The sequence below is a fragment of the Gorilla gorilla genome, chromosome 16 (genome assembly GCF_029281585.2).
Source record: "Gorilla gorilla gorilla isolate KB3781 chromosome 16, NHGRI_mGorGor1-v2.1_pri, whole genome shotgun sequence".
NCBI classification, from domain to species: Eukaryota; Metazoa; Chordata; class Mammalia; order Primates; family Hominidae; genus Gorilla; species Gorilla gorilla.
This window is the reverse complement of record NC_073240.2, coordinates 85,809,110-85,881,198: the sequence shown is the minus strand read 5'-3', so window position 1 is coordinate 85,881,198 and position 72,089 is coordinate 85,809,110. Positions and strand designations below refer to the sequence as shown.

At 40.2% G+C, this 72,089-nt stretch overlaps 1 pseudogene across 1 annotated transcript; it reads left to right on the top strand.

Annotated features, from left to right (window-relative positions):
- Positions 1-12,596: 12,596 nt before the first annotated feature.
- On the top strand, positions 12,597-67,171 carry UBE2Q2P16 (Putative ubiquitin-conjugating enzyme E2Q2-like protein; annotated as a pseudogene). Its single transcript, XR_010131065.1, has 13 exons — positions 12,597-14,333; positions 29,081-29,185; positions 37,868-37,924; positions 41,856-41,995; positions 51,802-51,886; positions 58,124-58,327; positions 59,060-62,334; positions 62,750-62,798; positions 62,919-63,016; positions 63,515-63,610; positions 64,069-64,121; positions 64,626-64,772; positions 67,048-67,171. The product of XR_010131065.1 is annotated as a Putative ubiquitin-conjugating enzyme E2Q2-like protein (transcript).
- Positions 67,172-72,089: the final 4,918 nt, after the last annotated feature.

Sequence of the window (72,089 nt, the reverse complement as noted above, 5' to 3'; positions counted from 1 at the left end):
GTGTCATGCTGAGTCTTGGCTCTTTATATATGACCTCTTTTCTCTCTATAAGATTTTAGGATTTTCTCTCTATCCTTGGTTTTCTGGAATTTCCCATTGATGTGCCTTGTTGTAGGTCTTTCTTCATTCACTATGCTAGTCACTCGGTAGACTCTTTGAACTGGAAAATTATATCCTTCTATTGTGGGAAGCCACCAGCAGGTTCATGTGAGCTGGGTAATCTCATTCTTTTCTTCCAAGGACAGAGGTATCAAGGCCCTGGGAACCTTATAAGTGGATGGGGAAAGGGGGCCTGAGGTGAATCCAACAAAGCTGCAGCACCCACTGAGCTCATGTCCCAGGGCTAGGCTCTGCCTGAGGACAGGAGACATGGGTGAGACCCACTTCCTGCCCAGTCCCATGGTGGGGCTCAGGACACACATGGTCCAGGAGGCCCCCAGTTCCGGGCTGCATTTACATGCACCTACCTGCATGCAGCATTCAGTGAGCCACAGGACAGCTTAGGGGAAGGGGCAGCTCCAGAGAGCAGGACAGGAGAGAGGTAAATAATCATGGGGTGGGGAGTGGCCTTGTGGGGAAGGGGCAAAGGCAGGGGTGTGTGTGTGTGTGTGTTGTGTATTGGGGGAAATGGGGAGACCATCTGTAGTTTTGTCTCCCCTTTTCTGGCTACTGCACCCGTTTTTTCATGAATAGTTTTTCTTTCCATCATGGACTGAATGTCTCTGTCTCTTCCAAATCCAGCCCTAACCCTCTCTGTGGCTGCATTTGGAGATGAGGCATCTCAGGAAGTCATTAAGGTTAAATGAGGTCCTAAGGGTGGGGCCCTGATTCAGTAGGATTAGTGTCCTTATAAGATGAGACACCAGAGAGTTCACTCACTCTCTCTCTCCTCACAAATACAAAGAAGAGGTCATGTGAGCATGCAATATGGCAGCCACCTACAGGTCAAGAGGAGAGGCCACAGAATGAAACCTACCTTGCTGGCACTTTGGTCTTGGATTTCCCAGCCTCTAGAACTGTGAGAAATAAATGTTTGTGGCTTAAGCCACCCAGTCTGTGGTATTTTGGCATGGCACCCTGAACTGACTAATACATCTCCCCGCCCTACTTCAACCACATGACACTAGAGGGCTTGGCAGTTCTAGTGTCCCAGCTACCCAGCCAATCCAGACCAGACCAAGCAGAAACTTTCTTCTGGAATTTTCTGAATAGGAACTAATGGAGAGGAGCCCCATCCTTTCTTGGGGGCAAAGCCAGGAAGATGGAAGCCTCATGCTGCCAACAGCCTGATTCCAACCTTGTGAAGAAAGTTGCTCTGAGAGCACAAAACTGATCTGCGGACTGAGGTGGAGACAGAGACAAGGGAAGGAGCCTGCAAATCTTGACAGTGCTGGTGACTCTAAGTCCAGGTATTCCTGAGGCCCAGCTGTTCCCTGCCCTGCCCGTGGCTAACTTACTGAGCAATGAACTTCCCTTCTTGCCTAAGCCAACTCAAGTGAATTTTCTGTCACTCACACCCAAAGAGCCCTGACTGCAACGGCAGGGCATGGCAGGGCTGGGCTGGCCAGGGCAGAGGACAGTGTGGGTGGAATCAGCTGTAACAGGCACACAGGAAGTGCAGTTATCACATAAACTCCATGAGGTCTTCCTCCAGCCCTGACTGTGAGCAGGGCTGGGTTCATATGCTCAGTAGGTCAGAGTGAGGGATTTGGTCAGAGGTACCATGCTCAAGGCCATCTTTCTATGGGCCAGACTCTTCAGCATCAAAGGCTTTGCCATCAGAGACAGTTTTAGTCATATCTTGGGTTCACTTGATCAATTGCTGTTCTCCTACTTTCAGGATCTTTACACTAGGCTGCCCCACATGGGTGTTAGGAAGCCATAGACATCCTGACCAGAAGCCCAGACCACAAAAAGCGTTCCTGCCCGCCTGCCCGGGGTTCCAGAGGGCAGGACCGATGGGTGGTGGGAGGAGCCCAGCCTGGGCAGTTGTGACATGTACACCACTCTTGATCTGTCTCCTGGAACTTTTCACCCCTCAAGTTTGGGCCCCAATGGGGCACACATGGGAAAGACAATGAATGCCCATGTCTCCAACTAGTTTCCCCATCAGAAGTGGTTATTGCACCAAGCTCCCCACTCTATTACAATTGGACAGACCAAGGGCCACTTTCCTTATGGATGGGTCTTCTTGGTCCATCTCTTGCTCCCAACAGAGCTCCCTCCCTGGGATGGGAATGTGCCATTCCAGGAGAGGCCTTTTGACCCAGTCTCCAGCCAAAGCCAGTCTCCTTGCCATGCAGGCCCTAGAGTTACACTGGAGGGTGACAGGCCTCACCTGGAAATTTCTTGCTGAAAATTGTCAGTTTCCCACACAAGTACAGCCTGGCAGTTTAATTCAAATTAAATCCAGAAGGAGACTGCTGCTTCAATCTCAACTGCTTGAAAATTAGGCCATATAGAGTTTTTGTTTGCTTGAAACTGTGGAGTCAGACATTGTGCAGATTGACCCAGTAGCTATAGCAAGTACACACATAGGGCGTCAACCAATGACAAGTGTGCACACACACACATGCACACAGCAGGAAATCGAGAAATAAACTATTTTAATGTCAGGTGTCATGGAAGTTTTGTGTCATTTCCCCAAAAACACACATTTTATTTTATGATTTAGTTTTGTTTTTATTTAGAATTACTTAAGGAAAAGGAGAGCTGAGTGCAGTGGCTCATACCTGTAATCCCAGCACTTTGGGAGGCTGAGGCAGGAGGATCACTTGAGCCCGGGAGTTTGAGACCAGCCTGGGCAACATGGTGAAACCCCATCTCTATAAAAAATACAAAAATTAGCCGGATGTTGTAGTGTGTGCCTGTGGTCCCAGCTACCCCGGAGACTGAGGTGGCAGGATTGCCTGAGCCCAGGAGGCACAGATTGCAGTGAACTGAGATCACGTCACTGCACTCCAGCCTGGGCGACAGAATGAGATCCCATCTCAAAAAGAAAGAAAGAGAGAAAGGAAGAGAGAAAAAGAAAAAGAGAAAAGAAAATAAAGGGGAGGGGAAGGGAAGGGAGGGGAAGTGAGGGGAGGGGAGGAGACGAGAGGAATAGGATCCTGATAGCTGGTATGGGGAAACTTAAGTGGATACATCTGAGAACTTTGAGCCTCCAGTTTCCACGGAATGCTCTGGGCTAAAAGAAGTAGTCCTCTTTCCTTGCTAAGAGAAGGGCAGCTGCCCCTTGCCTGGAGACTAGGCAAAGAGCCTCCAACAAGGCCTTACAGCAGGATGAGGTGTGTCATTATTGCTGCTCCACATTGACACCAGACTATGGCCTCATCATGGCCCAAAGTCACAAGCACAATCTGCTATGGGAGAATGATTTTTTTTGCCAAAAATGTTGCAGGGGCTGCCTGGTGATAAAAAAAAAAAATCAATACTTAAAAGCAACACACCAATAGAGGCAAGCAAAACATGTTTTGCACAAAACAACTATCAATGGTGATGGCACGTGGATCTCCCCTTTCAGAACCCTGAGATTCTCAGTGCCGTTACCCTAATGGCTTTCTGCAGAGGAGGTAACTATCAGAATCACATGGAGAAGATCAGAGCCTGGAAGGAAACTTGAGATTTTTTTTATTTCAACCTTCTTCATTTACACAGAGACAAAACTGAAATTCAGAGAGTTCTGGTTTCTCAAGGCACACCACTAGTCAATAAACACAGAGAGCCAGAAGCTAGATCTAGCTCAGCGTTCTTTTAAAGCTTTAAAATTTCCTCTCTGCTAGTAAAGCTTACAGCCTGGCAAGAATATAATATATACACACAAATACAGTTATAATGGTGAAAACTTGGAAACAACTTAAATGTCCAATAATACAGGCATTAATTCTCTATAAAGTGAATATCAAATAGCCATAGAAAAGACATTAAAGACCCAGAAGTGTTGCTAATTGAGCAAAAATACACCATTTCCGGTCAGATGCAGTGGCTCACACCTGTAATCCCAGCACTTGGAGGCTGAAGCGGGCAGATCACTTGAGTTCAGGAGTTTGAGACCAGCCTGGCCAACATACAAAACCACATAGTAAGGTACATAGATGTGCTTTGGTCAAGGAATAGGCCGAGGTGGATATCCAGGCCCGCGTGACTCACGAGTTTGGCGTGCAAGCACACAGCTCCACTTGCAATATAACCTGTTTGTGTAAGTTCATTCCTGGCTTTATGCCACTATTGTCTGTAAAAGGTATAACTGCCCTGTTGATGCTGTGCATAAGAGACATGGCTCTTCGGGGCTTGGCTCAGTTTGGCTTAACACGGCTTGACATGACGAGCACACTGGCACCCAGAGAAAGAGAGAGCCAAAGCTGTCCATCTTGCAGGCAGATGGGAGGGAGCCAGGACACAGCTGGGCTTGCTCATGCCCAGAGAGAGAAGGAGTTAAGCTGCTGACCCTGAAGGCAAGAGAGAGCTGGCTGCGCAGCTATGTGTAGGGGCAGCTGGCTCAAGCTGCTGAGACAGGCGAACAGTGGAAGAGTAAGCTGCTAATAAGAGAGCTAGTGTAAGAAAGCTGTTAATGAGAGCTGCCGCTGAATGAAACTATCTTTCACCTGCCTATGGCCCCCCAAGTGTTCTTTCTGCTCACCCACCCACTCCCCTCAGACTTCACCATGGGCTGGACCTGGACCCTGGGATCTGACACACATCTCTGCTAAAAATACAAAAATTAGCCAGTGTGGTGGCCCATGTAATTCCAACTACTAGGGTGGCTGAGGCACGATGATCACTTGAACCCAGGAGGCACAGTTGCAGTGAGCCAGGATCATACCACTGCACTCCAGCCTGTGCAACAGAGCCTGACCCTGTCTCTAAATAAATAAATAAATAAATAAAGTGAAAGACCATTTGTCCAGTATAAACTCTTTCAAAATATATACTCAAGCACAGGAAAGTCTAGAAATGTCATCAATGGTAATTTCAGGAAAGAATTCTAAGGTGACTTTTTTTTGGTTATCTGCATTTTTTGTTTTGTTTTGTTTTTTTGAGATAGGGTCTTACTCTGTCACCCAGGCTGGAATATAGTGATGTGATCAGGGCTCACTGCAACCTTGACCTCCCAGGCTTAAGCAATTCTCCCACCTCTGTCTCCTGAGTAGCTGGGACTACAGGAACATGCCACCACACCTGGCTAATTTTTGTATTCTTGTATTTTTTGCAAAGATGGGGTTTTGCTGCATTGCCCAAGCTGGTCTCAAGCGATCTACCCATCTCGGCCTCCCAGAGTGCTGGGATTACAAGTGTGAGCCAAGTGTGCCAGGCCTACATTTCCTTTTCTATAATGACCATGACCATGGGTTTCATGTACCAACTTTTTTTTTTTTAACAATAAGAGATACAAAGCATATTATGAAAAATGTTCAGGGAAAAAGAAGAATACAAAATTGTAAAAATCATATATAACTAGTTTTTTTTTTAAGGCAAGAAAGAAACAAAATAGATTGTCCAGGAAGATGGTTACTTCCACTTTGTATTTCTCTAGTGAACTCATTAGGAACTCTAAAAAGTTCCAGGAGTAGAATCACGGGGTCAAAGTACCCTGGCTATAACTTCCGATTCAGAGAATCCTAACAACTTACATTGTCACCAGCAAGGTCTTTGACTACATGAGCAACTCTCACCTTAAAGCATTTCTCATCTGACATTAGCTGCTTGGCTTTCTGTGGATACATTGACTCCAGGAGGCTTCTTGAGTTCTGTGTGTTCGGCTGGCCTCCGGTGGCCCCATTATTATTTTCTGCCAGGTAAAGGTCAGTCACCTGTACACAGATCTCATCACTCATGATATGCTGCAGCTGGAATCAAACAACGGCAAGCTGTCAGTGAACACAGAAAACATTTCTCCATTACACAGTCAATGTTCCTTTGACTGATCCAGTCACTCAACTCAAAAGAGGTTTTGGTTTTATTTGGCTGGCAATTTTAGAAAATTCACCAGACAAACCACTGTATCATTTTCTCGGAGAATAATCAAGCTAAGATTTTCAACCATATCAGTGGTTCATTGTAAAACTTTCATATCTATTTAAAATAAAAACCATAGAGAACTCAGGTTAATGTACTCTTTATTTAAAATTCTAAGGATCTTTAAATAATTTTCCATAGGTCATATTTTATTGCATTTTAAAATCATTTAGAATTTGCTTTCATACATATTCTCTCTCATTTGATCCTCACAACTTCCCTGGGAAGCAGGTTGGAGAGAGAGTTGGGACCTGTTAGGAGACAAATTTACACAATGCATAAGAAAGCTCACTGTGAGCTGGGGTGAGGAGGGGAGCCTTGGAGAATCATGAAAGCAGTATCTATGTCTTTATTCCCAGCCCAACTACAAAGCCTGAAACTCATTAGGTATTTAAGAAACAGCTGCTGAATTATTGCCTAGGGGTGCTGAGCTGAAGAAGGAGGGTTGGGACTAACAGTCAAGCTTCCTGACTCCTAGCCCAATACTTTTCCAAATACACCACCTATTTTTCTATATCTGATAGAAAGTACAGTGCTTGAGTTGTACATGATGTTATCTCACTTTTAATACAGGCCAATCATGATTGACTATATGTGGCTTTCATGACAATCTTAGGAAACTAATGACTAGAAAGTTGAACCTTTCAGAGTTCCCATTCTCATGTTATATGTTATTTCTATTTTGAAATAAAAATCCTTCCAAATGAAACTTTATCCATCAAAATGTCAGAGAAGTGAAAAATAGATGCAAGAAGAAAGCAAAACGTTAATTTCAATATCAGCCGGGTGTGGTAGCTCATGCCTGTAATCCCAGCACTTCGGGAGGCTGAGGTGGGCAGATCACAAGGTCAGGAGATCAAGACCACCTTGGCTAACACGGTGAAACCCCGACTCTACTAAAAATACAAAAAATTAGCTGGGCGTGGTGGCAGGCACCTGTAGTCCCAGCTACTCAGAAGGCTGAGGCAAAAGAATGGCATGAACCTGGAAGGCGGAGCTTGCAGTGAGCCGAGATCCCACCACTGCATTCCAGCCTGGGCAACAGAGTGAGACTCCATCTCAAAAAAAAAAAAAACTGGGGGCCTGGTAGTTAAAAATCAATCCCTGACCTAACTGCTTGTGTTATCTATAGATTCCAGACATTGTATGGAAAAGCATTGTGAAAATCCCTGTCCTGTTCTGTTCCATTCCAATTACTGGTGCATGCAGCCCCCAGTCACATACCCCCTGCTTCCTCAATTGATCACGACCCTCTCACACAGACCCCCTTAGAGTTGTAAGCCCTTAAAAGGGACAGTCATTGCTTACTTGGGGAGCCTGGCTTTTGAGATGCAAGTCTGCAGAAGCTCCCAGCTGAATAAAGCTCCTTCCTTTTTTAACCTGGTGTCTGAGGAGTTTTGTCTGCAGCTCATCCTGCTACAATATGTCATGGACCAACCTCAAAAACATTAGCTAAGTAAAAAAGCCAGACACGAGACCACATATTGTATAATTCCATTGATTTGAAATGTCCAAAAAAGGCAAATTTATAGAGAAAGAAATGGGCTGATTTATCTCAAGAGGCAGGGATTCAAGCTTTCTAGACTATATGTGATACATAGATGAGAAAAAATAAGGAAAAGAAAATAAATTTAAATAGAAATAAATGAAAATAATACTTCTCCCTGATTATAAAGAAAATCATATTCTTTTTCTAATAATTTGGAAGACAAAATATGAAGAAAAGTCTTTAATTTTGCCACTCAAAACATTCTGCCTTGTTGCTTTTTATACTTTTTTTATGCATATACACATTTTAAAAAGTAGAATCATTATATAGTCTTTTGTCACTATGTTTTAGGCATATTTCTATGGCAGTAAATCTATCCTTGGCATCATCATTTTTAATAGCTCGATGTATATTAACTTAATCATTGCCACCCCAGAAGTAAATTTTCTTATATATATATTTTTAGTGGATTAGAGCAAGCATTTTTGGATTGAATTCATAGAGGTAGAATTTCTGGAGGAAAATAACATACAACAGTTTTAGGGTTTTTAATATAAATTTTCAAATTATCCTGCAGAAAAATTGGTTCAGTTTATACTCCCACCAACAGGGGCAGAGCTCCAGTTTCCCCCTCCCATTTGTCCTCTTCGCTGGTCTTTAAGCAGAAAATCTGATTGTTTTCATTACATTTATTTGGTTTCTAATGCTTTTGAATCTTTTTTTTTTTTTTTTTTTTGAGACGGAGTCTTGCTCTGTCATCCAGGCTGGAGTGCAGTGGTGCAGTCTCAGCTCACTGCAATGTCTGCCTCTTGGGTTCAAGCTATTCTCTTGCCTCAGCCTCCCGAGTAGCTGGGATTACAGGTATCCACCACCACACCTGGCTAATGTTTGTATTTTTAGTAAAGACAGGGTTTCACCACGTTGGCCTGGCTGGTCTCACATTCCTGATCTTAGGTGATCCTCCTGCCTTGGCCTCCCTGAGTTTTGGGATTATAGGCATGAGCCACTGCACCCAGCCACCACAGCTAACTTTTTTTTTTTTTTTTTGAGATGGAGTCTCACTGTGTTGCCCAGGCTGGAGTGCAGTGGCCCGATCTTGGCTCATTGCAAGCTCTGCCTCCCGGGTTCACGCCATTCTCCTGCCTCAGCCTCCCAAGTAGCTGGGACTACAGGCGCTGCCACCATGCCCGGCTAATTTTTTTTTGTATTTTCAGTAGAGACGGGGTTTCACTGTGTTAGCCAGGATGGTCTCGATCTCCTGACCTCATGATCCGCCCGCCTCAGCCTTCCAAAGTGCTGGGATTACAGGTGTGAGCCACTGCGCCTGGCCACAGCTAACTTCTAATGAGGCCACCTTAGACAAGTTACTTACTGTCTCTGAGTGCAGTGGTGCAGTCATGGCTCACTGTAACCTTGATCACCTAGACTCAAGAGATCCTTCCACCTCAGCCTCATGAGTAGCTGGGACTACATGCCTGCACCACCACACCCAGTTAATTTTTCTAGTTTTCGTAGAGACAGAGTTTTGCTATGTTGCCTAGGCTGGTCTTGAATTCCTGGCCTAAAGCAATCCTCCTGCCTTGGCCTCCCAAAGTGCTGGGATTACAGGCATGAGCCACCATGCCCACATTTTCTTTTCCAAGCTATATAGAGGATGCTGTATGCATCCTTCTGGAACTTGTTTTTTTTCACTTAATATTATATTGCTAAGATTCATCCTTATTGTTGTTTATAGCTGGCATTCATTCTTTTTGTATGTTGTGACATCACCAGAAGATAGAGATCCTGAGATCTCTTAAGAACTGCTGCTGGGAGTATACACTGGTATAACCACTTTGGAAAACAGTTTGGCTCCATCTCATAAGGCTGAATATTCATACTCCTCCCAGCTCAGCAATTCTACTCTACATCCAAGAGAAATTCTTGCCTATATAAAACAATATAAAACAGGGGATGTGGACAAGGAATGTTCCTAACAGCTCTGTTCAAAATAGCAAAAACCTATTTCCCATCAACTGGAGAGTGAGCGACTAAATTGTGCTTTTTATTCCCTTTGATTTCCAGTAGTCTTAGGATGCAAGTGGCTTTCCCATGGCTAGCTTGGGGAGGGGGATACTCTTGGCAATGGAGTCTGGGGTGGCAGTCCTGATTAGCCCTAGGGCAATCAGTGCTGCCCAAAACAAGAGAAAGTAGAACAAGGTGCCCCACTGAGCCAATGCCCTGGGTCCCTGGAGGTACAGGTTTGTACCTGGAGGAAATAGCCATCATACAAATCAGTCTTTTCAAATGCTTCTGTCACTGGGCTGAGTCCAAAGGACACCCTTTCCCAAAACATTACAAAGCTTATTGGGGCTACCATTTATTGAGCATTTATCATGTGCCTGATCATGTACTAGTGTAGTAATTGTGTGCATTATTTCATTTATTTATTTATTTACTTACTTATTCATTGATTTGAGATAGGGTCTCTCTCTGTTGCCTGGGCTGGAGTGCAGTGGCGCGATCATGGCTCACTGCAGCCTCAAACTCCTGGGCTCAAATGATCTCACCTCAGCCTCCCGAGTAGCTGGGAATACAGGCATAAACCATCAAGTCCAGCTAATTTTTTAAAAAACATTTTCGGGCCGGGCAGGTGGCTCATGCCTGTAATCCCAGCACTTTGGGAGGCCGAGGCAGGTGGATCACAAGGTGAGGATATCGAGACCATCCTGGCTAACATGGTGAAACCCCGTTTCTACTAAAAATGCAAAAAATTAGCTGGGTGTGGTGGCGGGCACCTGTAGTCCCAGCTACTCCAGAGGCTGACGCAGGAGAATGGCATGAACCCAGGAGGCAGAGCTTGCAGTGAGCTGAGATCATGCCACTGCACTCCAGCCTGGGCAACAGAGCGAGACTCCATCTCAAAAAGCAAAACAAAAGAAAACAAAAAACATTTTCATAGAAATGAGGTCTGGCTTTGTTGCCCAGGCTAGTCTCAAACTCCTGGCTTCAAGTGATCCTCCCCCTTCAGCCATATTATTTCATTTAATCTTCACCATCATCCTATAAGAGTGCTTGGGGGTAGGTGCTCCACACAGTAGCAATGTAGCAACCTCCACTCATAGTGACAACGAGACTCAGTGTAGTCAAGCAACTTCTCAAAGGTCACACAGCTGGAGGGTGGCTGAGCCAGGATGAAGACCTAGGACTCTAAAGCTGGTGTGCCAGTAAATGAGAAAAGTCTCTAAGCGTTCAGGATAGCTTCCTCCCAAGAAATCTTTCTCCAAAAGTTCTAAAAACAATGACAGATCCATCTTTTATAAAGCAGACAAAACTAGCAGTCCGTTCCTTTTAGAGTTGGGTGTAAAGGTTAGCTAAGCTCCAGGGCATCCCATTTTAATCCTACATATTTATAAGGCAACTGCCAGCAGAGCACCCCAAACCTAAAGAACCCTGCACAGCTGTCTCTGTGGGGCATGGCGTGTCCATGGATGTAAAGATTTTCCAATGTGTGCTTAAGGGCCTGTGGCATCACCCTCAGTCACTGTCAAAGCGTAGCTAGGCCCTGCCTGCTAGGCACCATCCTGAGAATCTGCTGAGCTTTCTAACTAGTTTATCTGTTGTTTGCAGTGAAAGATGCCCTGAAAAGAAGGGGTGTGGGTGGGAAGAGTTCTGATTTGAGGTCCCCTGATCCAGGCATGCTCTTCTTCCCCAGTTGCAGGAATCAGGGGACTCTATCTGTAAATGCGGGCTCAAGCCATGCCCCCCAGCTCCCTCTTTCAACCAGGTGCCACCCTCTGCTTCTCTTCCATAGACAGCCTAGAGCTGCCAGCAGTCCCTCAGGATCTGTGGCCTCAGGCCTGGCTTAATTTTTTCCTCTCCAAAGAGCCATCTGTAGGGCCAGAGGCCGTCAAAGCCTGACTCATTACTGGATGTCAGTTCCTTTGCCTGGCCTTCAGTGATTCCTACCTTACCCTGCGGTTTTATGTTTCTTGTCTCAACACTATTATTTCTTATTTCTCCACAAGTTGAATTGCTCACTCCAGCCCCTCGAAGCATGCTCTTTTTGACACAGTTAGCTTTAGGCACATGGTTGGTGCTAAAAAAAAAAAAAAAAAGAGCATTCTGTCATTTTCATTGATTAACAAACGTGATGGCTTCACTGCAAAGTAAAGTTGATCCTCCTGGGCCCCTGAGTTCAAGAGTCTTTTAGACAAATGGCTCTGAGCTAAAACATGAGCATGCACGCATATGCATCTGTCTCGGTCTGAGGAGATAATTTGGATACTTGGTTGTTATCCTTGAGCATTTTCCTGCCTCATTAATGCATGTGTAGCCAGCACAATAATAATCATAGCTAATAATGGCTAAAGCTGAGGGCTTTCCTGAGCCAGGCAGTGGCTTTAAAACTTTAAAGTGGCTTTTAAAACTTTAACAGCTAAAGCTGAGGACTTTCCTGAGCCAGAAAGTGGCTTTAAAACTTTAAAGTTTTCACATGGACTCTCATTGAATAATTTCTGTTTTTCAGATCAAGAAACTGAGACTTACTATCACATTTGGGATTAAGTTAAAAAAAAAAAAGAAACTGAGGCTAAAAGCTGTCAAGCATTTCACAGCCAGCAAGCGGCTAAATCGGAACTTGAACCCAGGCAGTCTAGCCCTGGGATCCTGTGCCCTTCCTTACCCATTATCCAGTGTTGGCTACACAAAACTAATGAGTACATATTTTCAACTATAGTTTAAGTGGGTGACATATTTTTCACTATATTTTATGTAGGTGACTTTCAGTTTGGGGGTATTCTACTTACACAATCTATTGAGCTGGATGTTACTGAGAACAAAAAGAAACTAATGAACTCTGAAAAACATAAAACATGAGCAACATGACATCACTGCAAAAGACAAAACAGCACATAGCCTTCTTGTGACTGTATTTTGCTGACAGTCCATGAGCTGATAGCCTGAACTCAGCAGTGCTGTTCCCTTGGGAGACACACACACACACACACACACACACACACACACACACACACACGCACACACGCACACACACACACACACGCACACACACGCGCGCGCGCACACACGAGTTGGTGGTTTTGTACCTTCCCCCGCCCCTAAATACACACACACCAGTTGGTGGTTGTGCAGCCTGGAGCCTCCAGTCCGCGAGTGTGAGGAACGGACTAGATGGGTCCAGCAGTGCTGGGTCAAGGCCAGGAGGGGGCAGCCGGAAGCGCGCACATGCTCTGGACTCGTGCACCCGCCGAAGCGGGTGAGCACAGGGCGCGCGGGGGTGAGAGGTGAGGGGTGAGGGGTGAGGGGCGAGAGGGACGGGAGCGGGGTAGGGGCAGCCCTTTCCCAGGCGGTAGCGGGGGCTGTGGTGCTGTTGCCCTTTTAAGCTGCGGCTTGACAGGAGCAGCACCTCCTGTCGGTGGAGTCTGTTACAAGGGGAGCAGCCGCCCAGGCCGCCACACAGCTCCCCGCAGAGGCCTCGGTGCCCCTTGCCATTTTCCAGCCCTACTCCGACTAGAGTCCAGGCAGCGGGGAGAGGCGGAGCCGCGAGAGCGCCGCCGAGAGGTCCGGCGGGTGGTTGCGGCCGTGACAGCGGCTCCCGACCGGCTCACCTTCCGCGCCCCTCCCGCCAGAGGTGAGAGTAAAATGTCCGTGTCAGGGTTCAAGGCCAAGCTGAAGTTGTTGGCCTCTATTTTCCACAAGAACCAGGAGCCGCCGCGGCAGCTCAGGCTCCACTGCAACATCACGGTGAGGCGCCCAGCGGCGGCTTCACATGGCAGGGCGAGGGCGGAGAGGAAGAGCCCGGAGTCCCGGGACAAAGGGGAACCTGCCCAGGAGAGGCTCCCCGGGCCGGGTGAGCGCGCCCCTTTCTCCCGCGACTGGCCTGGCCCCGATCGCCGGGACTGCGGGAGGCTTGCGTGGGAGGAGGGGGAGGGCGCGTCTCTCTGGCTCCTTGCTGCGGGGCTGGCTTGGGGGCTGCCGGCACCTCTCGCCCCAGTCACCGCGCCCCGAGGTGGGAGCCCGCGTCGCCCACAGCCCTTTCGGGGCCCATGGTCGCCCTCAGTCAGCCAGCCTGCTCCCCGGGACCGCGACGGGGCGTGGCAGGGCGGCTCCGGCTGTTGTTTGAGCCCGGGCGGGGAAGGGGAAAGGCCTTCAAGATTTTCGGGTTTTTGGCCGGGCGCAGTGCTCGTTCCTGTAATCCCAGTACTTTGGGAGGCTGAGGCAGCTGGATCGCCTGAGGTCAGGAGTTCTAGACTAGCCCGGCCAACGTGGTAAAACCCTGTCTCTACTAAAAATACAAAAATTAGCCGGGCATGGTGGCAGGCACTTGTTGAGATGGAGTCTCACTCTGTCGCCCAGGCTGGAGTGCAGTGGGGTGATCTCGGCTTTCTGCAGCCTCCGTCTCTTGACAGTCCATGGGTTCAAGCGATTCTCCTGCCTCAGCCTCCCGAGTAGCTGGGATTACAGGCTCCAGACACCACGCCTGGCTAACTTTTGTGTTGTTTAGTAGAGACAGGGTTTCACCATGTTGGCCAGGCTGGTCTCGAACTCCTGACCTCAAATGACCCATCTCTGCCTCCCAGAGTTTTGGGATTACAGGCCTGAGCCACCGCGCCCGGATCCAAGGCTTTAAGCTTAAATGCCTCGTTCTTCAGTCAGGTTTTCCTTGTTCCCGCATGTTCAGCCAATCGTGTTTAAGGAGAAACTAACAATGAAAACGGACTCGTTGATGGAGGAAAAGTTGGAATGCAGCCTCTGGTGCTGTTTGAGCGATCTCTCTATCCCGGGTCGCTGCTGTGTTCTGGAAAGGCGCATTGTACCCTGGATGCAGCAGGTAAGAGTCCTGTCCAGGTGCTCTGCCCGCTTTTCCTTTCAGGCTTCTGTATCATCTATTTTTCCCCTGTAGAATGTGCCCCTGACAGCCACCCCCTAACCCTACCCAATTTGTCTTTACGTGTCTGACCATCAAGGCTCTTCTGGGTCATATTCAGTTCATGCTGATATTTCCCCTTCCTCCCCTCTTTAGTCCTCACTATTTTTGCTTTGGTCATGTTATGCTGTATTCTGTAAGGTTTTTTAATTTTTTTTTTTATGATGGCAGGGGAGAATATTTTATAATTATGCTTTGTGCTTTTTATCTTCTACTCAATAAATGCTTGGTAAATATTTGTTTTATTGAATGTATTACCCTATTCTAGCTATATTGTGCTTGAACAAAAATCTTAACTGCCTTGTAAGTTAACTGCTAAGAATTTGTCAAAAGTGCAGACATAACATCAAGAACTTGTCATGGATAGTACAAAAAGGTCTCTAAGGGCTTGATGGAAGTCTGTAAATTGACTTCCTATGAAAGAGAGTGTAAGAAGTGAAAATGTAAAGCATGACTGGAGAGCCACAGTGATGAAGCCAGGGTCCCTTTCTCCAGATCCTTTGTAACAGTGTTATGTGATCTCTTCTAGAAGATCGTTCTGAAGGATAATGCCAACTCGGAACCTAGGAAACCATCCAGTGGGTTTCTGCAGCTTAGGTGGTTCAAATCCTCATCAGTACCTTTGTTTTCTCTGCCTCAGTTTGCTAACAATGATGTTCTCAGTAGCTGTAATTGCTGTCTTTGAATACTTAAGCATTTTTTTAGATGACAGGGATATATGTGCATTTTTATTTTACCAAGTGTTAGAATTTTTACTCTGCTTTTGTGGGCTCTGAGTTAGCTACTTGGTTGTTTAGATGTAAAATGATTAGCAGGGAAAACTCTGTGTGTGTGTGTGTGTGTGTGTGTGTGTGTGTGTGTGTTATAAGTTTCTTTTGTTGTCAGAGGACTTAGAATTTTATTTTATATGGTAATTCTGTCAATTTACTTTATTCTCCGCCCCACATTTATTGAACAGCAAAGTATGAAAGTAACGTGTCCCATAACCAGCCTTCAGAAAAATTACAACTGCTGTATATCTGAAATTCTTTTTTTCTTTTTTTAATTTTGAGAAGGAGTCTCACTCTATCACCCAGCCTGGAGTGCAGTGGCACAGTCTCGGCTTACTGGAAACTCTGCCGCCCAGGTTCAATCGATTCTCCTGCCTCAGCCTCCTGAGTAGCTGGGATTACAGGCATCTGCCACTGCACCTGTCTAATTTTTGTAATTTTAGTAGAGTCGGGTTTCACCATGTTGGCCAGGTTGGTCTTGAACTCCTGACCTCATAATCTGCCTGCCTTGGCCTCCCAAAGTGCTGGGATTACAGGCATGAGCTACCGTGCCTGGCTGAACTTGCAAGAAAAATATGTGCATCAGTTTTCAAAAAATTATATCAAAAGATAGCTGTGCCCTACATTTGGAAAGATACAAAAACTGAACATACCGGCAGGCAGTTTTGCTTGCTGGTGCTTGAGATAGAGCCACACATTGGTCTCAGTGGATTTATGGAGAAAAATAGATACAGAATATTGTTTCTAATTAAGACCAAAAAATCCTTTTCTTAAGCAGTGACAGGTAAAGAGGTTGTCTTGGCTAACCTTGAATTGTGTTGCCCTTGATTGAGACAGTTTTATGGTGGGGATGGTAGTGGTGATAAACTTGTTTGAAATTTGTCTGCTTATAGTAAGCTTTGTGGTAGCTGTCACAGACAACTTCATCCTCACAGGCCCTAAAATTACTATAAAACTAATAGAATGGAGGAGAAACAAAGGACCTGAATAATTAGATGCTTAGATAATTGTTCTGTGTTTTCATAACCGGTGAAAAAGAGCAGTGTTAGAAGTACTTAAACATTCCATGTAAGGAACACTGCCTGAATTTATATTGTGATTTGAGAGCATCATTCACTGTTTAAAAACAGGCATATTGTAGGTAATATTTTAAAGACAGATAGAAAACTTATCTTTTCAAGATGGATCTAAAGCTTAACCTTATCAAAATTACAAAATGTGAAGGATACGATTGAAAAATATTAATGCATAGGTTTAAATATTGGTCATCATTTTAGATGTCTTTCAAAGTAGGTTGTCTCTTAAATATTAAACTGAACAAACATTGAACTTGTTGTAGAGTTTGTGCTCAAGGTTAAGTTTCCTGGGGTGATGGATATTTTATAATACGGATAACAAAAAGTTCTTATTTTAAGAAATTTAGAAAATTTTTAGGCAAAACTAGAAAGTAATACCGATAATTCTACCACTCAGAATGTACCACTATCAGAATTTTGTATCTTTCAGTCATCTGCTCATCTCTTTTCTCCTTTGCTTGTATGTGTTCCCTCTCCCTTAAAAAATCAGATTTTTTTTGTAATCTGCATGTTCACTCAACAATATTGTAGATTTGTGTCATAAGTTACTCCTCTACAGTGCCTTCAGTTATTGTGTGCTTTGTGTTGGATGACTGTACCATCTAGTCTTTCATGTTTCCTGGTACTGACTACATAGGGGTGAGAGAGAGAGAGAGAGAGAGAGAGAGAGAGAGAGAGAGTGTGTGTGTGTGTATTTTTTTTCTACCTTAACTAATGCTTTGGACATCAACAGGTAGAGCTAAATCCTTGAAACCTTCCAAGTCGTGGCTTTCAGTTATTGCTGCATTGGTTTCTAGAGATGGAACAAATTATATTGTATGGAAACTTTTTTTTTTTGAGACAAAGTCTCACCTTGTCACCCAGGCTGGAGGGCAATGGCATGATCTTGGCTCACTAAAACCTCCACCTCCCAGGTTCAAGTGATTCTCTTGCCTCAGCCTTCTGAGTAGTTGGGATTACAGGTGCCTGCCACCATGCCTGGCTAATTTTTGTGTTTTTACTAGAGATGGGGTTTCATTATGTTGGCCAGGCTTGTCTCGAACTCCTGACCTCAGGTGATCCACTCACCTTGGCCTCCCAAAGTACTGGGATTATAGACATGAGCCACCATACTCAGCCTTTTTTTCTTCTAGGTACCAGCTTTTATTTATCAGATTGGTAAAAATGTTAGAAAGTGTGCAATGAAATGGGCATTCTCACAGTCGTGGCAGAAAGTATAATTATCTTGACTTTCTAGAAAGCATTTTGGCTTTCTAGAAACTTGCCTAACCTCTTCCCATTTAGGCAAGATGGATTCTGACTACACCTAGGTGGCCAACCTTGTCCCTGTGATTCCATCTCTCCCAAAAGGAGAGGTCTAGTTTCAGTGAAAACCCAGGTTTTCTTGGCTTAGCCCACCTGACAGCTAATCACTGGAAATGGGGTGGGCCAGTAGAGTCCTTTGGTTAGGTTTTGTGTCAAGAGAGGGATGTGGAAAGATGGGAGAGAGTTAGCAAAACTGGCCTCAATGGAACTATGTAAGTTAACATAGAATGGCAAAGGAATCTTTCTTCCAAGGAAGAAATTCTAGGGAAGGAAGAAAGTGGAGGGGAAGGCAGCAGTTCTCAAAGTTTTGGGGTCAGGATTCTTTTACACTCTTAAAAGTATATTGAGGGCCCAAGGAGCTTTTGTGTATGTAGGTTATATCTATTGGTATTTATCACTAGAAATTAAATCAGAAATACTTAAAATATTCTTTAAAAGCTCACCAAATATTGTTATAAATGCTTTTATGAAAAGAAAATTTCTAAACTCAAAGTAGTACAATCTTACATCTTTTGCAAATTTCTTTGATGTTTGATATGTCATTTGTACCTGCATTCAATTTATTGTGTGATATTTGCTTGAGAAAATGTGAACAAAGGCTAATCTCATACAGATAGGCATTTTAGATCATTGTGGATATTTCTTTTTCTTTTTCTTTTTTTTGAGATTGGGTCTTGCTCTGTTGCCCAGGCTGGAATGCAGTGCTATGATCACAGCTCACTGGACCCTCAGTATCTGGGGACTCAGGTGCTCCTCCCACCTCAGCCTCCAGAGTAGCTGGGACTACAGGTGTATACTACCCCACCTAGCTAATTGTTTGTATTTTTTGTAGAGACAGGGTTTTGCCATGTTGCCTTGGCTTCTTTTTTGATACTCCATCAAAACTTAATTTTTCTTGAACTTTGGATCTTTTACCCTTGCATGATATTATAACATCACGCATTGTTCAGTTCGAAAATAATGGTTCACTGAGATCTTCTATATATTGATATGTTTGATTATATGATATCAAAATACACTCATCAATATCACCATCAATCTCATCAGAATACTTCTGGAAAGTGATGGTGGATATAAGTTTTCTAAAATTCTAATTTTTTTGTTCAAAAGCTTGAGTTTTAGTATTAGCAATTTTATTGTTGAATTTTATTATGGCCTGTCTATTGTTTTCCTTGAAATAACAGAATCTCCTTTTTTTTGAGAAAATGTCTCCCAAAACCCAAGCTGAAATAAAATTTTTTCAGTCATCATTTGAAGTAAAAATGATATTCCATTAAAGTGGTTAATTCACTTCATAACTTAGTCACATGAGGGTTTTTTCTCAGGCAGTCTGTAGGAATGCTCATGTATACTTCCCATTTCATCACTTGAAATATTAAAAAGATATATTCAAGGATTAAGATGTAAAATTTTCACTGCTTCATCATAGACATTCTTTTTATTTTTGAGACAGGACCTTGTTCTGTCACCCAGGCTGGAGTGCAGTAGCATGATCACAGCTCACTGTAGCCTCAACCTTCTGGGCTCAATCAATCCTCCTGCCTCAGCCTGCCAAGTAGCTGGGACTACAAGCATGCAACCACCATGTCCAGCTAAGTTTTATATTTTTAGTAGAGACGGGATTTCACCATGTTGGCCAGGCTGGTCTCAAACTCTTGACCTCAGGTGATCTGCCCACCTTGGCCTTCCAAAGTGCTGGGATTACAGGCATGAGACACCGTGCCCGGCCCTCCCTTCCTTTTTACACCTTTAAACCTTTCCCGTGCACAGTAGTCATACCATGACTACTAGTAGTTTGGTGTTACTGCCTTTATTTATGCTAAAGTACCAGCATTTTTACCCACCATTGTATCTGCACCCTTAAAGCAAATGTCACCATGTTAGTATTCCTGTCAAAATAGTTTGGACCTGGGGGTCTGAGGGCCAAACTTTGTGAACCATTGAAATAGGTACTTAAACCTACTATATATCATATCTTTTCATCTACAAGATTTTTAAAAACTTGATTTCAGTTAATGTTTTTGTAATTTTTAAAATTTGGTTTTGAGGGGTTTCAGTCCAGAGCAACAACACGTATTTTTTTTTTTTTTTTTTTTTTTTGAGATGGAGTCTCGCTTTGTCACCCAGGCTGGAGTGCAGTGGCTCGACCTCAGCTCACTGCAAGCTCCGCCTCCCGGGTTCACGCCATTCTCTTGCCTCAGCCTCTCCAAGTAGCTGGGACTACAGGCGCCCGCCACCACGCCCGGCTAATTTTTTGTATTTTTTAGTAGAGACGGGGTTTCACCGTGGTCTCGAACTCCTAACCTCGTGATCCATCCGCCTCGGCCTCCCAAAGTGCTGGGATTACAAGCGTGAGCCACCGCGCCCGGCCAACAACACGTATTTTATTTTGCTTATGCTGAAGTTTAGTAGACAGATACTAACCTAATAGAATGAGGTCCTAAATCTAGTTGCAGTTTCTTTAGCCAAAATAAACAAACAAACAAACAAAAAACCCCAAAACTAAAAATGTGAAAATGATCCATATGTTGTATTCCCAATGTATGCTGAAGAATTTGGAGATGAAAATGCAATAGTCAGTAAGTGGTATTCTTTAAGAATAGGATTGGGACAGGCATGGAGGCTCACACCTGTAATCCCAGCACTTTGGGAGGCCGAGGTGGGCGGATCACGAGATCAGGAGATCGAGACCACCCTGGCTAACACGGTGAAACCTCGTCTCTACTAAAAATACAAAAACTTAGCCAGGCATGGTGGTGGGTGCCTAAAGTCCCAGCTACTCCAGAGGCTGATGCAGGAGAATGGCGTGAACCCGGGAGGCGGAGCTTGCAGTGAGCTGAGATCGCACTACTGCATCCAGCCTCTGGGTGACAGAGCAAGACTCCGTTTCAAAAAAAAAAAAAAGAATAGGATTAACTCTGAAGAGTTTCTTTTAGACTGTAAAGAGATTTGGGACACTATAAGAGAGGAATGAGAAGAATGAGAATAGTAAAATTATTATTGAATAGATATACTGTTAATGATATGCTCCTTCAGTACAACTTGTTTTTCTTTTCTTTCTTTCTTTCTTTTTTTTTTTTTTTTTTTGAGATGGAGTCTTGCTCTGTCACCAGGCTGGAGTGCAGTGGCGCTTCTCAGCTCACTGAAACCTGGGTTCAAGCTCTTACCCTGCCTCAGCCTCCTGAGTAGTTGGAACTACTGGCACATGCCACCACACCTGGCTAATTGTTATTATTTGAGTAGAGACGGGGTTTCACCATGTTGGCTGGGATGTCTCGATCTCCTGACCTCGTGATCCGCCCACCTCGGCCTCCCAAAGTGCCGGGATTACAGGTGTGAGCCACCGCACCCGGCCAACTTGGTTTTCTTAAAAGAACCTTTGGTAAATATTTGGTTTCTGTGGCTTCAGCTATCATTCAGATTACAGTTTTTAAAGCAATATTTCCTAAAGTTGTTTGTGCGAAATGGTTTTGCATGACTTGAACCTAGTTCTTCTGAAGCTAATATATAATAATAATGACTTTTCCCCAATTTATAATGGAAAATCCTACAACAGAGTAAATGTCTATTAGTGGGTGAAAGCACATAATGCTTAGTTCATTAGCTTTTAAAAAAAATCACATGTAATTGTGTTCTGAAAAAACATGTATAGTAATGGCATTTTTGGTATTACTTGGTTTGTGTGGTAGAATAAAATGTTAGAATTTTATGCTGTTTGAATTAGTTATCTATTGCTCTGTAACAAATTTAGCAGCTTAAAACAACAAACATTATCTCACAGTTTCTGTGGGTCAGAATTCTGTGCAGTTTACCTTGGGTTCACTGGCTTGGTCTCTCACCAGGCAGTGAAGGTGTTGATGGCGGCTGTGATCATCCCAAGGCAGGATAGGGAGAGAATCTGTCTCCAAGCTCACACTGGCAGGAATCACCTCAGAGGCTGCTGGACTGGGCCTCCGTTTCTAGGTGGCTATTGGTCAGAGGCCTTTTACAATACCTTGCCATGTGGGCCTCTCCATAGGGCACCTCATCACATGGCAACTGGCTTCCATCACAGGGAGCAATGGAAAGAGCAGGAGAAGGGTGACCAAGGCAGGCATCGTAGTCTCCTTGTAGCCTCATCTCAGAAGTGATGTTATTACTTTTGCTGTATTCTCTTTGTTAGAAGTGAGTCACTAGGTCCAGGGGTGGAATTTTACAAGGGTGTGAATGGCAGGAGGTGAGGGTGATCAGGGCCATTTAGAGGCTGCCTACCAGTGTTGAAGAAAATTGTTGACTTCTATGAGCTGTAGCAGCAGACAGTGCTATGCAAGGAGAATGGCTGTTTCAGAAGTCCAGCTCCTCACATGAATTTAATGTGTTGCCTTTTCCACCATACATTTTATTTAAATCCATGGTCATCTTGCCATTTAGTGGTGTGGTTTAATTGCATATTTGGGTTAGTCTGTATGTAATGTTTAACATAGGTGTCTCTGTGTTAAACAGGAATCCTCTTCATTTTCTTTACCAATATGGTTTGTGGACTATGATGAGCCAAATCTGACATCAGTTCTGGAATGTCTAGAAGATGCTAAGAACAACAATTCAGTGAGGAAAGAAGCCAAGCTATTTTCTCTTTTCCTCATGAAAATTATATTTAGAAATTAAATATTAAGGTGATAAAAACAAAAGCATGATTAATGACTATAATATTAGAGGAATTAAAGTCTGGGTATTTTAAGTCCTTCCAATCTTACTTACTACCTGGATTCTCTTTATTATTTCCCACAAGTATAACCTTAGTTTAGATTAGGAATTCAGGATCTCTTTTTCCCTGAATTCTAACCATTAAGCCAAGCAAGCATTTTGGGTAGTGACCACTAGCCAAGGTGGGAAGTAGAAAAAAGACCAAGGTGGAAGTGAAAGGAGAGAAGGGGAGAATGACACCAGAACTAGTGGGAGGGGATTGCCTTTTCTTTCAAGGGTCTGTAAGTCTGCAGTAAAAGTCAAAGGTATTCAAATAGGAAGTTTTGTTCTTGTTTTAGTATATAAAGAAATATAACTTTCCATGTTGGAAAAATTTTAAAAACCTTTTTTAAATTATAAAACTCATAAGCAACCATTGTTGAGAAAATTAGTAAAGTACAGAAAAGAGAAAAGAAAAAAATTAAAGTCTCCCATAATTTATCTACCTAATATAACCACTATTGGCAGTTGACATGATGGCCATTTCCTGCCAGTATATATTTTTTCTTTGCTAGTAAAATGCATAACCCTTATACATATGTTTAAATAGTTGAGGTCATATTCTCTGTAGTTTTATATTCTTTTTCTTTTTTTTGTGACAGAGTCTCACTCTGTCACCCAGGCTGGAGTGCAGTGGCATGATCTCAGCTCACTGCAAGCTCTACCTCCTGGGTTCCCACCATTCTCCTGCCTCAGCCTCCCCAGTAGCTAGGACTACAGGTGCCCACCACCATGCCCGGCTAATTTTTTGTATTTTTTAGTAGAGATGGGGTTTCACCATGTTAGCCAGGATGGTCTCGATCTCCTGACCTCGTGATCTGCCCACCTTGGCCTCCCAAAATGCTGGGATTACAGGCATGAGCCACTGTGCCCAGCCATTTTATATTCTTTTAAAAAGTATTTACTGTATTTTCCCATGATGTCATAGTCTTTATAGAAAAATAACAATCATTATTTTCAGTTGACATGATTGTTTACCTAAAAATATCCAAAGGAACCAACTGAAAAAAAAATTTTAAGATTACTGGTTAAAAGTTCTTTTATATAAAAATCAATAGCCTTCCCCAATGTTAGCTATAATCACATAGAAGATATAGTGATGAAGTATTTTTTCAGGTATTTCAGCAAAAATTAAATACCTAGGAATAAACTTAGATGTGCAGGGCTTTTATCAAAGACAGGACAAAATTTTGCTGAGTGGAATGAAAGATTTGCATTCTATGTTCCTGGATGAGCAGATTTCATGTTATAAATATGTTAGTTATCACCATGTCTTCATATTAATTTATAAATGTAATTTCTGCTGGGCACAGTGGCTCATACCTGTAATCCAAACAGTTTGGGAAGCTGAGGCGGGTAGATGACAATTAGCTGGGTGTCTGTGGCACACACTTGTAGTTCCAACTACTCCTGAGGCTGAGGAGGGAGGATCACTTGAGCCTGGGAGGCAGAGGTTGCAGTGAGCCGAGATCATGCCTGTGAACTCCAGCCTGGGTGACAGAGTAAGACCCTGTCTCAAAAAAAAAGAAAAAAGAAAAAAGAAAAAAAAGTGTGTGTATATATACACATTTTGTATTTTATATATATAAATTGTGTATGTATGTGTATATATACAAATTTCAGTAGAAATTCCAGCAAATTTATTTTTGGCACTTGACAAAATGACTCTAAAATTTGTTTAGAAGAGTAAATAATAAAAAATAATAAAGTATAGACTCTTTCAACCAGATATTAAATAAAATATTGTGGACTAGCCCTGGGCCAGACAGATAAAGGTAATGGAAGTTTAAAACCAGAGTCATGCAAATGAGAATTTAGTATAAGGAAAAGGTGGTGTTTTAACTTACTAGTGAAAAGATAGATTATTCTATAAATAGTTTTAGGAGAACTGGCCATTTGAGGAAGTTTGAGTCTTAACTTCAATTTTTGTCAGAATAAGTTGTAGTAGGTTTAAACACATCTATTCTTAAAAATTAGAACAGAAGAACATCGATTTGAAGATATTTTAAGAGTTAGGGCTGAGGCTGGGCACAGTGGTTCACTGTAATCCCAGCACTTTCAAGGCCAAGGTGGGAAGATTGCTTGAGCTCAGGAGTTTGAGATCAGCCTGGGCAACATAGCAAGACTCTCTCTCTCTCTCTCTCTCTCTCTCTCTTTCTAGATATAGATATACATATAAACACACATACACATACAAAATAGAGTTAAGTTTTGTATGGAGAGCCATGAAGATAAGAGGTAAAAATTAAAGGCTTGATGGACACATGTTTACATCTCCAGCAAGGGGGTTGATGGAAAGAATGATAGACATAGCTCCATTACTGCTACCTCCTTTTAGGAAGCTGCTTCTGAATATCTAAAGATAACAGTTTTATAATAGCAGAAATGAGGTTTTTTTCAGTGTCTAAAATATTACATAACATACATACAACATAAACATGTTCAAAACTTAAATGAAGTAGGATATAAATTTGGGCCTAGTGTTTAAAAAAGTAAATGTATTTACATGAAGGAGAAAACAACTCACCTCCCAGTCTTACAGCCTCTGCCAGTTTATCATAACCTAGTTTCTTGAGAGTATAAGCTACATGTCTTCACCTTTTTTCACTGAGCTCATTATAATCTGGATTCTGCCTTCATCGTTGCGCTAAAATTTATCTCCTAGTTGCCAAATCCAGTGGCTCCCCTCTTAGTCCCCAAATTGACCCCTCTGCAGTATTTTGATACTGTTGATTGTTCCCTTGTTGAAACATTCCTCCGTTCTTAATGTCCACCAATAAAGAGCTGGTTAAATAAAAATTATAGTGTACAGTTTTATAATAGAATATTCTGTTGTAGACCAAAAAAAAAATGCAGCCAGTCTTTCCATAAGAGCATGTGCAAACTTCTAAGATATATTAAGTAAAAAAGTAAGGCATAAAATATTGTATATAATCTGACCCCTTTAGTATACAGTGTAAAAACATCTATGTCTGTGCTAGTTTATACTTGCTTTTTTCTCCCCTGTTGGATACAGGAAACTGTGAATAGTAGAACACAATTAAAAAAGACTGTGTGGCTTCTGTGCCAGGACCTGTGATAATTGGGTATAAAAGACAAAAAAGGTATTTCCCTATCCTCTGGGAAGGGACGTGATAATCAACTGGGACTTTTATCAGATTATTTTCTCCTGTTTTGATCTTATCACCCTGCCTTGGTCTCCTCCGATCTCTTCTTCCTTGGCCTACTTCTTTCTTCTCTTCTCATTCTGTGCTTTCTCTGAGTAATCTTTGACTCCCATTACTTAAGTCATGACCTGTGTTCCAGGGATTCCTAAATCTGTATTCATCTCCAGAGTTTCATACCCATATATCTGTCTGTATATCATATATGTTAGGGAATCTCACTTGGCATGACATGGGTGTTCAACATGATATTTAAATTTTCATGTATCCACCTCCTAGCACCCTATCAGCCCCATCATGTGTTCCATCAATAATTCTCCTTGTCATTGTGAGTGGGACAAAATGAAATAATCAAAGTAGTCACCCATGCCTAAACCTGGGAACTGTCTTAGCGTTCTTTTATATGCTACTGTTCTCTTATCCCCCCAAACTAGTAAATTTCTAAGACCTGTCCTTCTGAATGTTCTTACTATTTTCCCTGTGATCTCAGTTTCTTCTTCCCATCCCTCAAATGCTTTTTGTGTGTGTGCGTGGTGGCGAAGAGAGTAAAATTGAAATTCATGGAAAATGTACTACCCTGTCTTTCTTTCTCTCTTTCTCTCTCTCCCTCTCTCTCTGTCTCTCTCTCTCTCTCTCTTCTTTCTTTCTTTTCTTGCAATGAAGTCTCACCTCGCTCTGGTCACCCAGGCTGGAGTACAATGGCACAATCTTGGCTCACTGCAACCTCCACCTCCTGGGTTCAAGTGATTCTCGTGCCTCAACCTCCTCAGTAGCTGGGATTACAGGCATCTGCCACCATGCCCAGCTAATTTTTGTATTTTTAGTAGAGATGAGGTTTCATCATGTTGGCCAGGCTGGTCTCAAACTCCTGACCTCAGGTGATCCACCCACCTCGGCCTCCCAAATTGCTGGGATTACAGGTGTGAGCCACTGTGCCTGGCCACTACCCTGTCTTTCTTGTTGCTTGGTATGACTCACTAACCTGCTGCCTGTCTCCCACTGCAGTGGGATAATTTAGGAATCCGAGAGACTGAGGGGTTGAGGAGGATATATATTATTATTTAGGTGCACTGGCCCAGTCAAATTAACATCTAAAGGACTGAGCCCTGAACAAAGAGTCAGGTTACCTTTTAAGCATTTTGTGGGTTCGGGGGAGATCTGTGCAAGGGGAAGCATATTACAGAAGCAAGAAACAAAGACAGTTATTCAGTTGAGACATGCATTACATTATTTCTTACTTTTCAAGGAAAAACATGTTTTACAACTTGAGTTTATCTGTCTAGTGACCTTGCAGCTGCACAGCTAGAGAAACAGGGTCTTCAAAATGCCTGGGAGAGGAGGAGAGATGAGGTTCACTAGCCTCAGAAAAACAGGCAGTTAATTTTTAAAGGACTCTACCTCTTTTTCTTTCTTAGGGGGAATTCGGTTTTTTTTTTTTTACAAACAGTGTTTGCTTACACATTCTTTTTTATTATTATTATTTTTATACTTTAAGTTCTAGGATACATGTGCATAATGTGGAGGTTTTTTACATATGTATACATGTGCCATGTTGGTATGCTGTACCCATTAACTCATCATTTACATTAGGTATACCTCTCCCCTCCCCCCACCCCACAACAGGCCCCAGTGCGTGATGTTCCCCATCCTGTGTCCAAGTGTTTTCATTGTTCAGTTCCCACCTATGAGTGAGAACATGTGGTGTTTGGTTTTCTGTCCTTGCGATAGTTTGTTGAGAATGATGGTTTCCAGCTTCATCCATGTCCCTACAAAGGACATGAACTCATCCTTTTTTATGGCTGCATAGTATTCCATGATGTGTATGTGCCACATTTTCTTAATCCAGTCTACCATTGATGGACATTTGGGTTGGTTCCAAGTCTTTGCTATTGTGAATAGTGCCGCACTAAACATATGTGTGCATGTGTCTTTATAGCAGCATGATTTATAATCCTTTGGGTATATACCCAGTAATGGGATGGCTGGGTCAAATGGTATTTCTAGTTCTAGATCCTTGAGGAATTGCCACACTGTCTTCCACAATGGTTGAACTAGTTTACAGTTCCACCAACAGTGTAAAAGTGTTCCTATTTCTCCACATCCTCTCCAGCGCCTGTTGTTTCCTGACTTTTTAATGGTTGCCATTCTAACTGGTGTGAGATGGTATCTCATTGTGGTTTTGATTTGCATTGCTCTGATGGCCAGTGATGATGGGTGTTTTTTCATGTGTCTGTTGGCTGCATAAATGTCTTCTTTTGAGAAGTCTCTGTTGATGGGGTTGTTTGATTTTTTTCTTGTAAATTTGTTTAAGTTCTTTGTAGATTCTGGATATTAGTCCTTTGTCAGAGGGGAAGATTGCAAAAATTTTCTCCCATTCTGTAGGTTGCCTGTTCACTCTGATGGTAGTTTCACATTCTTTAATTTCTTTTAATTCCTGTTTCACCCCAGCACTCCTGTAGCCCCTTCTGTGCCAGAGGTCAGAGTGTCCAGGTCTGTGTCCAGATCACCTTGCCTCATCTTCATTATATACTTAGCACAAAACAGAGCACATTGCGTGCATAATGAATCCACACTGGGGCTTGGCTTCCTTTTAAGCATGAGGATTTTTGGTGGATCCTAATTTACAGTTCAACCTTCCTGTTTCCACTTGCTTCATTGTTCACTTTGGGAATGCTTATTCTTTGCTTTGTTAACCCATTCTAATCCTGTGTCCTCTTACTTTGTCCTTTGTAAACCTGCTTCTTTCTCTTCATCTCTTTTCTTGGTCAGAGACACCCAGAAAATTGTTCCTGACCAAGTGAAGTGAGTCCTTATTAGATCCCATATGAGTCACCTTATACATTAAAAAACATTTTAAACAATGAAAACCACACTTGTGCACATAGTTTACCTTGCTTATTTCCTTAAAGTAAACAATCTTACAATACAATTTGGACTTAAACATGGAAACTTACAGTTATTTTTTGCAGTTTCCCAGTGAACGATTATTTTTTAGACAGACACTTAAGAGCCTACTAAGTATCAAGTGTTTTACAGGTTTCATTTAATCTTTACTATTCTGGGAAAGTTTTCATTTCTTTGTTTTACAGATGAGTAGACTGAAACTCAAGGAATTAGATATGATATCCAAGGTCATCTAGATTTCCAGGCTCTGTCTGCTGGATCACATTTCCTTTTGTACTTTTAACTATGACTGGAATATATAATTTTATAATCCATGTGTAACAATACTGCCTGTGTGTGGTTTTTTTCTTTTTTCTTTTTGGGTCACCTCATTAATGCAGTAATGTTCTCTTGTTTGAAGTTGTAAGTTTCTAAGAAAACAAGGTAGCAATGAGAAATTGGACAATGTCTGGAACTTCCTTCCTCTGCCTTTATTGTTGTCATTCCATTAGGTATCAGTTGTAGTGATTATACCCCAAGCCATAGTAACTTTCTTAAACTAGAGGCTCCTGAAAATATTTCAAAGAGTTTTTTAAAATATCTGTAAGCTGCAGTTGAGCAGTAACAAACTTTTTTATTTCCTACTGGATTGATTGCAGTAGTCATACCATTATTGATGTCTTCTCAGTGCTCTTTAACATAATGCTTATTTACTGAAATGTGTTTTGTAGCTTCATCAGCAATGGAAGTGGTTGATATGTGGACTCTGCAGATTATATAACCTTCCTAAGCACCCGAATGTTGAGATGCCAGATCAACCACTACCCACGGGTCAGGTAAAATAAAAATTCTGTAGTGTTCAAGAGCTAAAATAAATTGTCTCAAACAAAAGTCAAACTAGGATGATTTTTTAAAAATTATTCAACTTATTTAGAAGTTAGTTTTTCTGTTCCTATTGAATTGTTTGTTTTGTTTTAGATACTAAAAATAACATTTTCATTCTTTGGAACTGCTGGTATTTAGTATGGCAGGCAAACAATTGCCCTTTTCCCTAACACCAGCTTTTTGTTGTGAATATTCCTGGGGTCCATAAATGTTCTTGCTTCTTTCGTTGTTTGTCTTTGCTCGTTGACTTGCCTTCACCTAGAAATGCCATCTCCTTAAATCTGTCTATGCTTCTTAAGGACTCACCCAAATGTTATCTCCTGCAAGCAACAGAAATCTCCACTAGCTCACCACTACCCCTAACTTCTTCCTGGATTTTACCTATTTAGGCATCAGCTATTGACTTTTTAGTATAATACATGAGAATTTAGCTCTCATACCACCCACTTTCCCTTCCTCAAATATTATCTTTAGTGATATAAGTAATCACTAATTATCATGAGGACTTCGAGAATCCAAATTTTCTAGAATATTTAGGATAGAATATTTCTTTTCTTGGTGCTGCTTTTTGTTTTGCAATGTCTTCTCATAACAGTAATTTTTAATTTAAAAAATTCTGTTGTAGCCCTTTCTGTGAGATCTCCTTTTCTTCCAAAGCCTTTGGCTCCTGTGTGCCCATTTTGGCAGGTTGTTCTTCGGGTTGGCTGTGCACATGTCATCTTGAGGTTTTTCTCATCTGCTCTCCTAGAGTAGATCCATTGTTTCCTGGATCCCATGTCATCTTTCTTGGCTTTCCCTTTGTCATTTTACCTGACTATGTCCTCAAGTAAAACCCTAAGAAAGCATGGAGTGGTATATTTTCTGATCTCTGGCTTCTGAAAAAATACAATGCAGTGTTTGGGTTTTGGAGCCAGTCTGAGATAGGTTTGAATCTTGGTTCTACTACTTCTTAGCTGTATGCCCTTGGGCTGATTCCATAATTGCTCTATGCATCAATTTCCATTTGCAAAATGGGGGAACCAGTAATAGTATTAGTACCTGTGTTTCTAGAGAGCTGTGAGGATTAAATGAGTTGGTACATGTAAACCATTTAGAACAGTGCCTGGTGCTTAGCACATCTCCATCACTATTCACTTTTGTCATAGTCTACCCTCACACTTGATTGATAGTTTGGTTGATTATGTACTTCTAGGTTGAGGATAATTTTACCTTAGAATTTCAAAGTCTGTGCTGTTGTCTTCTAACCAGTCGTGGTGGTGAAGCCTCATGTCACCCTGAGTTTCACTCATTTATGCATGACTTTCTCTCTGGAAGCTTTTAGGAGTTTGTCTTTTCCTTGGTGAGCTGAAATAGCACAACATTGCACTTAGTGTGTGTCTTTTTTCATTCACTGTGCTGGGCACACTGAATCAATAGGCCTATGGATCGGCTCTTTCAATGTTGGAATCTTGAATCTTGTCATATTTTTGTTAACTTTCTCCTTTCCATTTTATTTGTTCATTTTGAAGTGTCTGTTAATTGGATTTTAGTCCTCTTGTTTGAGTCTTGTATCTCATGTCATTTCTAATTTTTTTTAATTTTAAGTTCTGGAATATTTTTCTTATTTTTTGACTTTTAGGAAATTTTATTTGGACAGTCTTAACTTTAAGTTTTGTTTTGGTTATTTATTGTTGCTTAACCAATTTTCCCAAAACTTAATGGCATAAAACTACACATTTGCCTATCTGTCACTACTGTATGGGTTAACTGGGGATAGCTGGACAGTTTTTCTGCTGGTCTCATTTGGCATCTCTCACTGTGCGGTTAGATGGTGTCAGGGACTGGTCATTTGGATTCTCAGCTGCAGTGGAATGTCTGAGACGGCTGCTTCACCCACAGGTCTGCTGCCTTGGTGTTTCTTCATGTGGCCTTCCTCTCTGCATAGCATCTCATCCTTCCAGGCCTCTTCAAGTGGTTTCTCTTTCTCCAAGAGGATAGTCGGTACTTATTTTGGCTACTAGAAGCACAGAAGTGGAGCTGCCAGTGTTCTTAAGGCTTAGACCTGGAACAGGTCCAGTGTCATTTCTACCGAATTCTATAGGTTAAAGTGAGTCTTGAGGCCAACCCAGATTCACTGTGGGATGGGCCTGTCCAAGAACATGATGACAGGAGGTATGGCTCATTGGGGACCAACTCCCAAGATGAACCCTGAGTTCTAAGAACTTTTTCTTCTCTGATTATTCCTTATTCATATTCTATTTTTGTTTTATTCTTGTAATATATTCACAAGTGTCTTTATGAAGTGATTTTGATACTCTTTTGTCTTCTCCCTAGCATCTCTTTGTTCTTTAAAAAATTTTTTTCTTAGTTTATTTTGGTCTTATTTTTCTTCTTAAAACCTTTCCTTAAGTATCTATTCTATGTTGCTTATCATTTGTAGTCTTTTTTGAGACGGAGTTTCACACTTGTTGCCCAGGATGGAGTGCAATGGTGTGATCTTGGCTCACCACAACCTTTGCCTCCTGGGTTCAAGCGATTCTCCTGCCTCAGCCTCCTGAGTAGCTGGGATTACAGGCATGTGCCCCCATGCCTGGCTAATTTTTGTATTTTTAGTAGAGAAGGGGTTTCTCCATGTTGGTCAGGCTGGTTTTGAATTCCTGACCTAATGTGATCTGTCCACCTTGGCCTCCCAAAGTGCTGGGATTAAAGACGTGAGCCACTGTGCCTGGCATGTATTCTTTGTTTTTTAATTCTCTTTTTTGTTCATTCATATTTGAGAGAGGTACTAAAAGACTGGGAGGCTGGGAGTGGTGGCTCATACCTACAATCTCAGTGCTTTGGGAGACTGACGTGAGAGGATCACTTGAGCCCAGGAGCTCAAGACTAGTTTGGGCAATATTATGAGACCCCATCTTTAAAAAAATAAATTAAAAAAAATAGCCAGGTGTGGTGACCTGTAGTCCCAACTACTTGGGAGGCTGAGGCAGGAGGATCGCTTGAGCCCAGGATGTTGAGGCTGAAGTGAGTTGTGATCATGCTGCTGCATTCCTGCATTCCAGCCTGGGTGAAGGAGCAAGATCCTTTCTCAAATAAATAAATAAATAAATAAATAAATAAATAAATTAAATAAAAATTAAAAATAAAAAATTGATTGGGAGTTCTTCATGGCCAAGACTTGGCAACTGATAGCTTTTAGGGGGGAACATATGCTGATTCCTAATTGTCATCCTCTACCCCTCTATCTTATCTCCCGGTGCAATCATAAATGATGGCTGGAACTACTCCATTCCTCTGGAGGTGAAATCTACGTTCTCTTGCCTGAGGTAGATATGTTTGCTTGGATTCTGCTTAAGGAGATGGAGGAGAGCAGTGTGTTTCAGGGCCTGGAAAATGTGTTCTCTATATAGGCTTTTGGTTGATCTCTGTTTTCAGTCTTGCCTATCAGTCCCACTCTCGTGGGTACCTGGTGTCTGAGTCTAGAACCTTTCCAGGTTGCTGTGGGACAAATTAGCTTCCTTCTTATTGGTATCCCCCTGACCTCCACTTTTGTTTGCTTGCTCCATTAATTAACCATTTTCCATTTACTGTCATTTTCTAATGGAGGTGAATTCTCTTCTGTGGGTAACCCCATTTCTTTTTTTGTAATTGTGTGTTTATATAATGTTTATTCTTCACTGTATTTCTAGTGGAGCCTCAGGACAAAGAGCAGATGGTGGAAATATGTGTTCAGTGTTCAGTTTTTTTTCTGTAAGACATCTGCAACTTGTGCTTTTCACTGAATATCACATGGACTTAATGCATATAGAGCTACCTTGTTTTTCATGATTGTGCCTACAATTCTATGGAGAAATATAATTTGTGAATTACCTGATGAAATTTTCCTAATTTTGAATCATCCTTGCATTCCTATAATAAACACTGTTAGAATGGCTATGGTAATATTTTATTTTTGCATTTTTACTTCTGTATAAAATAAGATTATAGTTTTGTTTGTTTCTTTTAAGGCTCTTATTTCATTTCAGTATCAAGGGCATGCAGGGCTAACTTGGGAAGCTTTACATCTTTTTTCTAAGACCTAGGATGTAGATCTAGTTTACACAGTAGTTTTCAGCTGCAGGAATGTTTTGCCTCCCATGGGACATTTGGAAATATCTGGAGACATTTTTGTGGTCACAACTGGTCACGGTCGGGAGGTCTTATTGGCATTCTGTGGGTAGAGGGGATGTTACTAAATGTCCCACAACACACCAGGAGAACCCTCACAAAGAATTGTCTGGCCCAAGATATCAGTATTGCTGAGGCTGACAAACCCTGGTTTAAATAAATGTCCAATTTGGAGGATGAGTCTTTGTCTTTTTCCTTCTTCTGCGTATTGGTCTCCAGATTTTCCGTTTCTTCAGTTGGTTTTCGTAAGTGTAGATTCTTTAAAGAAATGAACACTTCATCCATACTTCTAAGGTGTTGTAAAGATGTGTAAAGTTTTCACTTTTTGCATCATATTCACATGTGGCTATATGCCCTTTTGTCTTCAAAGTTTTCTTTATCTTGATCACTTATCAGAGGTGTGACTGTTTTATTATCTTAGGCTTTTGAAAGAATCCTCCTTTAGTTTTATTTTTTAAATTTAGTGGGTTGTTTTCACATTTTCCTTATGTCTTAATTATTTCCCCTTTTTGTTTATTTTGCTTTTTCTAGTTTAGTGGATCAATGTAATTTAAACTGCTTTTTAAACCAACATGTAAGGGTATACATTTTCTTTGGGTGCTGTTTGACTTTATTGCACAAGTTTTAAAATCTATTTTCTAAATAGTTTGTATTTTCCAAGTCATTTTATTGCATCCTCTGTTCACATTGCTCTTACTATTAAAACTTTTTATTGGCCTGGCATGGTGGCTTATGCCTGTAATCCCAGCACTTTGGGAGGCCAAGGCAGGTGGATGACCTGAGGTTGGGAGTTCGAGACCAGCCTGACCAACATGGAAAGAGCCCGTCTCTACTAAAAATACAAAAATTAGCTGGGCATGGTGGTGCACGCCTGTAATCCCAGCTACTCAGGAGGCTGAGGCAGGAGAATCCCTTGAACCCGGGAGACAGAGGTTGCAGTGAGCTGAGATCATGCCACTGCACTCCAGCCTGGGCAACAAGAGCAAAACTCCACCTCAAAAAAAAAAAATGACATGTATTGAAATTATGTAAAACATAAGCTTAGTGTAACATATAGTTAGAGCGAGTACTTGGGAACTAATACCTAGCCAGCACCAAGGTGAAGAGAAGGCACGTTGCTTGCACTACAGAAACCTTCTGCAGGCTGCTTCCTGATCACCATGCCTCTGTACGCTCATCTTGCCTTATGTTTCTCTAGTGTTATCACTCATATATGCATCCTTCAACAATACAGTGTAGTGTTGCCTATTATTTGGACTTTTGAAAATCATAGTATATGTATTTTTTCATATCTTTGTTGTGCTCAACGTTGTGTGTGAAATTTGTTCCTATTGTGTGTAGCTATAGTTCTTTTGCACTGCTGTATTTACTCCATTGTTTGAATACACCATACCATTTATCCCCTTGACTAGATACAGACATGTGGGTGGTTTCCAGTGTTATTAGGAACAGCGATTGCTGCTATGGTCATTCTTGTCTGTATTTCATGGTACCCTTGTGCCAGCATTTCTCTGGGGCTCATACTTAGGAGTTGGACGACTGAGGCATGAGGATCAATTTCTTCTTTTACCCAAGAGTTATCTAGAACAAAAAAATTTAAAAAGCATTTTCAGGTGGCTTTTGAGGTATTTTTAGTGCATCAGTATGGTCAGAGAATATGGCCTGTGACCTTTCAGTGAGATTTTCAGCAATCATTTAGACTTCACTATTGTTGTTACTGTTGCCTTTGCTTATTGCTCTTCTTGTATTATGTCTCCTGCTCCCTGCCCCTCAAGTATATCCCTGAATAATATCCTGGTTTTTTTTTTTTTCCTAGAAAGGGTTTGTGGGGATGTGTATGGAGTGTGTTCTGTGCACTTGCTGTCTGTTATCATTTGTTCAACAAATATTTGACTCTGTATAAAGTACTCCATCCATATCGGTGTGGAGAATCCAGAGGCAGACATACACAGATATGCTTCCTGTCTTGAGGGAGCTAGATATAGAATTCTGAGATCATAATTGAGTTTCTTTCCAGGTCTTTATACTTTTATGTTCTGATATTGTTGTAGATGAAAAGTCTGATGCCTATCTGATTCTTAGTTCTTTCTGATAGTTAGTATGATTTTCTGTGTTAACTGTAAAGTATGGGGGTTTTCCTTTTTTTTTTTTTTTTTTTTGAAACAGAGTCTCACTCTGTCACCCAGGCTGGAGTGCAGTGGTGCTATCTTGGATCACTGCAACCTCCACCTCTCAGGTTCAAATGATACTGCCGCCTCAGCCTCCTGAGTAGCTGGGACTACAGGCATGTACCATCATGCCCAGCTAAATTTTGTATTATTAGTAGAGATAGGGTTTCACCATGTTAGCCAGGATGGTCTCGATCTGCTGACCTTGTGATCTGCCTGCCTTGATCTCTCAAAGTGCTGGGATTACAGATGTGAGCCACCTTAATGTTTTGCTGAGTCATGTCCATTGTGTCCTGGCCCTTCTGCAACTGGTGTTTTGTTTTGTTTTTTTTTTTTTTGGTTTAGGGGTCTTATTTTTACCTCCTAGAATTGTCTTTTGCATAGTAATCTGTTTTGTATTTTGTGGATACAGTATCTTCTCAATTACTGCTAAAGATTCCAATTAGGTTTTAAAATTCTGCTTATTTCCTTCATTAGCAGTGCTTCAGGTCATTCGTGCTTCTTTGACTTGGCACCTTCCTTTCAGGTTGCTAATTTTCTTCAACTCTCTGATGATACATGGTTATCTGTTCATTTATAGGTGAGGTATACCTTTGATCAGTATGAGTTGTTATGAGTGTCTTCAGAATTGTCACTCTTTTCTGCTGTGGCCTCCCCCTCTTTGCTGGCAGACCTGTGCTCTTCCTGTGGCATGAGGATGGGGAGGTGCTGGCTGGTGAGCTTTCCAGATTTTGAGCTAAAAGGAAGAGGCAGAGCCTGTTATAAGATTTTGATGCTGCATTGAGTTACACTGAAAAAGCATTCTGTCTTTTCTCTCTGGTTTTGACACTGATAGTGAGAGACCATCAAGACAGGCTTCCTGTTACCAGAGTGATCCTTACCAACTATAGTTGGGACAGTACAGTGAAGAATGTTTGATCCTTCAAACAAAAGTGGTCCCTCCATTATTTGGATTGTGTTTGTGGCTTTCTCGAGCCCAGCAGTCTGATTCCATCTGCTTTGTATCTTCTAGCATGTCCTTATAGTTTTGGTTCACTAAGGGTATTCTTTTTGTATTTGTTGTTTTGCTGCTGCTGCAGCCGACTTACTCTCTTTTATAAAGTTCTGTCATTTCAGTGGGGTTTTAGAAAGAGGGCCAAGTCACGTCCTGAAATGAAATTAATCTTAGGATTTCACAGCCCTAACTCACTTTTTGTTTTGATTAAATTACTTCCCCTTTTTGATGGGGTAGGGGCTCAGCTATCTTGTGTAAAATTAAGGCTAGTAACTGGGCTAGTGGTGACAGACCCAGATGCATGTGAGAATCACGTCAGAGAGCTTTTGCAAAACAGATTCTTCTGCAAAAATGCACTTTCAACCACTGATGCAACCAAATTCTTTGGGACTTTGAGGCTAGGTATATATTCTTTAGATACCCAGAATAATTGGCTTTGGAATATAAGAATTTAGGGAAATGAAGAAGGGGTGAATTACATTTTGGAAGCTGCTGCTTAGATACTGCTGAGATCTTTGTTGGTCTTCATTTCTAGATCCTAGTTTCTTGATCTTTTACATATTCTGGGTTCTAACCTGAACTGGCCTTTATGGTTAAAGATGTATTTATATACTGTGTCCTGGCCAGGAAGCTTGCCTTTTGACCTTTGCCCAAACTGGGTACGAAGGCCCCTCCTAAAAATTCATTAGATTAATTTCTGAACTTGATAATTGTAATTTGTGTTAATTGGGAAATTGTGTCTTATAGAGAGATATTTGATAGTAAATTACATGTTTTTAAAAAGACAATTTACTTTATAGTGAGGTGGTAATCAATTCATACTCTTAGTTTTGGGAAGTGTCTATTATAAGTAACACATCTGACCTCTTAAAATGTAAGGAAATTGAATTTATGTAATGATTCAGGCTTTTCAAAGTTAAAAGTGTAGCTGTTTTGAGGAATTGATAGTTTGGTGTATTTATTTTAAACAAAATAAGCCTTTGATCTTATGCACATAGCCGTACAAGTAAAATGTTTTCTTATTTTAAATTAGATTATGTTTTAAAATTTTTTTCAGTTTTGCTTTATATTTGACTGATTGCTTTTCTTTATTCCTAAGGCATTCATTAAGTTGAATTGTTCAAAATTGTTTCATTTTTAAAAGCTGACAACTGTTGTTTGTCAAATCAAAGTTGGATTTAAAAATGCACATTTTAACTTTAATAAGCTCTCTGGTAGTGGGACTGCAGTGACAGATGGTTGGGAGTTTGTCACTAAAGCTATGACACCAGTCTTCTAAGGTGCATATTTGTTCTGTGTAGTTCTGGCAGATTCTTTCTCTATTTCAGAATGGGACAACAGAAGAAGTGACTTCAAAAGAAGAGGAAGAAGAAGAGATGGATGAAGTGGGTATTTTATATAAGAATAACATTTTGGCAAGGTGAGGTGACTCATGCCTGTAACCCCAGCACTATGGGAAGCCCATGGCGGGTGGATCACCTGAGGACAGGAGTTTGAGACCAGCCTGGCCAACATGGTGAAACTCTGTCTCTACTAAAAGTACAAAAATTAGCCGGGTGTGGTGGTAGGCACATGTAATCTCAGCTACTCAGGAGGCTGAGGCAGGAGAATTGCTTGAATCCGGGAGGTGGAGGTTGCAGTGAGCCAAGGTCGTGCCACTGCACTCCTGCCTGAGTGACGAGCAAGACTCTGTCTCAAAAAAAATATATATATATATATCATAAATATCTTCAGTTTTGGACATTTGAGTAATTCTCTAATCTCCTTTATAAATAACTATTAATATGGAATAATTGAAAGCACATCGTATTTGGAATGGAATGTAATTTATAAATTCTGGCTTTACCTCTAACTCATGATATGCCTTTGAGCAAATTGTTTTATCTGAATTCTTGGATTTTATTTTCTGGAAAACAAAAGCTCTTAAGTTTTAACACTAAAATTATATTTAATACTAATCAGTACTTAACCTGTATTTGGTTATTTTTTGGAAGAGAAACTACTGAGTTTAAAAAATTTTATGTTTGCATAAAAGGAGAATTTCAGAATATTTTAGAGACTACCTGCCAGAAGTAGTGAAACTGTCTCTTGCTGAAAAATCATTCAAAGAAATTTGTCTTAGTCTGTTTTATAGTATTGTGACAGAATAACAGAGAGTGAGTAATTTATGAAGAGCAGTCATTTATTTTCTGACAGTTCTGGAGTCTGGGAAATCCAAGATGAAAATATCAACATTTGGTGTCTCAGGACCTTCTTGTTTTATCCTCACATGGTAGCAGGCAGAAGGGCAGGAGAGCAAGCTGGTCCAATGTGTGAAGCCTCATTCATAAGGGCCTTAATCCCATGAAGGAGAAAGGAGCCCTCTTGGCCTAATCACCTCTTAAAAGTCCTACCTCTTAATATCATCACATTGGCAACAGTTGAATTTTGGAGGGAATACATTCAAACAGTAGCAAATTTAGTAGAGCAAATTCCAAAGACATTGAGCCTAGGCCAGCTGTCAGTCATGGGTATAATTTTAGATGTTTTCAGGCTCTGAAGCTTTGCACTTAAATTTGAACTTCAGAACAAAGATCTGTGTCTGTCTCTGCATTGACCAAATAGAATGTTTGTGAATTCCATGGTATCGATTGTTTTAAAAGATTTTTTTCTGTTTGAGGTCTTATAATTAATTTAGGCTTTCATTTTCTTGGTTTGGAAATTATTAATCTAAAATGTACTTTAGAGTGCTTCAGAACTAAAAAAGTAGTGTTGTAGGCTTGCTTTTGTTTGTTTTTTGAGACAGGGTTTCACTGTCACCCAGGCTGGAGTGCAGTAGCGCCGGCATGGCTCACTGTAACCTTGAACTCCTGGGTTCAAGCGATCCTCCTGAGTGGCTGGGACTACAGGCCAGTGCCCCACGTCCAGCTAATTTTTATTTTATTTTATTTTATTTTTATTTTTTATTTTAGCATTTGAGTCTCACTCTGTTGCCCAGGCTGGTCTTGAACTCCTGACCTCAAGTGATCCACCACCTCAGCCTCCCAAAGTGCTGGGATTACAGGTGTGTGCCACTGTGACTGGCTGTAGGCTTGTTTTATGAGTCTGGGAGTAAAATACTTCTTAAAATTGTCCAATTAGAATGAAAGCCTGTTTTAATGTTTTTATGCAGTTTAGCTTAGGTGGAATAAACTGCATGAAAACATTAAACCTTTTCCATAGGTCAGGCAGCCATTGTACTAAAGTTCATGAACCCTTTCATTTTCCCTTCACAAGATAAAAAACAAGGGACCGCAACTTTGAGGGAAATCTAGAAAGGTAGGAGACTGGACTTTGGAGTTGTCAGATTAGGACAGGTGAAAAGCTGATATTCTAGGCTCCTAAAATAATGTGGGAACAGGCCCAGAGCAACTTTGGACATGGTGTGTTTGGGTGCACTGGATGCTTTTCTTTTGAGAAGGAAGGTTGATGTGTTGAAGTCATGGAAAGCAAGATTGTCCAGAAAAGACAGATGGACAGAAGTCTTGAATTTGAGACAGGCATGTTTCTATTTGGTATGTTTGTTGATAAGAAGGCCTTAAGCAGGGAATCGTGTGCTGAGAATATTGTTTTAGAAAGATATGTTGAATTCTGTTTCGGATGTGCTGATTAATACTTAGGTGGAGAAGTTTTGTGGATGGGAACATGACTGAGGTTGAAGGTACAGGTGGAAATACAGGCCAAAGGCATTTGTGAGCATTGTGGGGAAAACAAATGTGGGTAGAAGATCAGGGCTGAAAGGTGCACACAGGGAGAAGGGAGCTCCATGAAGTACAGACTCATGGGCAGAGTTTGAGTGAAGGTAGTCAGTAGTCTGGTCTAGAAATCGGTGAATTATCTGGCTTGGGAGAAAAAATCGAGATAAATATAAACTACCCCTTTAGAGATTTTGGCAATTGAAGTAGAAATATAAGGTAATTGAAAAAAGTTAGGATTTAAACAATTCTGCATATGTTTGTATATATGTAAGAACAGATAGTATGGGAAGGGAGGGAGCAGAATGATGTGAATAAAGATGTTATTCTGTGGGGTATTATTCAAATTCTTTTGAAATTATTATTAGTTTTTGAGATAGGGTCGCTGTCACCCAGGGTGGAGTGCAGTGGCATGATCATAGCTTACTGCAGCCTCAAACTCCCAGGCCCAAACAATGCTTCTATTTCAGCCTCCTGAGCACCTGACATCAAATTCTTTTTCTAACTTATTTTTAAGTTATTAGCATCAATAGGTGCTTACTACATAAAACCATAAACTTGGAAATTAGGGGAAAGCACCAAATGTCTCCAGAGATAACAACTAAAATTAATTGAAATTAACATTTCAATGTAAGTTGTTCTGGTCTTTTTCTGTGCTTATTTCAGCATAATTGAAATTCTTTCTATTCCTTCGTGTAATCCATTTTTCATTTCAAAGTTTTTCGATACAGGAGAAATTATGCCGTGTTGATATTTCAGTGGCTTCTTAATAGTTCATGGAATTGAGTTAACTGTTTTGCTATTTTTGCACATGCAGATTTTGTGTTTGTTTTTGTGGTTGCAAGGTTGAAATAGGTATCCTTATGCCTAAATTTGTGTTTACATCTTAGACTAGTTTCTTGTAATACAGTTCTAGAGGTCGAGTGTCTGGAACAAACTATGAACACTTAAGGTTCTTGACACCTGCTGCTAAACTGTTTCAAAGGTTCCTCTTAAGAGGAGATTTAAAAGATGGCTTGGCTGGGCGTGGTGTCTGATGCCAGTAATCCCAGCACTTTGGGAGGCTGAGGTGGGCAGATCACTTGACGCCATAAGTTTGAGACCAGCCTGGCCAACATGTTGAAACCCTGTCTCTATTAAACATACAAAGAAATTAGCTGGGCGTGGCGGTGTACGTCTGTAATCCCAGCTACTCAGGAGACTGAGGCATGAGAATCACTTGAACCTGGGAGGCAGAGGTTGCAGTGAGCAGAGATTGCCCCACTATACTCCTGCCTAAATGACAGAGTGAGACTCTATCATACAAAAAAAAAATAAAATAAATTAAAGAAGTAAATAAATAAATGATGGCTTATTTCATAATAGTTGTGACTTTGTAAAGCTTTTAAATCTGCTTTCCCCAGAGTCTAGCTTTTAAATAAAATACAGGATATAAAAGCTAGGAGCCTCTTGAATGGAATGTGGGGGCTTTTTCTCTCTCCCCATAGGATAGATATATTCTGTTTCCTGTCCCCCACTGAGTCAAGAATAATTTAAGTTTGGGCATAAGAAACTGCTGAAGCAAAGTGGGTTGAATCGGCTAATATTTTTCTTCTTTTTGCAGGATATAGAAGACTTAGATCACTATGAGATGAAAGAAGAGCCTACTAGTGAGAAGAAGTTGGAGGATGAAGGAACTGAAAAAGAAAATTGGGCAATATTAGAGAAAATTAGGAAGACTGAAAGGCAAGGCCATTTAAATGTGTGAGTGTGTATAAATATCTGTACTTTTTGGTGAAGTAATTGTAGTTAATACCAGGCAATTCATGAACATGCTCATCTCAGCTGCTCTCCTCCTCCATTCCTGCCTTAGTGGTGGATTCAGTCGTATGTTTATTGGTTTTGAGATAGGGTCTTGCTCTGTCACCTGGGCTAGTGTGCAGTAGCACAATCATAGTTCACTGTAGCCTTTATCTCCCAGGCTCCAGCGGTCCTCCTACCTCAGCCTCCCAAGTGTCTCAGACTATAGTCATGTCCCACCACACCAGGCTAATTTTTTTGATTTTTAGTAGAGATGAGGCCTCACTATGTTGACCATGCTGGTCTTGAACACCTGAGTTCAAGCAGTCCTACTACCTTGGCCTGCCCAAGTGCTGGGATTACAGACATGAGCCACCATGCCTAGCCACACTCATATGCTTTGTTGCCGAAGGTTATCTTTCTCATCCATGAATAGCCACTTTTTACCCTGCTCATCTGCTCTTCACATCCTCGAACCACCTGCTGATCCCTGTATATGCCCCTTTCCAGCTTGTCTATGCTGTGTTCTCTGCTTACCTTCCTTCTGTGGCATCTGTATATTCAAGTTCATTCTCTCCTACAAAACACAACTCAAATTATTTCTCCTTCATGAAGCTGACTTTGATCCATCCTGCTCTGACCAAACCAAAAGTAATGTTTCTCTTTTGACTTAACATCTCTTTTATGTGAAGTGGCAGGATGGGAAAGGAACACTGAGTTTGGTGACAGACACACCTTTTATGGTTTCACTTTGTGCAACTCTAAAATATGGATAGACAGTACATATCTTTTGGATGGTTGCTATGAAAAATAAATTAAAATGATGCATGTTACACATAAAATGCTTAGACAGAGTAGGGAAACATCAAATGATTGTCTGAACACTTACTGCTTCCTGCCTTGTATTAGAGCTATTTACCAACTCCACAATATCCGAGGACCAGTTACTTTGTCTTGGGCACAGGTTCTCCAAAACAGGGAATGAATTGTTAGGCAAGCAGATGTCAAGTGTTGCAATCAGATAGATAACTCTCCCTCCTTCAATCTTATTTGTATATTAATTTAATTGGTAATTTTTCTTTTTTTTTTTTTTTAGGTTTCAACACATAATTTTTATTGGGACACAAATTCAAAATACAGCAAATACTTAGAATGACTCAGTAAATGCCATATCTATACATATCTAAAATATCTAGTATATTTATAATCTCCTATTACCTTCTTTGTGCTTTCATATATCTTCTAATTTCATACAACATACATATTATTTTTTAATTGTATGAAAATGATAAAATTTTGCATTTGAGAATTTCTTTTTTTTTTTTTATTATACTTTAAGTTTTAGGGTACATGTGCACATTGTGCAGGTTAGTTATGTATGTATACATGTGCCATGCTGGTGCGCTGCACCCACTAACTCGTCATCATGCATTAGGTATATCTCCCAATGCTATCCCTCCCCCCTCCCCCCACCCCACAACAGTCCCCAGAGTGTGATATTCCCCTTCCTGTGTCCATGTGATCTCATTGTTCAATTCCCACCTATGAGTGAGAATATGCGGTGTTTGGTTTTTTGTTCTTGCGATAGTTTACTGAGAATGATGGTTTCCAATTTCATCCATGTCCCTACAAAGGACATGAACTCATCATTTTTTATGGCTGCATAGTATTCCATGGTGTATATGTGCCACATTTTCTTAATCCAGTCTATCATTGTTGGACATTTGGGTTGGTTCCAAGTCTTTGCTATTGTGAATAATGCCGCAATAAACATACGTGTGCATGTGTCTTTATAGCAGCATGATTTATAGTCCTTTGGGTATATACCCAGTAATGGGATGGCTGGGTCAAATGGTATTTCTAGTTCTAGATCCCTGAGGAATCGCCACACTGACTTCCACAATGGTTGAACTAGTTTACAGTCCCACCAACAGTGTAAAAGTGTTCCTATTTCTCCACATCCTCTCCAGCACCTGTTGTTTCCTGACTTTTTAATGATTGCCATTCTAACTGGTGTGAGATGATATCTCATAGTGGTTTTGATTTGCATTTCTCTGATGGCCAGTGATGATGAGCATTTTTTCATGTGTTTTTTGGCTGCATAAATGTCTTCTTTTGAGAAGTGTCTGTTCATATCCTTCGCCCACTTTTTGATGGGGTTGTTTGTTTTTTTCTTGTAAATTTGTTTGAGTTCATTGTAGATTCTGGATATTAGCCCTTTGTCAGATGAGTAGGTTGCGAAAATTTTCTCCCATTTTGTAGGTTGCCTGTTCACTCTGATGGTAGTTTCTTTTGCTGTGCAGAAGCTCTTTAGTTTAATTAGATCCCATTTGTCAATTTTGTCTTTTGTTGCCATTGCTTTTGGTGTTTTAGACATGAAGTCCTTGCGCACGCCTATGTCCTGAATGGTAATGCCTAGGTTTTCTTCTAGGGTTTTTATGGTTTTAGGTCTAACGTTTAAATCTTTAATCCATCTTGAATTGATTTTTGTATAAGGTGTAAGGAAGGGATCCAGTTTCAGCTTTCTACATATGGCTAGCCAGTTTTCCCAGCACCATTTATTAAATAGGGAATCCTTTCCCCATTGCTTGTTTTTCTCAGGTTTGTCAAAGATCAGATAGTTGTAGGTATGCGGCGTTATTTCTGAGGGCTCTGTTCTGTTCCATTGATCTATATCTCTGTTTTGGTACCAGTACCATGCTGTTTTGGTTACTGTAGCCTTGTAGTATAGTTTGAAGTCAGGTAGTGTGATGCCTCCAGCTTTGTTCTTTTGGCTTAGAATTGACTTGGCAATGCGGGCTCTTTTTTGGTTCCATATGAACTTTAAAGTAGTTTTTTCCAATTCTGTGAAGAAAGTCATTGGTAGCTTGATGGGGATGGCATTGAATCTGTAAATGACCTTGGGCAGTATGGCCATTTTCACGATATTGATTCTTCCTACCCATGAGCATGGAATGTTCTTCCATTTGTTTGTATCCTCTTTTATTTCCTTGAGCAGTGGTTTGTAGTTCTCCTTGAAGAGGTCCTTCACATCCCTTGTAAGTTGGATTCCTAGGTATTTTATTCTCTTTGAAGCAATTGTGAATGGGAGTTCACTCATGATTTGGCTCTCTGTTTGTCTGTTGTTGGTGTATAAGAATGCTTGTGATTTTTGTACATTGATTTTGTATCCTGAGACTTTGCTGAAGTTGCTTATCAGCTTAAGGAGATTTTGGGCTGAGACAATGGGGTTTTCTAGATAAACAATCATGTCGTCTGCAAACAGGGACAATTTGACTTCCTCTTTTCCTAATTGAATACCCTTTATTTCCTTCTCCTGCCTGATTGCCCTGGCCAGAACTTCCAACACTATGTTGAATAGGAGTGGTGAGAGAGGGCTTCCCTGTCTTGTGCCAGTTTTCAAAGGGAATGCTTCCAGTTTTTGCCCATTCAGTATGATATTGGCTGTGGGTTTGTCATAGATAGCTCTTATTATTTTGAAATACGTCCCATCAATACCTAATTTATTGAGAGTTTTTAGCATGAAGGGTTGTTGAATTTTGTCAAAGGCTTTTTCTGCATCTATTGAGATAATCATGTGGTTTTTGTCTTTGGCTCTGTTTATATGCTGGATTACATTTATTGATTTGCGTATATTGAACCAGCCTTGCATCCCAGGGATGAAGCCCACTTGATCATGGTGGATAAGCTTTTTGATGTGCTGCTGGATTCGTTTTGCCAGTATTTTATTGAGGATTTTTGCATCAATGTTCATCAAGGATATTGGTCTAAAATTCTCTTTTTTGGTTGTGTCTCTGCCCGGCTTTGGTATCAGAATGATGCTGGCCTCATAAAATGAGTTAGGGAGGATTCCCTCTTTTTCTATTGATTGGAATAGTTTCAGAAGGAATGGTACCAGTTCCTCCTTGTACCTCTGGTAGAATTCGGCTGTGAATCCATCTGGTCCTGGACTCTTTTTGGTTGGTAAACTATTGATTATTGCCACAATTTCAGCTCCTGTTATTGGTCTGTTCAGAGATTCAACTTCTTCCTGGTTTAGTCTTGGGAGAGTGTATGTGTCAAGGAATGTATCCATTTCTTCTAGATTTTCTAGTTTATTTGCGTAGAGGTGTTTGTAGTATTCTCTGATGGTAGTTTGTATTTCTGTGGGATCGGTGGTGATATCCCCTTTATCATTTTTTATTGTGTCTATTTGATTCTTCTCTCTTTTTTTCTTTATTAGTCTTGCTAGCAGTCTATCAATTTTGTTGATCCTTTCAAAAAACCAGCTCCTGGATTCATTGATTTTTTGAAGGGTTTTTTGTGTCTCTATTTCCTTCAGTTCTGCTCTGATTTTAGTTATTTCTTGCCTTCTGCTAGCTTTTGAATGTGTTTGCTCTTGCTTTTCTAGTTCTTTTAATTGTGATGTTAGGGTGTCAATTTTGGATCTTTCCTGCTTTCTCTTGTGGGCATTTAGTGCTATAAATTTCCCTCTAACACTGCTTTGAATGCATCCCAGAGATTCTGGTATGTTGTGTCTTTGTTCTCGTTGGTTTCAAAGAACATCTTTATTTCTGCCTTCATTTCGTTATGTACCCAGTAGTCATTCAGGAGCAGGTTGTTCAGTTTCCATGTAGTTGAGCGGCTTTGAGTGAGATTCTTAATCCTGAGTTCTAGTTTGATTGCACTGTGGTCTGAGAGATAGTTTGTTATAATTTCTGTTCTTTTACATTTGCTGAGGAGAGCTTTACTTCCAACTATGTGGTCAATTTTGGAATAGGTGTGGTGTGGTGCTGAAAAAAATGTATATTCTGTTGATTTGGGGTGGAGAGTTCTGTAGATGTCTATTAGGTCCGCTTGGTGCAGAGCTGAGTTCAATTCCTGGGTATCCTTGTTGACTTTCTGTCTCGTTGATCTGTCTAATGTTGACAGTGGGGTGTTAAAGTCTCCCATTATTAATGTGTGGGAGTCTAAGTCTCTTTGTAGGTCACTCAGGACTTGCTTTATGAATCTGGGTGCTCCTGTATTGGGTGCATATATATTTAGGATAGTTAGCTCCTCTTGTTGAATTGATCCCTTTACCATTATGTAATGGCCTTCTTTGTCTCTTTTGATCTTTGTTGGTTTAAAGTCTGTTTTATCAGAGACTAGGATTGCAACCCCTGCCTTTTTTTGTTTTCCATTTGCTTGGTAGATCTTCCTCCATCCTTTTATTTTGAGCCTATGTGTGTCTCTGCACGTGAGATGGGTTTCCTGAATACAGCACACTGATGGGTCTTGACTCTTTATCCAACTTGCCAGTCTGTGTCTTTTAATTGGAGAATTTAGTCCATTTACATTTAAAGTCAATATTGTTATGTGTGAATTTGATCCTGTCATTATGATGTTAGCTGGTGATTTTGCTCATTAGTTGATGCAGTTTCTTCCTAGTCTCGATGGTCTTTACATTTTGGCATGATTTTGCAGCGGCTGGTACCGGTTGTTCCTTTCCATGTTTAGTGCTTCCTTCAGGAGCTCTTTTAGGGCAGGCCTGGTGGTGACAAAATCTCTCAGCATTTGCTTGTCTGTAAAGGATTTTATTCCTCCTTCACTTATGAAGCTTAGTTTGGCTGGATATGAAATTCTGGGTTGAAAATTCTTTTCTTTAAGAATGTTGAATATTGGCCCCCACTCTCTTCTGGCTTGTAGGGTTTCTGCCGAGAAATCCGCTGTTAGTCTGATGGACTTCCCTTTGAGGGTAACCCGACCTTTCTCTCTGGCTGCCCTTAACATTTTTTCCTTCATTTCAACTTTGGTGAATCTGACAATTATGTGTCTTGGAGTTGCTCTTCTCGAGGAGTATCTTTGTGGTGTTCTCTGTATTTCCTGAATCTGAACGTTGGCCTGCCTTGCTAGATTGGGGAAGTTCTCCTGGATAATATACTGCAGAGTGTTTTCCAACTTGGTTCCATTCTCCGCATCACTTTCAGGTACACCAATCAGACGTAGATTTGGTCTTTTCACATAGTCCCATATTTCTTGGAGGCTTTGCTCATTTCTTTTTATTCTTTTTTCTCTAGACTTCCCTTCTCGCTTCATTTCATTCATTTCATCTTCCATTGCTGATACCCTTTCTTCCAGTTGATCGCATCGGCTCCTGAGGCTTCTGCATTCTTCACGTAGTTCTCGAGCCTTGGTTTTCAGCTCCATCAGCTCCTTTAAGCACTTCTCTGTATTGGTTATTCTAGTTATACATTCGTCTAAATTTTTTTCAAAGTTTTCAACTTCTTTGCCTTTGGTTTGAATGTCCTCCCGTAGCTCAGAGTAATTTGATCGTCTGAAGCCTTCTTCTCTCAGCTCGTCAAAATCATTCTCCATCCAGCTTTGTTCCGTTGCTGGTGAGGAACTGCGTTCCTTTGGAGGAGGAGAGGTGCTCTGCGTTTTAGAGTTTCCAGTTTTTCTGTTCTGTTTTTTCCCCATCTTTGTGGTTTTATCTACTTTTGGTCTTTGATGATGGTGATGTACAGATGGGTTTTCAGTGTGGATGTCCTTTCTGTTTGTTAGTTTTCCTTCTAACAGACAGGACCCTCAGCTGCAGGTCTGTTGGAATACCCTGCCGTGTGAGGTGTCAGTGTGCCCCTGCTGGGGGGGTGCCTCCCAGTTAGGCTGCTCGGGGGTCAGGGGTCAGGGACCCACTTGAGGAGGCAGTCTGCCCGTTCTCAGATCTCCAGCTGCGTGCTGGGAGAACCACTGCTCTCTTCAAAGCTGTCAGACAGGGACATTTAAGTCTGCAGAGGTTACTGCTGTCTTTTTGTTTGTCTGTGCCCTGCCCCCAGAGGTGGAGCCTACAGAGGCAGGCAAGCCTCCTTGAGCTGTGGTGGGCTCCACCCAGTTCGAGCTTCCCGGCTGCTTTGTTTACCTAAGCAAGCCTGGGCAATGGCGGGCGCCCCTCCCCCAGCCTCGCTGCCGCCTTGCAGTTTGATCTCAGACTGCTGTGCTAGCAATCAGCGAGATTCTGTGGGCGTAGGACCCTCCGAGTCAGGTGTGGTATATAGTCTCGTGGTGCGCCGTTTTTTAAGGCGGTCTGAAAAGCGCAATATTCGGGTGGGAGTGACCCGATTTTCCAGGTGCGTCCGTCACCCCTTTCTTTGACTCGGAAAGGGAACTCCCTGACCCCTTGCGCTTCCCAGGTGAGGCAATGCCTCGCCCTGCTTCGGCTCGCGCACGGTGCGCGCACCCACTGGCCTGCGCCCACTGTCTGGCACTCCCTAGTGAGATGAACCCGGTACCTCAGATGGAAATGCAGAAATCACCCGTCTTCTGCGTTGCTCACGCTGGGAGCTGTAGACCGGAGCTGTTCCTATTCGGCCATCTTGGCTCCTCCCCCCCGGTAATTTTTCATACAGCAAAGAAATTTAGTTAATCCCGATATCTTGATTATTTAAAAAACTAAGATTGTAGCATTTGAAAGTTACTGTACTTTCTGTGTCTTGTGATCAAGTCCAGTTTGAGTTATCTTCAAAACAAGTAAAAATTATTGAATAATTTTGTATGACCGATACTATGCTAAATACTTTATACTTAATACTTTATAGATCTTTTCATTTAGTCATCATAGCCACTGTGTGAAATAGGTGCTGTTTATACTTTAGAGATAGGAAAAACTCATATTTTATAGATATGAAATGAGTTCAGGATTATATAGCTAGGAGGTAATATTTTTATAAACTTGATTTTTTTTCCCCTTCAAAGTCTAGTGCATTCTTTAAAAGCTTTAGTTTCACATGACCAAAAAGTAGTTCCATTTTTATTTATTCTTAGGATAAGATATCGATGTGTTTTCATCTTTAGAGAAGTCCCTGCACTGAAAAACTGAAACCAGTTGCATGTAGGCACACATGGTTCTCAGTGTCTTCATGTGTGAACTAGACCATCTGTGTAATATTCTTGCTTGTAGTCTTATGAATGGAAGCCTATTTTACTTAATATTGTGTCACCTTGAGTATTTTCAAATATTGCTGGGGTTTGAAATAGACTCGTACTGAATTCTATGCTATCGTGGAGTCCATGGTGGTATGAACATGTTGGCTAGAGTTTTTTAGGTGATAGGAAAATGGAAATGAACCAGACTTGTGTCTAGTTTTATATTCCCTTGAAACTTCATAATGCTTCATTTAATTGGACTTTTTTCTTTTACTTCTTAAATTGTTGAGTGGTGATCCATTTTTGTTGTAATCTTTTTCTTTTCTTTTTTTTTTTTTTTTTTTTTTTGAGATGGAGTCTCGCTCTGTGGCCCAGGCCAGAGTGCAGTGGCACCATCTCAACTCACTACTATCTCCACCTCCCAGGTTCAAGTAATTATCTTGCCTCAGCTTCTCCAGTAGCTGGGACTACAGGCACGTGCAACCATGCCCGGCCAACTTTTGTATTTTTTTAGTGGAGATGGGGTTTCATCCTGATGGCCAGGCTGGTTTCAAACTCTTGGCCTCAAGTGATCCGCACCCCTCAGCCTCCCAAAGTGCTGGGATTACAGGTGTGAGCCACCGTGCCTGGCTACTGTAATCTTTTAGAGCAGGTTGAAATACCTTAAATCTTTAAATTAGTTGGCTCAGTAGACCCTGGTAAACAGCAGCTTTTGTGTTTAAGGCTGCAGTGTCTGGGTCAGTGCAAGCTTCAGATAGACTTAAGAAAGAGTTCAGGGACTTATACAGGTCACAGAGTTATAAGACAGGTAAGGATCTCCAAATCCCTGCTCTTCTTATCATTCTTTTCTTCTTTTCTGTTGTCAGATTATAAATGTCGTTTCTTAAAACTGGACAGAAATGGAAATGTTTACTAGCTTTATTTTGTGAAACTCAAATGTAATCAAGTTCCAAAAGATGTAGGGAGTAAGATAGGATGAGTTTGCTTGTTTTTTGGAATTAAAGAAATTGTTTTTATAGGTCCATTGGAATTTTATTTTGCCATCTTCCTGATAGAGTGAATATTTGCATGATTTTTATCTTCTGGCAAAAAGCTTGAGCAATATTGCTTGATAATTTAATACAAATAATACATTTCAATATACAGAGAATGATTGCCAAGTTGATTTTGTGATTTTTTCCCCCAGTTTTGAAAGCAACATAATCAACTCTTATTGTGGAGGTAGTTATGTTATTACTTTTAAAATATATAGGTGGAGTACACTTATAGTCCCAGCTACTAGGGTGGTAGGAGACTGAGGCAGGAAGATCTTTTGAGCTTGGAAAAGTCAAGGCTGCAATGAGCCGTGATTGCACCATTATATTCCAGCCTGGGTGACAGAGTGAGACACCCTGTGTCATAAAACAAAAAAAAGGGAGAGTGGGAGGTGGGATACATATTTATATATGTATATATAGGACAGTTGTAGAAAAATACCACTTTTTTGGTGATTTAACTTTTTTGACAGCTCTGTCCATGGCAAATTTTTCTCCTTGAACAACTTGGCTAGTAATACAAGTTTAGGAAAGCATATTAAACTTTTTTTGAATTCTTGAGAAAATTATATACATGCGACTGTTTTCCTTTGGAATGACTGCAAACTCTGAACCCCCTTATTAGATTAGATTTAGGCTATTATAATCTCTTTGGGACATTTATTCTAAAGGAGCTGGAAGCTATAGTGGCCTCTAGTTTTCCTGGGGATATAAAGCAGCTTAAGGTCTCCTCTTTCTGGAAATTACCCTAGGTGCTGTATTTTAGCTTTCAGATTGGTTCATTTTTGAGTTAGTAAAATTAATACAAATCATAATCTTTTTGTTTGAATTGTTTTTTGTTTTGGAATTCTCAAGGTTGACCCTGATAGTCCTTTGCACAGTGATCTTCAGATCTTAAAAGAAAAAGAAGAGATAGGAGACATTTTGCTTATGTTTTAAGGTAAGAAAATTTTTATGAGACTCTATATCCTATGAATGGGGGTATATATTTGTACAAGTGTTTTGGAAAACAGTTTGGTAAAGTGGAAGATACTCATACCCTATGGTTCAGGAATCTCTTGGATATATACTCCACAAGAAATGAGTACATATGTGCCAGGAGACACAGGAATGTTCAGAGCAGCATCGTTTATAATAACCCCAAACAGAAAATAACCCAAATGTTCATTCCAATAAAATGGAGAATTGTGGTATTCATAAAATGGCTTACAGTCATGTGGGACAAGATGAGCGAATCTTGAACACTATGTTAAGCAAAAGAGACCAGACCCCCAAAACCTATTTTGTACAATTTCCTCTATATAGAGTTCAAAAATAGGCAAAACTAATGTTGGTTAGGGCATACATTCTTAGCGGAGGCAATATCGCCTGCAGTGGAGTGAAAATTGGTCCTCAGAGTGAAATAAAATCTGACCTATTATAATGGTCTGCTGCCCTCCAAACAGCCATAGAACATAAATGAAAAGAAAACTGAGGAACACTTCTTTATGGATTCATACTTGGGCAGTAAAACTATCAAGAAAAAAGAGGCGATTACACACAGGGTAGGGTAAGGAGTCCATCTAAGTGGGAGGTAGGGAGGTGTGAACTGAAAGGTACATCTGTGGGCTTCTTGGATACTGGCTGTAATATATTTCTGGACCAGGTTGGTGGTTACATGGGCAAATAATTTAGAATAACTTGTTAAGGTCTACCTTAAGGTATACTTTGTGTACTTTTCTGAATGTGTTATATTTAATAAAGTACTTTTAAGATACTAAAAGGTTACAAAAGAATAAGAATGGAATCTAGAAAAAATGTTAATGATCTAATATGGAATCTAGATAAGATGTAATGTTTTAAAATCTATGGCTATATGAAGTATTTTGATGAAGCACACAGACATAAAAGAATACTTTGTTGTACTTTAAGGATGGTAGTAGTTTTCTAAAAGCTTCTTACTTAGCTTTTTCATGTGTGTATTTTTGCTTGGGGATATATCTTATGATTGAACTTTCTTGAAATGACCCTAATGTTAGTATTTTCTCTCAATTTTGTTATCATAGAAACTGTTGTGGTTGTCAACTATGTTGTCTTCCTGAAGTATGAATCCAGTATATATTGACTGAAGTTGCTAATGGCTACTTCTTTATGGATTCATATGGGTGAAAGAATGAAGCACACGGGCCTACAACAAAAAAAACACACACACACTGAACAGGAAGGTACCATTTTTTTAAAAAAACATTAAATCATATGAACATATGCGCAACACCAAACTTCAGAAATAGAACCTTTGGCTGGGCGTGGTGGCTCACGTCTGTAATCCCAGCTCTTTGGGAGGCCGAGGCAGGTGGATCACCTGAGGACAGGAGTTTGAGACCAGCCCAGCCAGCATGGCGAAGCCCCATCTCTACTAAAAATACAAAAATCAGCCAGGCATGGTGGCAGGTGCCTGTAATCCCAGCTACTTGGGAGGCTGAGGTGGGAGAATCACTTGAACCTAGGAGGCAGAGGTTGCAGTGAGCCAAGATTGCACCATTGCACTCCAGCCTGGGTGAGAGGAGTGAAACGTCATCTCAAAAAATAAAAATAAAAAAGAAATAGAACCTTATCAGTACCTGTAGCACCCTCTGTGCCCCTCCCTTGTCATGTGCTCTTTGGGAGGTATCTTGAAGGGAATATGAAATCTTGACCAGGAAACTGGAGGATTTGTGACTGCAGGTGGTGTTTTCATTATTTTTTCCTGCTCTAGTTAGAACTTCAGGGAGGGGATGATTTGGGAGGTAAATGGCTGAAATGCTATTGGATTTGTGTTGGTGGCCCATGGCTCCTGATAGCAGAAAGAAGGGCCTTTTCTGGGGTTGGAGTATTTCTTAAGAGGCCTGGGAAGAATGTGATTGCCTTGAGCTAACTGACCTTCTGAAGAGGACCTTAAACTGAATTGCCAAGTTATTAGTATTGGGATTCACAGGCTTTGGAGAATAGCAGGTATGACTCAGAAAGATTTACAGGAAAGAGCCAGAGCAATATGTTTATGGCCTCTGATGTCCGCAGTGACAACTTGAGAGTCGTGAATAATAAGCAAAATTGAACTTGAGATAAAGTATAACACAAAGATGGGAGTGACTGCAGGAGGGAATGCACCCTGGTCAGCAACTTGGTAAATCCAACTTGCTGTACTTTTAAGGAAGTCGTTTTCAGATGTTACAAGCAACATCAGAGTTACTGAATTGAATTCTGAGGTAGTACTTTAAGAAAGGTCTACTTAGATAAGGTTAGGTTCATTTAGAGAATAATAGCCAGGATTGGGAAGAGATTCTTTTCCATGTCCTAGGATAGCTGGTGAAATTGTGGATTTGGAGAGGAAAACATGGGGGTTCAGATTCGTGATAGATTGTCTTCAACTATTTGAAGGAGTATGTATATGGAAGCATTAGTTTTTATTTGTTTTTGGTGAAGACAGGGCATAAAACTAGAACTAATAAGTCAAATTACAAAGAGGTGATTTTCAACTCAATGTAAGGAAGTGACTTGTAACTATTTAGACCCATCTGGTGATGTAGTCTTTGAAAACTAGAATGTTCTTCATCTTTAAGAATAACTTAGAAGGCTGAGATGTTAAATGGGAAATCAGATAACTTCATGAGATCCTTGTAGAGCCTGAGAGTCTCGTTCTGAGTTAAAATATACTAAGGTAACTCAAACTTCATTTTACCAGTCACCCTCAACCTTTATTTTCCCCTCCCTGAAGAACTCTTTTTATTTCTGTAAAATCTTGATTCCTGAGTTCAGGGTACAGAGCTTATGGAATAGAGTCCCCAGGTTTTGATGTAGAGGATCCTCTTTCTCCTGTCTGAAAATATCCTTTAGTATTTCCTTTAGTGTGACTCTGCAGATAGAAAAAATCCTTATTTTTTATTTCATTATTAAAGAGTATCTTCATTGAGCGTAAGTCTCTAGATTGGCAGTTTCCATCTTTCAGCACCTTGCAGATATCATTCTGTTATGCTAGCCTCCATTGTTTCTCCTGAAGTGTTTATGGTGGTTAAATCTTGTGAAGTCTTTGATCAGTTCTGGAAAATTCTCCGCAACCATATCTTCAGCTCTTGCTTCTGTCCCACTCTTTTTTTTCTTCCAGGGCTCTAACATATATGATAAACTTTTCAATATATTGTCTTATTTTCTCAATTTTCTACCTTTTTGTCTTTCTGACCTTTTTCCGGTTTACTGAATCTGTCTTCTGCTAGGTTACTGCTGTGGTTAAGCTTATCCATTATGTTATTAATTTCAGTTTTGGTAGTTCTAAATTGCAGAATTTCATATGGTTCATTTTATAATTTGCATTTCTCTGCCAGGTTTTCAGTCTTGTCCTGTCTTTCCTTGTCTTTCAGCAGAGTTATTTTGAAGTGTGTCTGCTAACTCTGTTATCTCAATCCCTTGTGGTTTTGTGTCTGTTGTTTGCTTCTTTTGTTTTCTGTTATGTCATCTTTAAGTCTCATGTGGCTTTTTATTTTTAGTGATAGACATTATATATGAAAAATTGTAGAGCTAATTTGAAGCCTTGGATGATATTCTTCTCCAGAGAGGATTTACATTTCCCCTGCCAGGGTCTTGGAAATTAACAATCAGGGATTGAGATGATTAAAGCTGGCCATCATTCCCTGTTGGGGCATTTTGCAGTTTGTTCTTCAGATTCCCAACCTAAGGAGTGGGAGACTTAGCAGGGCCTCTCCTCAGTGGATGCTGAGGTCCAATGTCTAACTCCCTGTGAGCTCTGTGAGGCTGTGAGTTCTAGCTCAGCTTGTTAACCTCTTCTTCTTTGCTGTCATTGGAAGAAAACCCAAGGGGGAGAAAAGAAGACCCTGTTCTCTGGTATTCCCTTTTCTCAGCCCTGTAATCATTACATTTTGTCCACCTTTCTAGTTCTCAGTGAGAGGATTGATCTAAGTTACCTACTCTATCATTATTGGAATGGTTCCTTTATATAGTTCTAGTGAAGTGAAACCCCTTCATATGTTTCATAAGTTTACCATAACAGTGTTCTGTTTGGGCCTGATTTTAACTTCATTTTTATTTGCTTTGGTTTTCATTTCACTTTTTCTGTGCTAATTTTACTTCTATGACTCTCACCCATTATCTGATAATAAATGTACATATTCTTTTATAGATTCTTTTAAAATCTTCTAAATAGTATATAGTATTAACGATGTTCTTAAAATTAATTAAACTTGCTTATTTGCTTTTTAGGATAACTTTCCATTTGATCCTCCATTTGTTTGAGTGGTATTACCTGTTCTCTCAGGAGCATAAGTTTAAGTGATTACTTTAAATGTTTTTTTTGTTTGTTTGTTTTTTGTTTTTTTTTTTAGTTTAAAAAAATTTTTTGTAGAGATGAGGTCTCACTATGTTGCTCTGGCTGTTCTTGAACTCCTGGGCTCAAGTGATCCTCCCACCTTGCCCTCCCAAGGTGCTGGGATGACAGGCATGAGCTGCTGTGCCTGGGCTACATTTTTTTTTTTAATATAGCGTGCACCAGAATCATTTGGAGAGCTAGTCCCAGGGTTTCTGATTCAGTAGGTCTGTGGTGTTGTCTGAGCATTTACGTTTTTAAGAAGTTCCCAGGTGAAACTGATACTGTTGTTCTGGGGCCTACATCTGGAACCACTGGTTATAAAGCATGATGTTGTTGATAGGTAGAGATTTTAGTGTTATATATATGCATATATACACATATATATACACACACACATATTTACACATACACACACACACATATATATATATATTCATACATTTTTATCATAAAAACCAAAGGTTTTTCAAATATAAATTGTGATTGAAGGTTTAGAGAATGTTATGATTACAGAGTGGTCCCCCACATATCTGTAATCCTAATTAGTACTTCTAGGAATAATCATGGGAAATCTCATGGACCTATGGAGCTGGCTAATTACTTCTAGAGGTGATAGTTGCAGTGTAGTAGAATCAAATGGTAATTGTCATGCAGTTTTACTGAAATTTGTATTGCTTCTTTTTTGTGATTGGAAGTCTTACAGAAGTGGGGAAAAGATCACAGTTTGCTAGGTTAGTTATGAAATGTTCTGTAGACCCTCAAAGTATGAGCAATTTAAAGTAACTTGAGGATTTTCAAACACTCAGCTGACTAATTCCATTATGTGACATAATCCACATTATGGTGATTAAAATCTAAACATCTCCAGCCCTTACTTTGATCATTTCTATGGTTGAGACAGTAATAGTTGCATTTAGGGTAAAAATATGAGTGACTACTTCAGACTTCAGAACTTTTCTCCAGAAGAGCTTTGTTGCTACAGTTATTTTTAGTTGTATTTGCTTTACATACTTATGTATGTGTTTTGGGGAATAAGATCCTGTTAAGAATCATTCTGCATAATCAGAATACATATTAACTGTGGTGCTGATACTACGGAATAGTTGTCTGGACATGATATCCATGTGTAAAAGTTCAGAGAAACAAGAAGTGTGGGTTAAAAAAAAAACCTTAGTATTACATGTGGATGTGCTGAGCTCATTTTGAGTTTCCCCACACAGTAAAGGAATATTGGTTTTATTATTTAATTACTTAATTTTATTGAGACAGGGTCTTTGTCTGTTGCCCCAGGCTGGAGTGAGTGGTGCAATCACAGCTCACTGCAACCTCTGCCTCCCGGGCTCAAGCCATCCTGCCACCTCAGCCTCCTGAGAAGCTGGGACTGCAGGCGTATGCCAGCACACCAAGCTAATTTTTGTATTTTTGATAGAGACAGGGTTTCACCATGTTGCTCATGTTGGTCTCGAACTCCCAGGCTAAAGCGATCCACCCCACTGAGACTGACAAAGTATTAGGATTATGGGTCTGAGCCACTTTGCCCAGCCCAATGTTGTTTGTTAAAATATTTTATTTATTTACTTATCTTTTGCTTTTCTGTTTTAATTTTTAAATTTCTGTTTTTTCATTATTGTGTTTTACGAGTCTACTTACCCGACGCCTGCAGCCTAATCTTTGCCATATCTCCCCAAATGTTCTGTGAGTGCTAATATAGTGGTATGGTAATAGATATTTGTTTTGTGGGGATTGCAAGGTTTTGGGGGAACCAGGTTCAAAATGTCTTTTACCAAAGGGCTTCTTGGAGCCTTAATGCCATTTTCTATTTTTCCCAAATTTGTTTATTAGTGTTCCTGACAGCATCTCAGAGGATGGTGTCCTCTGGCTTACTCTCTGGGAAATGCTGCTCTGTTGGAAATCCGGAGTTCTGAGTGATCCCCATGTGTTTTCTGCTGCAGAGCAGGACATGCTGAAGTGATTCCTTCGTGAGCAGATGTCAGAGGTCTCCCTCTGACAGCTTGTTACAAAGTTGATCACGAATATACTATTATGGTGAGTGGAAGTCCCAGGTTGGGTGTGAAGCAGAGTTGTTTAGAATTGTGTACTATTTTGTTACCTTTAAAGCTTCTCTAGGCTGTTTTGGTTTTGGCAGTAAAATTGCTATAAAAAGTACTTCTCTTGGCATAAAACCTCATGGTCAGTTTTGGAAGTTCAGTGTTAGGTAACCCAGCCAAATACTTACGTATACAAAATAAACACAAGACTGAAAAATAGTAAGTGTTTAACCTTTGTGTCTCTTGCTCACTACAGCAGGCTTTTTACTAGCCACCAAGCCATAGTTCTTTTGTTTTTCATAGTTGAATGTTAAAATGTCTTTTTAATGAGGCCCTTACTGATTGGGGAGAAAGGACATAAGTATTGTGCTTTAGTGTTATGTGCTGGTTTATAAAATTGTGTATGTTGACTCAATATCCCCATAAGCATAGGGAAAGGAAAACGGGTCATTTTTTGTTCAGAATCTTATTTGAGAAAAAAAATGATCAAAGAAAAGATTTGGATAAAAATCTGCAAATTCAGGATAAATGTATGAAAACATTTTAAAATGTGATTATGAAATAGACCAGTATAGCTTTTCAACATTTTGTTGTAAGAATCCCAAGAATGTAAGTTTATGATGTTAGTATACCACCTAGAATCGAGACAAATACATGAAGTTATGAATCATGCCATTTTCAGTTTTAAAATCTGTTACATAGTTTCTTCATTGATTCTTTTTTGCCACAGTGTGTTATGGTCCTCATTATTTGGATGAATAATTTGAATGATAAGTCAGCTTGTGACTTAGCCAAATAAATCTTCTGATTCCTAGTAAAGTGTTTTTCATTATATGAAATGCCAGCTATGTAAGAGGAGATTAAAAGTACTAAGAACTGTAAGTACTGCATTGATTATCATATGCTAACCATGGGCCAGGCACGGTGGCACACACCTATAATCCCAGCACTTTGGGAGGCTGAGGCGGGTGGATCACTTGAGGTCAGGAGTTCAAGACCATCCTGGCCAAGATGGTGAAACCCCCATCTCTACCACAAATACAAAAAATTTGCCAGATGTGGTGGTGCATACTGGTAATCCCAGCTACTCAGGAGGCTGAGTCAGGAGAATCGCTTGAACTCGGGAGGCAGAGGTTGCAGTGAGCTGAGATCGTGCCACTGCGCTCCAGCCTGGGTGACAAAGATAAACTCCATCTGAACAAAAAAGAAAAAGAAAAGCTAAGCATGGACTTAATTTCTCTGAGATTTAAAGCTGCAAAGAGTTGCTCTTCATGAAGTAGATGGGATCTCATCTGGGCAGTGAAATGTGAGTGGGGTTTGGTCAGCTGGTGGAGGTTGCAGGAAAATTATTTACAGAGGTGAAGAGTAAGCGCAATCAGGTATCTAGGAAAGAGAATGAGGGGTTCAGAGTATACGAAACCAATTTGAGCTATAACACAAGGAGGGTAGGATTCATGTAGAAGAGTTGTAGGAAATATTGCTGATGTAATATTTTGTACTCAAACAGTTCTGTGGATTGGTGACAGATTTGTTTTTTCAGGTAAGTAAACTATTACCCCTGGATATTCATCTTTCTATGTAGCTGGTTGAGAAACAGGGGAGTAACAGTAAAGAAACTGTTTTAGAATAAATCTGGTGACAGCAGAAGAGAATATGAGACACATTGTGCTCACAGAGCCTAGAAGAGTGTGACAGTAGTTGAGGGCACCGCTGCTGTCTTAGAGTGAAGTGAGGAGAACCTACATTGGTGTGGTAGTCATGGGAGTGGAAGGAGGAATGAAATGTGAAAGCCCATTGGAGGCAGAATCAAAATGGCTTGGTCTTAATAGTCAACTATTAAGTAAGGAGGAATTATTGGCTGACTTAGGAAGAAGTGAAAAATGTGAAATACCAATAAAACACCAGGCTTGCAATTTTAGTCAGGGTAAAGCTTAAGCATTGTGTGATTCTAGATAGATTACTGAGGAGTTTTGTTCCATTTATTTTATATCCCATATCTTTGAGCTATGATCCTATTCTTTATTTCTTGACATACCCAAACATTTTTTAAACTATTGTGATACAGCTTTTATATGATAAGCCTCACTCTTTGAAGTGTACAGTTTGGTGGTTTTTAGTATATTCAGAGTTATGCAGCCATTACCACTACCTAATTTCAGAACCTTTTCTTCTCCCCAAAAAGAAACCCCATGCCCATTAGCAGTCACTCTGTATACTCGTCTCCCCCACCGTTGATCCTGGCGACCTCTGATCTAATTTCTGTCTCTGTAGATTTGCCTATCCTGGACATTTCATATAAATAGAATCATACAAAATGTGGCATTTTGTGATTGACTTTTCTTTGAAGTGATTATAAAGCAAATGTCTGAAGAGGCCAAGCTTAGGATAGTGTTTGCTGTACAGCTTTGACAACTGAATTTTTTTCAGTTGAAAATATTACTGTGTCTGTATATGTGGCATATTATCCTTAGATGACCGTTACTTCAGTTATTAGAATTTTTTTCCCTAGTATTCTTGAACTGTCTCAATATTCAGTAGGAACCCTTTGGAGACAAAGAGCAGTAAGAATTTGGAACACATATTGACGAAATGAATGTCATTTAATACAGTAGTAGAGTCTACCACTTTTAGGTGTCAGTGCTGCTGGAAGTGTATATTAAGGAAAAGTTTACTTATCTTACTTATCTAGTGAAGGTACTAGAACTACTTCTGTCTTCTGTTTAGATTTCAACAAACATTTGCATAGGTATTACGCGGTTGTACAAATGTACTGTCTTTTGACCTGAAAATGCAAAAACTTCCTTTCTTCCCACTTTCTGAGACTCTGCAACCTTAAAGGAAGAGTGGTGTACTTTAAAGGAAAGGTGGTGATGGTTGGATAATGGGTAACAATGTCTACAATATACTTCCTTTTCCCAAAACAAGTTCCTGTCTACCATCAGCATCTCCAAAATTTGAAGATCAAGTGTGGTGTCAACTCATTAACTAAATGACTAGACTTCGAGCAGTTGTGGAACCAAAATCTGAGTGAGTGCCTGGATGTTCTAATTCTGTTAAATCAGTGAGTGCACATTATATACAATACTCTGTTAGCCCAGTGGCAGATTTAAGGAGTGAGAGAGAGATTTCAAATGTTTCAGAAATCAAATACACAAAGAATAAAAATTTGTAATCCCATGATTGTTTACCTGAGTGTAATTTTTCGGAGAGTTTTTCTTTTAGATTTTCTTTTCCTTCCATTAAACTTTCACTTTGAAAGTTCCCAGGGTTTGGGCAAAGCAAGTGGGAAAGACACTTGCTTGGATTCTCCAGGGCAAGGGAGTTAAAGAAGACTTCTTTCCCTCATTTTATTATTGAATAATGTCATGAAAACAATTATTAAGGTGAATGGTCTACAGTAGAAGTTTTTAGATGCTTTCTCTGCAAAATAATTTGGTTTAGTCAATGCAAGGATGCCTTTGGTTAGCTGGAATAGAAGATGCGCAGGCTAGAGTGGTCTTGGCAAGTCTTCTGGGGGGAAATACAGCATTTGGAAGGGTAGGAAGCAGAAGGAATCTCAAGCAAGGGAAAGGTGTGGGCAGAGCCCCGGAGGACAGAACCGTTTGTGGTGGACTTGGTGTCCACATAGATCTAATCAGTGGTCTTAGCTTTTGTGTTTTCAAAATTACCACAGTTTTTGTTCTAAAACTATCATTCCCTTGATTTTACTTTAGGCATGCTATCTGTGTATTTTGAAATTTAAAATAACATTAAAGGAGAAATGAAATTATTTTGTTTGAGAAAGAATTAAAAGGTTAAAACATCTTGATCTAAATAATTTTCTAATGGGAGATTTGGTACATCCCCAGAAGTTGTCTTTGGTTCAGAGAACAGTCTTCAGACCTAGAAAGGACTTGAGGAGTCCCAGAGAGGAGCCGCATAGTGTGAACCATTCGATTCTCACAACAGAATGGATAAGAACAATTTCAACCATGAAACCGTGCAGATGTTCATATTTTGAATAGGGTAAGATCAGTGCCATTGTCAGAGGAAAAACTCCTGGCCATCACAGGTTGGGAGAGAAAGTTTCCATTGTAAAGAACACTCAAATGCCATTTAAGGAAATGGGTTCTTCTGCCCCGATTCTTTGGAATATTTAGAGCCACGTTTTTAGTTTTTGACATCATAAAAATTTCAAAGTATTCTGTTCTGATTGCCATTTCAAACAATTGACTGGAATTTCAGAGCAATTACATAAGAGTAATACCATTAGAATTTTTAAATTACCTATAGTCCTATATGCCTAACAAGTATGTTCATGCTTACGTGTTCTCTTCTTGTCTTTACTGTGTGCGTACTTTCTTAATAATGCCACATGGAAATTGTTTCAGCAGGAATACTTCTCAAGGTAATTTTGTATGTTTCCTTTTTTCTTTTTAAGGTATGTATTGGGTGGAGGAGCATTATGTATGGAACCTCTCACAAAACAGGTGATTATTTTATTATTATACTCAATTTTCACCCTCAATAGAGTGTTTTGATTATGTAAGTTAGATCGTAAGTAGACGGTTCTCTTAAAGACATTTTAGTGTTTTTTTTTTTTTTCGTAGCTCCTACTTTCAAGAATGAAAAAGGTATCCCAGCAGTTTGGGAGGCTGAGGCAGGCGGATCACGAGGTCAGGAGATCGAGACCATCCTGGCTAACACGGTGAAACCCCGTCTCTACTAAAAAATACAAAAAAAATAGCCGGGCGTGATGGCGGGCGACTGTAGTCCCAGCTACCCGGGAGGCTGAGGCAGGAGAATGGTGTGAACCCGGGAGGCAGAGCTTGCAGTGAGCTGAGATGGTGCCACCGCACTCCAGCCTGGGTGACAGAGCGAGACTCCATCTCAAAAAAAAAAAAAAACAGAATGAAAAAGGCAAACCAGTAAAATAACATTGTACTTAGTGCTGAATTTATGCTAGGATAGGCGTTAACAGTGACCTTTATTTAAGGTTCTAATTTGTTCATGTTGGGCACTTAGAACATTGGTTTGTTGTTTTTTTGTGAGATTCTGGAAACGTTCCAATTTTACCTTTTCCCCTTGACTCCAGACTTTTTAACACTGGTCTGCTACTGTTAAGTTATATGCCATTTGGTTAGGCCTTCTCAAGTGGGAACCAGGAACGCTGCTGTGTTCTAGAGATGTTTTGTTCTTCCTGTAGGGCTGAAGCAGTGCCTACTCGATAGAATCAGTCATCATGCAAATAAAAGCCACCTGAGTCAAAGGCAAAGCCAGAGTGCAGCTTGGAGCAAAGAAGGTACTTTTATTAAGAATTGTACATAAACCATAAGATATATTTTATGCTACTTTGTGAGCCTTCTTCCTATGTTAATTCTTTTTGAGAGAATTCATTTCATTTTCATTTGGTTTGTTTTCTTTTTGTTACAAAGATGATCTATAGAACATACAGAAGTATAAGAAAATTAAAGTTACTAACTGATAATCACTTAATGATTTAGTATCTGATTATTTAGTCTTTGTTATATTTACTGTAGAGAAACATGTCTACAGTTGTAAATTTATTAATGTTATGTATACCATAGTAAAAGTTATATGTACTTTGAAGTATTGCAAAATTGAGTTCATGTTATAAAATTAATTCCTGATGAACTTTTATGTGCTAGGCACTAGTCTTTTTATTTACTTATTTTTACTTTTTTTGTTTCCCTCTGTGCCTATGCTTACCAAGTCTTTTTATTTTTTACTTTTTATTAGCTCTTTCAATCCTCTTAATAACTATCTGCATTTTATGGATGAGGCAACTGAAGGTAGGTAACTCGTCCAAAGTCACAGGTGGCAGAGCAAGGATTGGAACCAGACAGTCTGACTGCCCTAGGCCCAACCAAGAGGAGCTGAGAGCAAGCCACGGGGCAGAAGGATGTTGGAGGCTGGTTTTCTGTTCAGTTAACATGAAATGCAGGCTGTAACCTTAATTCCAGGACATTACTGAGAAAGCCTTCCAAAGCCAGAGGGTTTTTTTTTGTTTGTTTTGTTTTGTTTTCCATGACCATGACTTTTGAGCAAAAATTTGGTTTTGTTTAAAGGCAATATGGTGCTCTAAGAAACTTCCACTCACACTTATGGAGGGAATGGTAGTTGAGCTAAATAGTGAAATGCTGTAGCACACAGCCTTTAGGGCAGCTTCTGACCTATTTCTATGGTCAGGAAAGACACCTATCTTTGCCTGCTGCCCACAGCCTCTAGTTATTCACCTTCAGAATTTCCTAGTCTGTGATCACATTCAGATGAGAGATCTGTTTTGTTTTTTCCAGGGTAGCAGGAAGTGAGTCACCACCTATACTAAGCAGTCTAGTCTTCTGTGTATAAATGAGCAAGGGTGGGGAGCCAGATTGGAGAACCTTGTGTAATGCTGAGATGCTCCAAGAGAATCCAAGAGGATGTCAGGATTATGCATGGAGGTAAAGTGGTCTCATGTTAGTTGTACCCACAGCTCTCATCAGAAGCAGACACAGATACTTTTTGTAGGAAAACATCTCTAACTTAAGCCTGTAGGATTCCCAAAGATTAAAAGCAGGCAAATATGAATTCAGTCAAATCATAGCATTCAAGTAGTCTCAACCCAACATATTTGAGAATTGTTAGAAACAATGAATATGTTTCCCAAAGACTAGGTTTTGGAATTATCAGATACAGAACACAGACTTCAAATATTAGAATTGTGAGAAAATAGTTACATGTCAAACCTAATATAAAAGAAAGATGGACTCATTAAATTGAGCAACAGAAAGGCCACCAGGAATGATGAGGACCTGAAAAGAAAATGGATGAACTAGAACTTACAGAAATAAAATATACAGCTGGGTCTGGTGGCTCACACCTGTAATCCCAGCACTGTTTGGGAGGCCGAGGTGGGAGGATGGTATGAGCCCAGGAGTTGGGGAGACAAGCCTGGGCAACATGGTGAGAACTCATTTCTGTAAAAAATACCCCAACACCACCAAAAAAAAAAAAAAAAAAAAAAAAAAAGTAGCTGGGTATGGGGCACGTGTCTATAGTCCTAGCTAGTCAGGAGGCTGAGGAGGGAGGATCACTTGAGCTCAGGAGGCAAGGGCTGCACGTGCATGCCACTGCAGTCCAGCCTGGGTGACAGAGTGAGACTCCGTCTCAGAATAAAATGAAATAAAGAAATAAAAAATGTAATTGTTGAAATAAAAAACTCAGTGGATGGATTAGACATCAGAAGAAAGAATTAATTGGTTAGACAATTATCTCCCAAAAGTGAGTCAGTATGTTACACAGAGAAACATGAGGATAGATGATAGGGCAGAAGTCGGTGGGGTTGTAGGGGGAGGGAGATCAGAATGAGGTCTAAAATATGTCTTAGTGGAATCCCAGGAGGAGATATTAAAATTATATTAGAAAGTGAGAGAAATAGAAGTTCTAAAGGTGATAGAAGGAAGTCCACATAAATCAGTCACAACAAATGTAAATGGACTAAAGTTACCAGTTAGGTGGAACTAATAAAAGAATATCCAGCTGTTTTAATCCATCATATTTAAAATTTAAGGATATGAGAAGATTGAAAGTTTTTATAAAGGAGAGAGAGTAATAAAGATATGGCAGTATACATTAACCAAAAACAAGTGATGGAGCTTCAGTATCAAAAAAGGATTTTGGAACAGAAAGCATTAGTAAGAAACTTGATGCTGACTGTTAATTAGGAGGATGTAGCAATTTTCATATTTTATGTACCTGTCAAAATAGCCTCAAAATGCAGGAGAAAAACTGATAAAACCACAGGGAGAAATTGACAAGTCTGCCAGCATATGTGGAGATTTCACCATACCCTGCTTACCATAAGTAAGTTACACGGAATGCCCATATGTAGATTTGAATAACCAGTGAATGGACATGGTGTAATGGACAAATATAGACCTTTGTACCCAATAATTAGATATTCTATATTCTTCTCAAGCATATGTGGACTGTGGGAGAAACATTAATTATATATTAATTCATAAAGCAAGTCAGAAGATTTAAAAACAATTGGTACCATCCACACCATATAATTTATAATTTAAATATGAAGCAATTAAGGTTAGAAGGCAATAATGAAGAGATTAACAAAAAGCTACATGAATTTGGAAATTAAACACCCTTGTAATTCATGGTTTAAAAAACTCAATACAATTTTAGAATGCTTAGAATTGAACCATAATTAAAATATGAAACTTCTCTCTATTCCTCTCTCTCTCCCTCTCCCTCTCTCTTCCTATCTGGAACATTCAAGAAGCTAATCTTTTTCAATGAAGAACACCCCAAATACTGAAAAGTAGGAAAAAGACAGATGGCATTTCATGGTAATCCCTTCCCCCAAGAGTGTAGAATGTTTCTTTAGCTTCTTTGATAGTTTGTTTACTTATTTATTAAGTACTTACTATAAACCAGACTCTGCTTTAATTTGTGATGAACAACCTAGAGATTAAGTCCTGCCCTATGGATTTTATATTAGAGTGAGAAAAACAGATAGCTAAGTCTGGAGCTCAGGGGTGAGGCCCAGGTTGGAATTATAGATTCACTTGACCAAGGTGAAACCTGGTGTGCCCCCTCCTACTTCACATCCCCAGACATACTTCTAGAACATTTCTGTTCTATTCTTGTGTATAAACTCTTCCTTTTGAGCCTCTCTCCATTGATGCATGTCAACCTCTACTTGTCTTTTGTTGATTTTAGGCCACTTGCCCATATAACTTGGAGGATATTGAAGAAGAATCATACTGACCTGGTTCTGCTACCTAACAGCTGAGTTACTTTGGTCAAGCTCTTGGACTTCTGAGGCTGTTTCCTAATTTCAAAAGTGGGTATATGATGTGTTAGGCCCTGGTGCGTTGCAAGGAAGAGGTACACACATATCACCTTTGATTATGAGGGCCGAATGTTAACTTGGATGGAAAGCCATCCAAACAGCGATATTGTCTCTGGCCCTAGTAATTTCAAAACCTCACAGAATATTAATTTAGCAGTATTTAGGATAGGGTTTGAGCTCTGAAGACCTACAGTGTGGTTATTTGTTCATATGGCTGTTTTCCATACTAGACCATGAACTCCATGAGGGCAGGGTCTACAGTTTCATCTTTCTATACTAGGCACTCAGTTCAGTGCCTGATACATAATAATAGAGGCACAAATGTTTTAAGAGTTGAGGAATTTTCAACTCTTACTGAAAGAATAGGAAGATATAAAAGCTTCTCAGAGACGGTATTATTTAAGCTGATTTTGTTTTTGTTTTTGAGATGAAGTCTCGCTCTGTCACCCAAGATGGAGTGCAATGGCGTGATCTCAGCTCACTGCAACCTCTGCTTGCCAGGTTCAAGTGATTCTTCTGCCTCAGTCTCCCAAGCAGCTGGGATTACAGGCATCCACCACCACACCCAGCTATTTTTTGTATTTTTAATAAAGATGAGGTTTCACCATGTTGGCCAGGCTAGTCTCAAACTACTGATCTGAGGTGATCCGCCCACCTTGGCCTCCCAAAGTGCTGGGATTACAGGCATGAGCCACCATGCCCGGCTTATTTAAGCTGATTCTTTACGGGTAAGTAGAAATTTTTTCCAAGTGAATAAAACCTTGAGCTATTATTCCAAGCAGAGACCAGTAGGTGCAAAGACACAGGGATATAGAGATGTTGAAGTTTACCAAACACTGCTAGATTAAAAAAACAAAAAGGAAACTATCAAAATCAAAAATTAAAATTAAAAATCACCTAAAATACAAACTATGAATGGGCTTGGCCAGAGGTCACGTCGCAACTGAGTTAACTATGACCGTAGACACTCAGTAATGGATGGAAGTTTTAGGGAAAACACATAACATTCTCAGGTTGTTGGCAGAGTATCTGGAACAATTTACAAATACGGGCATTGAATTCTGGGAATAATTACACTGTAGTGATATCATTTCCTTCTCTGCGTATGAAGCATGTATGTATTGCACACTGTTCAAGGTGCTGAAAATCAGACTCTTCTCGAGCAATCAAGGGAGATGGATGGGTGAGCAACTGATTATCATGTGACAAGTGAGGTAATAGAGATATGACTAAGATGGTATCTAAACAAGAAGAAAGGAATTATTCATAATATATGGAGTTCTGGGGAAATATTTCTCAAATGAAGCCGGCCGGGCCGGATGGCTCCCACTTGTAATACCGGCACTTTGGGAGGTGGAAGTGGGAGGATCCAGAGGATCTAGGAGTTCAAGACCAGCCTGGTCAACAGAGCAAAGCCCTGCCTGTTTCTATATTTGAAAAAAAAAAAATAAATTTTTTAAATGAAATGATATTTGAGCACTCTGGAGCACCATACAAATATAGGACAGACTGAAGGAATGTATCTGGCTTGAGTTAACATTTATTGAAATTTTATATTGCAAAAATAGTACATATTCACTGTTTTGAAACTAGAAAGAATTGATAGGCAAGGAGGGCTGTCTACAAAGCACTCCATAGATCCACCATACTGAGACAATGCTTAATGCTTTGATGGATTTATTGTATACTATCTATGCATATGCATGTATTATATACATACATGTGCATGGTTAAATAGAAATATTTCTCCTTGGTGTTAATCCATTTATTGTTATGCAGTAAATCCCCAAAGAGCACATTTGCTTTGCCCAAGGGAGTCTTTTGCTACATACTGCTGTACATAATGAAAACTAAAAAACTGGCTAACTTTTCAGCCTTGTGACCTTGTGGTGATTCAAATAGAGGCTTCATCAAAGGCAGATTCAGAAATGAACTTGGTGTGTGGGTAGTTATGCTTGGCATTATTGTTTGTAATAGTATGATAGGGATGACTTCAGTGTCCACCAACAGGGAACTGGTTAAGTAAACTGTGGTACATCCAAACGATGAATACTGTGCGGTTGTAAAGAAGAATGACAAAGACCTCTGTACTCATGTAGAAGAACTCACATATATTGTGTGTGTTTTAAGAGGAACAAGGAATGGTATAGTATGTATGGTATGCTACTTTTTGTGTTGAGAGAGAAGAGTAGAATAAGAATATACGTGTGTATTTGCAAAGATAAATTCTGAAATGATATATAAGAAACCAATTAAAAGTGTTTGGCTGTAGAAAGAGAATAAGACTGTGAATGGGATTTGGCCACATACTTTTATAGGCAGTTATATTTAAAAATTTTCTGAACCATGTGTTTGTACACATGACCCTTTTAAAAATAAGTGAATGAAGGAATGAAGTAGGATTATGAGAAAGAGATAAGAACAAAGGATCTAAGGGGCTGCCCATCTTTTTAGTACCCAGCGAATATTAATATATAACAATAGCAGCAAAAATTGGAAGAGTAGCCCCAGGAGGGTAGGGAGTCAGCCTTTCCTTTGTCTTTTCCTCAATTTCATATATTAAACAAAATAATGTGAGAACGATAAAACAATTTGAAATAAAAAATGTCTCCAGATCTCTTAAAAGGAAGCTGGGGCAGCTTTCTGTAGCGCACTTCCCAAAAATGGGCTGATTTACCTCAAGAGGCAGGGATTCTAGCCTACATGGGATACATACAGGAGAAAAAAAAATCAGAAAAAGAAAAGAGATTTAAATATAAATAAATGAAAATAACAATTCTCCCTCATTATAAAGGAAATCATTCTTTTTGTAATAATTTGGATGACAAATATTAAGAAAAATCTTTAATTTGCCACTCAAAACATTGTGGTTTGTTGCTTTTTATACGTTTTTATGCACATAAACCTTTTAAAAAGTAGAATCGTAATATGTAGTCTTTTGTCCCTTACTATATTTTGGGCATATTTCTGTGGCAGTAAATATATCCTGGCATCATCATTTTTAATAGCTGGATGTATATTAAGTTAATCACTGCCACCCCAGAGGTGAATTTTCTTATACATACATTTTAATGGGCTCGAGCAAACATTTTTGGACTGAATTCATAGAAGTAGAATTTCTGGAGGAAAATAATTTTTAGAGTTTTTAATAGAAATTTTCAAATCATTCTCCAGGAAAAGTGACTCCGGTTATGCTCCCACCAACAAGGACAGAGCTCCAGGTTCTCCTTTCCATTTGTCATCTTTCCTGCCTTTATACAGAAAATCTGATTGTTTTCATGACATTTCTCTGATTTCTTGTGCTTTTGAATCTTTGTATATGCCATTGGCCATTTTTATTCTTGTGAGAAATGCCAGTTTCTCCATTGCCCATTTTCGGTTGAAAATCATTTGTTTTTTTCTCAGTAATTTTAAAGATTTCTTTATAGACTAAGGATGCAAGCCTTTTATCTGTCATTGAGGTTACAAAAACTTTCTCCCAGTAAGTAATTTGTCATTTCATTTTTTCATCTTTTCTTTTTCCTTTCCTTTCCCTTTCTTTCTTTCTCTTTTTTTCTTTTCCTTGTTTTCTTTCTTCTTCTTCTTCCTTCCTTGCTTTCCTTTTCTTTCTTGCTTTCCGTTCTTACTTTCTTTTCTTTTCCCTCCCTCCCTCTCTTTCTTTCCTCTTTTTTTTTCTCTTTTTCTTTCTTCTTTCCCTCTCTCTTTCTTCCTTTCCTTTCTTTCTCTTTGTTCCCTCCCTCCCTCCTTCTTCCCTTTTTTTTCTTTCTTTCTTTCACTAGCCAAGCTCCAAAGTCACATTTCACTTAATTTTTATCCTGCCAAATTTGAAAGCCTTTTAACTTCGTGATTTTAGTGTAAACAGGAGCAGCAGAAAATGTAATTATCTAAGTCTCGCTCTGTCACCCAGACTGGAGTGCAGTGCCATAATCATAGCTACTGCAGTCTTGAACTCCTGGCCTCAAGCAATTTTCCCACCTCAGCCTGCCAAGTAGCTAGGACTACAGCTGTGTGCCACCACACCCAGCTAATGTTCAAAAATTTTTGTGGAGATGTGAATTCTCTATGCTGCCCAGGCTAGTCTTGAACTCCTGACTTCAAGTAATCCTCCCACCTCGGCTTGCCAAAGTGCTGGGATTACAGGTGTCAGCTACTGCTCCTGACCGAGAGTTTAGTTTTGTTTGCTAGTGGTGTTCTTGGCATCTTTTCATATTTGAGGTTTTGGGCTAGTGCTGAAGTATTACACTCACCATCCGAGGTCTACAGGACTTTTGGTTTAATATTGAACAGATGGAACTGTTTAGTTCTGCATCTTTGCAGGTATACAGAATGTGCCTACCAGGAATCTGCTTTATATCCATTGAAAGCAAGAAATAATACAGTAAAACTTTGCCTGGCTAGAGGCTTTGAAAGAATGGCGTATTCTGGTTTAATTCTATTACTTTGGAAGTATGAAGGTGAAAAAAATTCAAAACTTAAATTTCCTGTTGAATGCAATTTGAAAATATGGCCAATGATTCCACTTTTCTTCTCTAGTAAGGTTGGACATTCTGATCTACTTGGTGTTTTATTATAGAACTGCTAGTGTGCTTGAGTCTTACATTGTGAAGATACTTTTTTAAAACTTGAGATGTAAGAGGATGTAAATGGTTTTGTAGGAGATCAGGCTGGATGAGAACGGACACTTGTAAACATACTTTTTAGACTAAATCTCTGATTGCCGCTTGTTTTTCTTATGGAACTCATACAAATAAAACACATTGGATGGAGGGTGCGAGTAGGAAGGAGATTCTTGTCTTTTAATTGCATGTCATTGTTTCATAACAAGGCAGAACATATGGTAACCCTGGCTTTGGACCTACAGAAGGAAACACATTTTACTACCTGCTGTATGCCAGAGGTTCTTGAACAC